The sequence below is a fragment of the Varanus komodoensis genome, unplaced genomic scaffold, assembly GCF_004798865.1.
Source record: "Varanus komodoensis strain SLA01 unplaced genomic scaffold, ASM479886v1 scaffold49, whole genome shotgun sequence".
Taxonomy (NCBI): domain Eukaryota; kingdom Metazoa; phylum Chordata; class Lepidosauria; order Squamata; family Varanidae; genus Varanus; species Varanus komodoensis.
In genome coordinates, this window is record NW_025336072.1 from 421,703 (window position 1) to 485,834 (window position 64,132).

A 64,132-nucleotide genomic window follows, 5' to 3' on the forward strand; every position below is an offset into this window, starting at 1 on the left:
GAGTTGTTTCGCAAGTAGTGGAGACAATGTGTACCTCTCAAGTATTAGTCTTTGAAGAGAGCCCCGTGCGCACACGTGGACTGCCCATGTGGCGGGCAATTAGGAATGCGCCGGCTGGGACACCCCTCTTGTTTGCATGCTGGATATTTTGCTTTTGCTTATTCCACATGGATAGACCCACCCTGTGGAATCAGTGCATCACAGTTTCGTGCTGAAAATATCACATGCACGAAATATCTAAAACTTCCGTGAACACCAACCAGCCGTGTGAGTGTTCTACTTTTGCAGCAGAACATGCTCCTTGTGCAGCTCTTTACTCCTATGATGGAGGCAGCCCTCCTGGAAGAGGAAGGGAGCCAATAGAGCACAGATTTGGCTGCGGCCCTCCGCTCATGCTTATGTTTTCTAGCACAGTCATCAAACCATTGCATTGCTCTGCAGTGGAAACTGTTGGGCAGTTGTAGCATGGATCTGCACGCCCAGCTCTTGTAAGGGACAGCAGCAGCCTCTTTGTTAGGAAGGTGCTCCTCTTAGGGATCCTCCCGCTGGCTGGTTTCTGGCGACGGCAGGTAGATCATTGTTCAGGCTCCTTTGCTTTCTCAGGGAGCCTCTGAATGTTGTTACAGAACCGGTGGGGAGGGAGATTCATCTTGCGAGACCAGTCTGTAGAAAACGTGAAGCCTCCCAACGGAACTCTCCAATCCCAGGACACCTTATTTGCCCTGAAGCGGAAAATCTAAACTGAAGTGGGAGTGACAGTTGGAGAGAGCCATAATGTCTTCCGTTAAAGGCCTCTCCCTGTGGTTTTTCTGACAAGGGAGAAGAGGGTGTGCCCCTCCCTGCCGGACTGTGCAGTTGCTGATACCCCGAGGCCGAGAGTGTGGTGGGGCTGCGCTGTTTCAGATGCCACTTCGGAAGGGAAACTGTATCTTGTTGGCAGCAAAATCTTATAGTATGTGGTGCCTTAAAGGTTTTCTGTGGCATCAACTTTTACAGGTCAGAAGTATGCTTGACTCAGAAGTTTTATACCACAAGATACGTGCTTTTAAGGTGCCACATGACTAGTTTCTGGGTATTTAGTTTCTCTGCTCCAGGAGCCAGTTTGTTCAAAATCCTTTGTGGCGTCTCCTCAAATTCCAGTTGGTGATAGTGCAGGAGGGGAAGGTAGATTGCAAGAGAATATGATGGAACTGGCTTAGTCATTGTCTTAATATTGTTGACAATACTGTAAAGTTCCTTTTTAGCAATGGCTTTTTTTTTGCTCCTTTTTAAAGAGAAAAATGTGACACTTGTGGAAAGCTTGTAAGAAAAAGCAGTTTTCTTTTAATTCCCTTTCCTTGGATGACCGATCTATAGATAATTAAGGTTGTGAATTTTTTAAAAGAAATTTGCCTTGTTTTTAATTAACGTTTGTCATTCAGAATAGGATGTGTGGTGATGATTAAATGGCAGAAACAGAAATGATTTTTTTCTTGTGCAATTAACAAAGCTACTGGCAAAAGGAAATAAAACCTTTCTTGGTAACACAATGTTGCTTGTCTGTTCCTAAAATCTCTCTTCCCTCTTCTTCCCCTCACCCACTCCCCGCTCCAGTTGGGTGATCAAAAACAAAAAAATAAACCGCATTTCCCTTACTCTTATACTAATGGGTAGGAGATTGTATTCTGCATTAATATGGATTACTAGGTTAGTGCATTAAATACAGGGCTGGATTAACTCAAAGAGATGCATTTGTACTCCTTGCATTCTCAGCCCCCACTGGAATAGGCAGCAGCCTTTCTTGCCTGCTGTAAGATTAGCCTAGTAACGATTGTTTGGATCACCCAGCTCTTTTTACCCAGCCAGCTGAAGAGCTGAAATGTTTCCCGAGCAACAACAATTAGAGCAGTGTGGTGGGCGTCTTTAATCCCCACGTTCTTACTCCTAGCCTAAAGAGGATGACACAGCCAGCATATTGCCAGCGGCAAGAGCGAGGCTGAGCGGGCACACCATGCTCCACTGGGCAGAAAGTGATGGATGCACGCAGTCTGGTGGTAGCTGAAACAGGCTTGCTTAAATGAGCCCGCAAAAAAGGGCTGCCTGAAGGAAAAAGGCCTAGCTTGCCAGAGGGTGGCAGGAGAGGGGCAGAACATGCTGGCCCAGAATCTCAATGCAGGGCAGGCTGCCTTCCTCCTCCAGCGCAGCTTCCTTTCTCCAGAAAGGGGAGGGATGGAGTGCTTCATCCACCAGCCTGTTCGTTCACCTGCACAGCCGTTCTCATTGACTGGCTTCCAGGTTAGCACTTTAAATACAGGACTAGGCGAAATCACGAGCAAAAACAGAAACAGTAGGTTATTTAGCATTTACTCGGCCTCCTCTATCCTAGGAAGGTCAAAGCATGGGCAGGAAAGCCAGAACTGGCGTCGTCACACCTAGAGTGCTACGCTCCTGCAGCTACTTGGGATAGCACAGCACAAAGGACCCAAACCACCGCCTTTTGCTGCAGATGGATAAACTGACAGCCAAATTCAACCCTCCTAAAGTCACCAGCACTTCTAGCACTGATTTCAGAGAGCATAGCAAGGCATGGTCCAGCCTCTGCCCTCAGACTGGTGGATCATGCAGCTAGAAACAGCAGACCAGATTCCTTTGATTTAATCCAATTCAATTTCCTACTGGTATTATTCACGCCACAGCAAGAGAGTATGGCCCTGCTGGCAAATGCTTTCATCTGATTTCTAGTTGCAAGTTGTCTTGTAGGTATTCTCTGACTTAAAGAAAGGTTCTGGAGAACTTGAGCTATCTAGTGATTTTTGTGTGGTTTTCAAGAAATTTCTTGTGCGAGGATTTCTTGCTACTGCACTCTTAAGGCATGTCTTCCCAAACTGGTTAGGCTGCTTTTACATTGAACCGAAGCCAAACTCTTAACAAAGCTTTATTTTTCTTCTAACCTGCTGCCCCTAAAAAGACTTACATTCACAGCTGGTTATAGCCAGTTTCTTTCTTGAATGTCCTTGAAAAATAGGCCCACTTTTTTCAGCCCATTCTCCAGGGATTGTTTCTTGGGAAGGAAGCGGCTGCTGGGCAGTGTAGGGCAAGCCTCCAGAGAGAGGGAAGCAAAACCAATTTTTTGTGGAAAGGAGGAAGATAGATGATCTGCTTGGAAAACAGGGAAGGATGACGAGTTGAAAACAATGCCATTCTGAATCCAAAATAAAATTATGCAAATATCGCTGGATGTAACTACTAAAATAAAAGGTACAACTACTAAAACAAAAAGTGACCTTCTAGTGCCCTTTCCAGACAGCAATAGGAAAGTGCACCCGTTTGTTGCAGGGCAGCTTTCACAGCAGCTACGCCTTCTCACAGTCCCTGCTAATGGCCACATGGAAGCAGTGAGAACAAACTGGCCTCCCCACATCAAGCACCTGTGAGGGTTTCTACAGACAAGTCACACAGCAGCTGTGGTCCAGCTGTGGGGAGGAGGCGGGGGGCTCTGTGACCTTGAGCAACATTACTGGGTTGGGGATGAGCTTGTAGCCGCTTGCCTTCACTTCTGGCCATGTGTGACAGCACGGGTCTTCCCCAAGGGCTAAAAGGGTTGTAAATACCCTTGATGGATTAGCCTAGGCTTCAGGTGCCCCAGCAGCCAGATAGCCTCTCGTCCAGCTGAGCGAGTAACTTTAGCTTAGCCTTACCTGTGCAACAGACTAGCTGCAATAATACAGTGGTGGTGATGAGGAATACCTTGTGCCTCTCAAAAACTGGGGGAGAAATGGAGGGAGGGAAAGAGAAAAAGTAAGCCAGTTTTCTTACAGAGCCACACCACAGAAGGGAAACACTGAAAACTTCCAGAAATGCAAGAAAGGCTCCTACCGGAAGAGCTCTTTGGACAGCTGGACTGTCTCCACACTCAGAGAAGGAAACATGTCACATTTGTATGCAGCAGCCCTGGTGTTCCCTAAAGGGCCCCCCTTTCCCAACTACTGGCTGCTTGCTGGTTTCCCAGGTTTTGTGTAATTTCTCCCAAGGCACACTATTCTAAGGTTGATCTTTTTTACATTTGGAAATTGCTGCTTTACGAGCCCTGAGAGTTTCTCTGAAACAGAATGTAGCCTTCCAGCTTAGAGAGATCCATCATCCTTGGTGATAAGGTAATCATAATCTTTCATTTGAATTCCTTTTCTAACAATCCTCAACATGGAATACACTTTTTCCATAGCGGCAACTACTCTTTGGCCCATCAGCAAGATCAATTAGGGTGGTGGGTACCAAGGGCCAACCCCTCTCAGTGGTGTGGGAGCAAGTTTTTCCCATGGGAAAAATGTTCTTACCCCTGGCTTTTAAAGAAACCCCAAAGACCAATCTGTATTTAGGTATGTTAATAAATTTAACAAGTTAAACTTTAACCGCTGCTAAGCAGAGAGTTAAATGGAATTGCATGTTTGTGTATTGTGCAATCTTGAGGGGACAGCATGCCCTTAAAGCCAGGGAAAGAGACAAAGAGATGTGTAAAGCTGCATAGCAAGAGCTTTGGATCTGCTTTGGATGCAGTCCACCTTCGGAATATATAAACAAGATGGGCTAACATCAAAGGAGATTACAGAACTGAGGAAACGGCAGGAAAAGGCAACAAACATTGTCCATTAACATGAGGACAAATTACAACACCTGGGATTGTTTAGCTTAGGAAAACAGTAAGAGGAAGCATGTTGTGAGCCGCCTCGAGGCTTTGGCGAATGGGGCGGCATAGAAGCTTCCTAAATAAATAAATAAATAAATAAATGATATTGCTGTGCAGAACATCGCGATAGGTCGGATGTGACTTCATGACTAACATAAGAGAAAGGGAGAGGGCGACATTTTTCTCCCTCTCCCAAAATACCAGGATGCAGGGTCATCCCAGAAAGCTGACGGGATTCAGAGCAGAGCCAAGTATGTAGTCCATTGTTACACTATGGACTTTGCTGCCACAAGTTGAAGTGATGGCCACTGATGTGGGTGGCTTGGAAAGGAGATGGGACGCATCCCTGCCGGGTGAAGGCTGCCCGTGACAACTAGTCCTGGTATCTGCCACCTCCAGTATCGGAGGCAGTGTGCCGAAGTACCCCCGTCGCTGGGGAGCATGGGTGGGAAGGTGCTTTGGCACTCATGTTCTGCTTGTGCGTTTCCTGTGGGTAGCCACTTGGCCACTGCGAGAGCAGAATGGGTTTTCAGTAAATTCAAAATCTATTGACAGCTAAGTGTTCAGCTTCTGCCCTTACCAATAGCTGCCATGTTCAATGGAAACCAGAAGCGGCAGTCTGGAATGCTGGAAAATGAAAGTTCTGAAGAAGCAACCTGGAGGTCTGAGTGGCGCAAGGCTTGCCAATGGTCCTCCAGGTTAAAGCCACGTGGGCCAATAGTCCTGAGTCTGCTTCCAGAAGTTTTCCTTTTACTACTCACACTTCTGTAGTTTCTTCTTTGGAATGTTCATTTTCTGCCATTCCAGGCTGCCACTCTTGGGGGCTATCGAATATGGCAACTATTGGTGAAGGCAGAGGGGAAACTTTCAGTAATAAATATATTTTAAAGGATTCTAACTATTTTAAACGGTGTTTTAAATATTACTGATTTAAAATACTTTAAATGAAGTTAGTTCATCTTCAATTATTTTAATTATATATCAATTATATTTAATATTAGCTATGTTATAGCAGGTTCATAGAAGAAGCCTACCACTGCGTTCTGACGTCACTCGCTCGTGAACCGTGTGACGCCAGAGCTCCATGCGCGGCGTGCCAAGGCCTGGCCAATCCGCTGCGCCGACTCTCCCGGTTTCTAGGGGAGGATGTGCTTTCTTTTCTGTTAGAGCGTCTTCAGTATAGAGACCGAGGTCATAGCGCCACCTATTCTCAACTTCCAGTACCAATGGAAATGTATCCTCCCCTGTCATAAATGCCTAGGATGGTGGAGCACAGGAGAGCCCGGAGGAATGTTGTCCATGGGGTCGCGATGGGTGGGACGCGACTTCGCGGCTAGCATGGCATAGCATAGCATAGGAACTTCGCGGCCTCCATGATAGAAGGGCAGACAAAGCCTACCTACATCGCATTAGAAGCTAAGGGTGGATGGGGACCGAGGCCCAGGGCGGCCGCGCCGAAGCGCTCCCGGAGGCTGCATGTTTATCTAAACCGCCTCGATCTCTATGGGTGCTTAAAAGCCGAGACAACGAGAGGCTGGGCGCGGCCCTTGGGCGGGCCGTGGGCGACGCTCAGCCAATGAGAGCGGCCCCGTCGGGAGCGGCAGCCCAATGAGGGAGGAGGAGGGAAGAGCCTGCGTTCAACGTCTCGCCCCGGGCGGACGGGCGAGCGGGCGGTGTGCTTCTCGTGCTCGTGAGGGATCGCTCAGGCGAGCGGAGGACGGGAAGAGGCGCGGCGGCGATGAGGATGGCGGCGCTGGCGAGCGCGGCGGAGCGCGCTGTACTGGTGAGAGGGCGAGGCGAGGCCGGGTTGCTATGGTGACGGCTGCCGCCGCCGCCGCCGGGAGGCCCGTTAGCGGGGCGAGGGAAGCCGGGGCGGCTCTCCGAGTCGTGACGGACCTGCCCCGACTGAAGCTTCCTTTCGGCGTGTGAGGAGCGAGTAGTGTGTGATGCGCCACCCTGCCGTCATCAGATGCGTTCGCGTATGACGTCACGCAGGCGGCGGGCGCGTGACGTCATCCACGCCGCCTCAGGAGCGCGCGTGGCGTTCCTCGCGGCGGCGCGGGGGGGGGGTTGCTTGTGCTTCCGTGGCGCGCAGTGCCGCGCCCCCGCCCCCCCCCCCCCCCCCCCCGCATTTTGGAAGGAAGGCTGCGTCTACTTTAAATATTTGGAAGCTACTTTTGACCGTTTTTATGCGAGGCGAGCCTGTCGCGTGGTTTTAGCAGGCGTCTTGCCTGGCGTTCACACTGACCTTGGCTGCGTTACGGGGGATGAGAGGCTGCTGGCTTGTGAACTGGAACTCTGATTTTTCAACTTACTTTTATTATCTCATAAATAGTACCCGCATTGTCGGTCTTATCCCCAAAATGGTGCTTACCAGACAGACATGCAAAATGTTGGGCGTCCCATCCTTTTTTGAGAGTATCTCTTTAATTGGTGAGAGAAACTTAAGGATAGACCGAGGACAAAGAGTATTTTACACCATTGATGAACAGTAAACAGTGGATAAGGAGCATTCTCCTATGATGGATTCTTAGACTGGTCACTAGATTCTAAGGATATTTGGAAGTAGATCCTAATTTTCTTATTCTTTAAACTGGCCAATTGAATCTGCTTTTGCTGAAATTGTGGTCAGTAAAAAAAAAAAAAAATCAGAGAAAGATAAACAACTGAAGGACCTGTGTGGTTTGTTCTCAGTACAAGTTACTATCAGGACAATAGCGCAGGTGACAGTGCAGAAGGTATAAAGAATGAGCAGCCCATAAAAGGAACTCAATAAGGGCAATCTACCAATGGAAGGATGGTTTTTCTTGATATCAAGTGATTTACAACTGGAGAAATCTTTTCTATCTGAGTGTAATGAAGTTTTAACTAGAATGTTTAATGCTCATAAAATCATTGGTGCAAAAGGTAATAATTGTAAATTAAAATAAACTGACTGGCAAGGATTATAAAGTCCCAAGAAGAGTGGTAAGCAAGAAGGGGCTTAATAATGCTAGTAATGTAAAGAGTAAAATATTTAATTTTAAATATTATTTAATATTAATATTAAAATATTAAAACAGCCTCAATGGATTTTGAGAAACTTTGAGCTATTAGCTAAAGAGCAGATTGTAGAATCTGATTTGAAGCCCAGAAACAATTCTAGGAATAATGATTACAGAATTTTGCTGTTACTGAGCCAAAAACATGTTTACTGCCAATTGCCCTTACTTGCTCGTCAGGGGCAGGATCTTTGGTCTCTGTGTTAATCCAATGGAATATCATCACAGAAGAAGTTTAAAAATGGTAACAGCTGGACCTGTGTCCTGATCTGCAGAAAGTTGTCCTTCTCCAGCTACCTCAAATCCACTGGGTTTTTATTTTAGCTGGAGCTAAAATACCTTAGATAAATACTGAATCAGGTCTTCCCTAACTACTTTACCATAGAGGATATAATCCACATAGACTATTTATATTTCAGCTATACCTGTGCTCAAGCAGTGATTATGCATTAAGATCACAACATAGCCTCCTCGATAAGGATCAGAAATCAAATACCTGTGCAGAACTTACGGTGTATACGATTTTGCAACATCCAGAGTGGTGCAAAAGAGAGTAGGCAGTTAGCCCAAAACAATCCAATTTCACAGATCCATTTGTGGCCCATGAATCGCCCACTCTTGATGAGGCACATGAAAGGACCTCTACTTCTAAAGAACAAGCCGGCCAACAGGCGTCACATATTCAGTGCCGCATACATCGTAAGGAAGTCAAACTGCATAATATTGAGGAAGAAGCCACCCCAGACCCTTTCTGGGCATTGACCCTAGAAACACAAAATGGGATTTTGAGGAATATGGTGTCTTTGAGAGAACTTCTGTTAGGAAGGCAGAACAGGTATGGGGAGGGGTTGTGTTAGTTGTGACGAGAGAGAGTTGAATTTTAATCTGCTCAAAAGTGATTGAACAACTTTGGCAGTGGGAGGACATTTGTTGGAAATGGCCTTAAGAAGAGAAGATGTGCCTGGAACTCAGGTACCACCCAATAAAGGCATTTGGCCCTCCTGGGGCTCAGGAAATTACAACAGAATATCAGCCACCTAAAAGGAAATTGATTTACTTTCCCAAGAGAAACTGTAAGTGTCCCAAGGTCCCCTTAAGCGGGTTTTGCTCAAGTTGACCAAAAAAATTCATCATAATGCATTCTAGATGGCCCTTCTTTCTTGAATGTTGTAGGCTGGCCAAACGAAGTGGTAGATCCCCTCTTTGTAGAATGTATCAAGAAGTATGATGTTTAACTTCTCCAAGAGCCCTGGGCAAAAAGATTACTCGATAAATGGTTTTGCCTTGTATTCTTTGGAAGCAACTCCCAGAACTAAAGGGGGACAGACCAAAGGAAGTCTGAAAATCCTGTTGCCTACCAATATTGGGAATTCCTTCATTAGTCTTGTGCCCCAGACCTCCCTGACCATAATGTTGATTTTAAAGTGTAGAGTGTTTCTAAATGCCACTGCAAAGCATATGGCATAGAGAAACACCCTACATTTTAGGCAAGTGCAAAGTTAAAAAGATGACTGGAAAGAGTTGGAAGGAATATATTAAGAAACTGCAAGATTTGCATGCAGAGTCCTTAATGATGGTGGTTTGTGATTTCAACTCTCAAATTGGTCAGAATGATGCTGCCTTGTATGCCTCCTTCAGAGGATACCCCCCTGTAGTAGAAGAGAGCTGTCCACTGCCAGATAGGGCTACATTGGTCTAAGCCTTGTGAAACTGATAAGCAGATTTGACCTAGCAATTTTGAGTAAAGATGTAGCGGATGAGGGAAGGGTAAATTTGCTTTTTGGCAGGTTCAGGCACATCGGTGCTTGATTAGAGCATAGTTTCTTTTAATTTCTTAAATAGAGTAAGGGGTGTAAGGGATGGGTTACCACATCGAGAGTGACCGTCTATCCTTAATTTTATCCCTAAACTTGGAAAACTGTACTGTGCACACTATTTATGATTTATGGTTATTAATTTTTAATTAAGAGATTAAAATGTATTCTGCACACATCAGGTAGATTGCTAAATTGGATAAAGCAACACCTGAGATACTCTATTCAGAAAGTAGTCTTTGTCTTCATAATGCCATATTAAATGCAGTCTCCCCTGAAACAGTAGTAGTATGATTGCAAGATGTGATCTCTCACCTCCAAACAATTTTGACACACAAAAGGATGTAGGATAACCTTTTTAGAAATATAGAAATAAAGTGAGTCAGAAGCGGCCCTCAGGCCATCTTGTCTGACCCTGGGCTCCAGCCAGTTCCCCTCATGTCATCTCCAACATGTGGTTGTCTAATTTTTCCTTGAACACTCTCGCTGATGGGGCCTCAACCACCTCCCTTGGAAGCCCATTCCACATCCTAACCATCTAAAAGCTGGCATGATCAAGATTGTATTGCCTCTAAACACTCCTTAGTGAGAAATTTAGGTGGTATAGAGAACTGAAACATTTTTTTCTCCACAAACTGCAGCCATGTTCTCACATGCTAAGATATGCTTGCTTCTGTAATAGCTGTCACAACTGTCTTCCTCATTCCCTCTGTGTTTGCATAAATCCCATTCAGAGCAGTGGCTTAAGGTTCTGAATAAGACACTTTTGTGCTCAGTCCATTGGAATCAAAGTAATGTGATGGAAGTCTGCTGCTTTGAAGCTCATGAAAACTATTAAGATCAGTAGATTAGATCTTACTGTTCAGCTCAAACTGTGAATGTCTGAGACAGACAGTCCTGTTTTTTCAGGAGCCTGAAACCCTAGAATACTTCCATCAGCCTCCTTTGCAATAGGTTTTCAAAGCATCTAAAACACTACCCACACTGATGGTACTTTTTAAATAAATAACAGATAAGTAGCTACCTGTATGCTGCTAACTTCCCAGAGCACCAAGGTAGCTTCCTTGTTTATAATGTAAATTATCCTTAGGCCTGTCAGTCTTTAATTAGTAGCTTAGCTTGCAGATCTATGCATGTTTCCTTGGCAATAAGCTTCAATGAACTCAACGAGACTTACTTTTAAGTCAGTATACCTGAAATTGTGCTGTAATTCAACAAAAGTAAGAACAGTTTTTAATTGGTGGCAACATGAATTAAGGAAACACCGTAATGTGTAGAAAAGAATATTTGGGTTCTGAGATATAATTGTGTAAGAGAATGGCAGAGAGCATGTGGCAGGGGACCTGTCCCCTGAGCGATGGCCAGGCTGCAAAGGGCCACAGGCCAGCAAGGTGCTTCCTGTTCTCAGCGTCTCGTACTGCTCCAAAGCAGCTCCCGAATGTTGGAGGATCCTTTGAAGTAGGAAGCTTACCTGATCTGAGGGAATGCAGCCATGAATACAAAATCACAAGCAAGTTCCTACTGGAACATTCTTGTTCTTTGGATCTAGGCCTCTGACTGATAATGGTTTTTTAAATGTCACTGTAAATCTTTCTGCCCATTTTTTGGATAAGGAACCTTTCTTGAGCTGGTTTGCTCAATGCAAGTCCTACTGTAGTTAATTTACCAACAGGTATCATGTTGTGTGAACAGACCTGTTTTATTAATAGGCAGATATGTTAACATTTAACCCATTAGTTAAAAGGCAGAACTTCATAGAGAGGCCCCAGTATTTCATTCAGTTGAGAGCCTGATTTGTAATGCTAACTGCTTCTTTGGAGGTCACAGGGCAAGGGGCTTACTATGCAACCCTCTGCAGGTTTAGACAGAACCAGGTCCTGCAACTCATCTCCAGTCTCAGCCAGCTGTGGTGGTCAGAGAATACTGGGAGTTGTAGGACTGTGTTCCGTCTAAACTGGCATGGATTGGGCCGTTATAAGCGCAAACGCAGCTTCTGATGTTTCTGCGGTCCACTAGCAAGCACCATTCATCATCCCTGCCCAATGAGGATGATTCAAAGGTGCATTCGAGCTCTGGAAGTAGAATCTCCCCTTTCACAGTATGGTGGGCTGTTATACAGATGGGAAAGCCTCTGTCTGAGATATCAAGTAACCTATGTGCACATCCTGCACAGGGAAACATATTCCTAACTCTCAGTTATGACCAGATAGGCATGTGCACCTGATGACTGTTAAGCATGGAAAGTCTTGACCAAGAGGGTATCTAAATCCAAGAGTCAGTTTATCCCTAAAGGAGTTCTCTGAAGTAATGAAAAAGAGCAGTGGGTGGCAGAAGTAAGATTGGCTTCCTGCCTGTTTCCTTAAAAGTAAACTAAGGCAGATTCCTCATGGAACTAGGTGCACGTTAATGATTAAAACAATATGGGGCTGTTAGGGATAATGAGATTCTGGAAGGACTTGTTTGTGTTCATCTCTTTTCAAGAAGAATGTCCTTGGTACCCTCCAGAAACTAATCTTTCTGTGACATCACCACACTTTAGGCACTGCAAAATGCACCACTGTCTTGAGGGATGCCCAGGATTTTGCTGCTAGGTCAACAAATGGATTTGTAGCCGCATTCCTAGTCATTGACATTTTTCTTTGAATCCACTGCTCCTAAAATTATCCGGAAAATTCCATCAGATTCTGCAGCAAGAAATGCCATGGTGTGAAAGTTGTTCCCACAGACATGGGAAAGTGCTTTGTGGATGGCTTATGTTGTCGAAGCTGGGAACAGGAAGTACGTGTGAAGAGGATGGCGGTGTTAGTCACAGGGAAGGAGCGAGGGCAGCCTTCCCAGTCTGTCTTCCCACTTTGCTGAATTGTAACTCCTGTAATTAATTCCCAGCCAGTTTAGCCAGTAGTCAGAAATCTTGGGAGTTGTAGTCCAAAATACTTGAAGAGAATCAGATTGGGGAAGACAGGACTAGGAAATATGCTGAGTTTAATTCAAGTCTTATTGATCACTGGAAGGTGCACCTGTTGAAACCATGAAAATTAGAACTTTTTTTTTTTTTTTTGGATAAGTTGTCAGTTTCCCAAGATTTCTACAAGAATTTCTGGCAATAGAAGATATAACTATGATGTGTAGTGCTTTGTTCTGTGTTTATAGCTTTGTAATCAAAAAGTAGCTTTTTTCTCAGTGCAGAGCTCAGGAAACCAGAGCCATTTCCCTCTCAGAACAGAAACACTGTGCACCTGACCCATGTAACAAAGGAGACTTTATGTGCTTTGCAGGCTCCTGTGAGGCACATGCTGCAGAAAGGAGGAAGAGGGCGTGCTCTTCACCAGGACATGAATAGAAGCCCCATGGTTTCTAGGAAAAAAGAAATGCCTATGAAATCTGCAATCATTTTAAATAGAAAATTATCTGCTTAACTTGCATAACCGCCGCCAGGCCAAAATGTATGCCCAGTCATCAGAGATCTGAAAAAGCCTTGAATGCTTTAATCAGAACCACCTCATCTCTCACATTTGTATGCAATAATGTGAATGGAGAAGTAGAGAAGATTGTAAACTGATAGGATTGTATTATGCTAGTATGTTGCCATCTGCACCTGCTGCCAGTTTATGTCTAGGCTCAATCCAGAGTGCTGATTTTAACCTTTAAAGCCCAAAATACTTTGTAAGTTGTCCTGAGCACTTGAAGCGATAGGACGGGGTATAAATGCATGTAATATTAAATAAATAAAATTTATTTAATAAAATGGCTTGGGGCCATCTACCTGAAGGAACATCTCTTCTTACTTATCTACCTAATGTCAACATTTGAGGTCCTTCTGACTTCTATCAAACTTGGGAACATTTTTATTATTGGCTAGAGAAATGGGACTTCGCATAGATTTAAATATGTTTTTAAATTATCATAAATGGAAAAAGAAGGGTGTGAGGGCTGACCCAGCGGGCTCGATGTTTTTGATGATGGATGTTGTTTGTAGTTTTCTTTTTGTTTTTTAGGATTATAATTTCTCAAATAAAACTTATTAAAAAAAAACATTTGAGGTCCTTCTGCAGGTATCCCAGTGGTGTAGAATGCTTTTTCCTGGGGAAGTTCCACTGACACCTTCATTATGGTATTTTTATATTATCTCAGGCATTTTAACTATTGTTTAGATCTCAACCCAATTTTATTTTTGCTCTTAGCTTTACTTTTGGTTTTATTACATGCTGCTGCTTGTCTTATTTTGCTTTTCTTGGATTTGTTACCTTGTATTTTACATGTTATATCACTTAGTTCTAAGGCAATTTAACAATGTAATAAATATTCCAAATAGCGTTTTATGAGATCTCTCTGTGCATCATGCTGTAGATTTATGAATATTTCACAGAAAGGTGAGCTACAAATGCCTAAATCTTTACAGAAGCATCTTCTTTCCATTCAGGAAGAAGAGTTCAAGTGGCTGTTGCGAGAGGAGGTTCATGCTGTCCTACAGCAACTGCAAGATATTCTGAAGGTAGAACAAAAAATAAATTAATTAAAAATCCTGTTTTCTCTTGACTTTGCTTTCCTCTGTTTTAAGTCTTCCATTTTACTAGGCTTACAAACAACTCCTTGGGCTTCTATTTCCAGTACTAAAAAGTGTGACATTTGCTGTAGTCTCCACTTTTTAAATTATCTCATCAATACTTAGACTGATAGATGGAATTAACACGGGCAAGTATAGCCAATAGCCAGGACCAAGCTCAGGCTTCACCAGGGAAGAGCCAAATGCATGTTCATCCTGCCAGCTTTTTAGCAGATATTAAGGGCCTGAGGGCTTGTCCTCAGGACCTGCCTTCTCGCCACACTTTCTACACATGAGGTTTATGAGAAGAATAACAACTGAGAGAAATAAATATTGAGAGCCCATGTGATACAGTGGTTAAGAGTGCAGGACTGGGACTCAGGCAATCTGGGTTTCAGTTCCTGCTTGGCTATGGAGCCAACTAGGTGACTTTGGGTCAGTCAGACTCTCAGCCCAGCCTACCTCACAGAGCTGTTGTTGTGGGAATAAGATGGAGAGCAGGTAGAGGAGAATGATGTAAGTTGCTTTCAGTTTCTTATAAGAAAAAAGCAGGATATAAATACATACTGTGAAGCCAGAAAATACCTGAGTTCATATTAATTTCCAGACATGGAAAGCTCTGATTAAAGGCTCTTATGAAAGGCAGTGGGTGTGTGGTAGCGTAGATACATCTGATTTATTTTTTCAGGGAACAGAATTGTGTGTCTTTTGTGTACGTTTTGTAAATTGAGTGTCCATTTTGAAAGGAAATCTTTCAAAACAGCCAATGCCCCAGCGCTTATTCCCCATTTCTTTTTTACCCAGGAGGCTTCACATCGGTTTACTTTGCCTGTGGGGGGCTCAGAGGGACCCATCAAGCAGGAGAACTTTATTCTGGGTAGCTCAAAGTAGGTACCAAGATCTTGGTGTGCAACATGCTTTGCAACTGTGGCCAGGGGGTGTGGTGGCATACGGCTGTTTCAACCTATGGATGCAGTAGCATTAAATAGATTTGAGGTAGGACTTGTAAGCAAATATCCATTCCCATCCCACAGAATTATGACCCTGTTTGTAGACAGTGACGTGGCCTCTTCCTGGATTGGGAGGAGCTGGCAGATTCTCTTTTCAACTTCATTTTGCCATGGCCTTTGATTAAAGAGCTCCTCTCTTTCCAGCCTGACCACTGTATTCTTAATCCCCAAACTACCTGGATGTAGTGTAATTCTGGAGAAGGGGAGGGGGGACACTGGTCCCCACTGGAGATTGTCCTGTTCTCACCAAATATCCCAGAATGAGATAGTATCTGAAAGATGTCTGGGCTACCAAAATTGGAACTGTGCTATGTGGTAACCTCCAATTCTGTCTGCCACCTTAGCAAATAAAACTTAAAAATCAGCCACTGACATCACTGAGCTAAAGGTTAGCCACCCAACCCCCAAGCATGGTGACAAAGTTCAATGCATACATCTCCAAAAAACAGGAAATATGCCCCCTCTTCAGGAGAGCTCTCCCACTGTTACGATTTATGGGACAAAGAATTCAGTTGATCTTCGTCCCTGCCTTTGCTTGAGATAAATTGAGTATGCTGGAGCAGATGATACACAGTGTGTGCTGCCTTATCTGGGGCAATGTGTGTTCCATAATCATATCCCTAACTAGGCCTAGTTTATGTTTCAGTTCTTATTATGGCAAAAAAAGATGTATATCTGAATAATAAACAGAGCTTGGATTGCTAAATCAGGTTTGTAGCTGACTGAAAACTAAGAAATAGCACAAGGCCTCTTTGTGATCTGTTGTGGAGAGGTTAAAGGGGGTAGTTCTGACCTGTTCTTTCAGCCCTTTGTATTTGTCTGCGCATGCATCGCCAGATGCCTCTGTACATCGAAAGCATGTCAACTGTATTAACGAGACTGCGTTTTGTTTCAGTGCTGACCAAGTGAAGGGAGTCCTGATGCTTCAGGGAGATGCTCTGTGCCAGGCGGTACGTTTATCTGCTGGGGAGCAGGTGGGAAGCTCCCTAAGGTACTAGACCAGAAAAGCCAATCTCTTTCTGCTTAAAACCTTTTAACAGGTTCGCAATTCCTACCCTTGTAGCAGTTAGATAAATAACTGACTGGCATTGTTTGCTTACAGGGACCTTTGTAATCTACTTTGCCTAATAATTTTCAAAACCTCCAGGAGAAAATGCCTGTTGTTACTGCTCAGGTAGTTCCCCTTTAGAACAGGAAGCTTCTTAGCCCTTTATCAGGCAAAGTGTGTTGCAATGTTACCTTGTCCAAGCATAGTCATTGCTTTAGGCTTTGGTTTCCCTTTCCTTTCAGCTGTGAGAGGTAGCACAATGCCAAACAGTGTATTGCAGATATTCATGGATGGTTAATAATACTGGGATGTCAATTCACCAGTTAGCTAAGAAAAACTGCCTTCTTTCCGGCTTGGTTAACTATCTCTGTGTTGCAGGTAAACATGGGTTGGTAAGAGTAAATTTCAGAGGAAGGTAATTTCATGCCTCTCCTGAACTCTAAGATTACGAATCTATATACTGTTTCACAGATAATTTGTGCTCCTGCAGCTTCTCACATCCCTTCCTGCTAAAGAGCAACTTAGTGGCAGTGGCCTCTAGAAAATTAACCTGCAGGAAGGCTGTCCTCTCAAGGACCTTGGTTTTCTTGCAGCAGTTAAATGGGTCATGTTTTGCATACAAAAGCCATTTATTTGTTGTTGTGACTCTCACAGCCTGGAGAACTAACTTGCAGTCAGCAGATGTGTCCAGTTTGAGGAGCCCCATTAGGATATATGGCTGCAGCCAGATGCAGACAGGCCTGCCTGCCCCCCTGCAGGGGGGTTTCCTGCGAAAAAGTCTGTCTCCAGCCTCTCCTTCTTAAGCAACTTTCTGTTGCATTCCATTGAGCTGCTATAGAGATGAAGCCTCTAATACGCTTCTGTTAAGGCTCTGTATTTGGTTTCAGTCATTAGCTGTTCGGTGGGAGCGAATGCACCCTGAGTGAATGCTGCTGGACTTAAGGTGGAAAAATGTCTGAGTGGTAAATGTTTTCCCTTTACCACCCACCTCTCTCCCCTTCTCAGGATATTAACTTGAAAATGCCCAGAAATAACCAACTCCTACACTTTGCATTCCGGGATGACAAGCAGTGGAAACTGCAGCAGGTATGTCCATGTCTCATCTCCTGGCAATCTTTGTGCAAAGCTCCTCCTTTAAAGGGAAAAAGAGGTAGCTGCTTCTTGGATGTGAAAAAGCAGAAAACCTTGTGTGCTGGGTGAGAAATTTGCAACATGTCTCCCTGTGTCCTAATTGTTGCACTGCTAAAGGACAGAAGCCATCTTTCAGTGTTGTTTTAATTCGTTGTACGTTTTCTTAGAGCTAGAAAGGAGGGGGGTGTATGTTTGTAGTTAAATGAAATATATTGATGTAAACTATTGAAATGTACAACAGGAGGATGTGGAAGTTGCTAGATGGATAGTGTTTTTGATGTAAACATACAACTTTCTCATTATCCTGTAAACTACAAGCAAATTAAGTTGTTTCCAGTACAGATGAAGGGCAGCCATATTCAGGCAAGTCACCTATAACCTGATTTAAAAGCTCCCTTGGTCACTTGGAGACACAGGTGTGAGTGGCCTATGGCCACCCAGTTCTCATTGCCTGGGCAGCCTAGGACTGATGGGAGTTGTGGAAGGCCACAAGGTGCCCACCTTGATTTATAGAAAGGTATTTTAGTCAAAAGGGGCACACACATTTCTAGCCTTTGTGGTGGGGAAAAGTTAAGAAATGTGTGGAGTATTTTCTGAAGTTTACAATCAGATCTACTCTCTCTGCTATAGAATTTTGGCTTTTGAGAACTGAAATTGGGCTTTCTAGTTCAATATTCTACATATTCTTGCAGGCTCACCTGGGAGCCAGACTAGATGATGCATTAAAGGTACAACCCTACACATGTTTAGACAGAAAAAATTCTGCAGCTCTTAGCATGCCCCATCCAGGATTACGAGGAAAGCACTATTGTCCTTTCCTAATCTCCTCATCCTCCTCCACTCCACGCCCAGTTATTGCTGAAATAAGGAGCAATATGACCCCAGATACAAGTATGAACACATTTAATGGCTCATCTGGTTTGGCCCCAGCTTCCAGCATAGTCATGTCATGAGTGGAGCCGTGTAAAGCCGGGGGTCAGACTAGATGGCCTGGGAGGCCCCTCCTGACTCTCTTTGTTTCTGTGTTTCTATGTTTCTAAGCCGCTATTTTGTGCTTTTTCAGATACAGGATGCAAGGAATCATGTCAACCAAGCCATCTACTTACTTACTAACAGAGGCGCCAATTACCAATTCAAGACAGGCTGCGAGGTCCTCAAGGTAAGCTAGAGATCTCTCTTCCTAATAGATGCTCCCTTCTGTTTCCTTGAGATGAGAGGCCATTTCACCTGTTCTGGAACTCTTGTCAGGAAGAGTTACTGCACAATGGTATGGGTAGAGTACATATTTATACATGCCAAACATGTGTGCTACCCATGCCATTAAGTTCTATTTGCTGCATCTCTTGTTATAATCACTCAAGAAAGGTTCTCCACCTGAGGTTTTGGAGAGCTGCTCTTGGACCTGTCAGTTCTGGGCTCGATTGGACTGTTGGTCTGACTTCATGTATAGCAGCTCCTTTACAGAAGAACTTTCTCCTCCTCATGCTCCAAAAATGCCATGAATGCTTAACATGTAATTAATCTACATAACTCTTTCCCCCAGGATGTCATGATGGCTGTTGTTAGATCACTGTTGGTCAGACTTCGCTTAGAGGCTCTACTTTGTTTTGGACTAGAGCTCTGAGACCCACTGATCAAAGCCAGGTTCAAGAGAGTGTCCAGGAGGGACAGTGGAACCCTGTAAGCCATATACACATACAAGCTATATTCACACACAAGCCTACAACTTAGAGTAGATCAGGGATTCTAACACCAAGAATTAAAGTAGTCAGAAGAGCTGCACAAAGTGTCATCAGTGGCACCCAATTCATGTCCATGTTTTATGAGCAATGAACATTGAGGCTAGCAGATTAGTGCAAGGCTGGCCATTTTGATTTTTTTAACCTGCCAGGCACTTCTGATCTTTTGCAAGTCACCTGCATTTGTGGCTCAGATGGCTTTTCACAAGATTACTGAATGAAGCCTCCAGGGACTTCAGATGGGCTTGCGGTTTGTACTTCTGCAAATGTGGCCTGGGCCTTTTTTATCAGAAGGTTTTCGGCACAGAAGGCCATTTTGCTTTTGAGTAACAGCACAAAGCTAGATGTTCAGATTAGCATAAGTGAAATTGCATGTGGGTTTTTTCTCTGTCTCCTCTCAGCTGATGGACGCAGTGATGTTGCAGTTGACAAGAGCTCGAAATCGACTTACCACTCCAGCCACTTTGACCCTACCAGAAATTGCCTCCGGTGGCCTCACAGTAACTATATGCTCCTTATGTCAGCTCCTCAGAAAGTGATGAGCATACCTCTAACATTTTGTGCCAGGACAATCTCAGTTGTGCTCACAGAACAGCCCTGACCCATCTTTGTACTTCTTCCCATTTAGCTTCCTGTACTACTTTCTTAGTTCCCATCCCTTGAACACTGAAATTCCTACCTGAGGTTGAGAATGTATTTCTTGAATATTGAGCACAAGCATGAGGACTAGAATGTTGCTTTAAAATTCAAGCTTAGGGAAACCAATCTCATTCCGTATTCTGTCTGCTGACTGTGAAGTAATTCTGTTAGCCTTCCCCAAGCAGGTGCCTTCCAGATGTATTGGACATTAACTCCCATCATCCACAACCACTCAGTGACAGATGCATGTATGTTGGCTTGCATAAAAACTGTGATCAGAACAACACATTTGCCAGTTCCCTTTGGCCAAGACTGCGTAGGAACAGGAGAAATAGGAACAAAGAGCATAGGAACACTTAAATGTGGCCCTCCAATGGCTGGATTTCTCCAGTTTTTTCTCACATGACAATGTAACTCTCGATACATCTGAGTTGAATCTCTAGAAAAGCATCCGCTGGTCTTTCCACAAGAGCTTGTCAGTGGTGGTGACAGAGATTCTAACTCTAGATGAGCCACTGGTTTTGACACAGTATGACAATTCTCATTTGCTTACAAAATAAACTTTTACAAGTCTACTCAGAAGTAAGTCTCAATAGGGCTACATTCTAGGGAAGCTTGTAAAGAGGAAAAAGTTCTTAGCATGGCCCAGGCAGCACAACTAACTAGAAAGGATACTGAGTGTTGTAGGCCTCCTTCCTGACTGTGTGAAGGACTGTGCCTAAGTTGTTTTTTGAGATATCAGAAGCTAAAAGAAGCCGAACAAAACCATCACCAGCTTTGCTTCAGCGACAGAATGGTTGTGAAGTGGTGAACTGGGGTTCTTCTTGTTACTTCTACTCTGATTAATACATACACTGAGAGCGAATAAGGAGTTTTCCCCTGCACTGGCAGTTTTCCAAGCCCCTTTAGTCAGGCCTGTTGAGAATATTCATCCTGTCCAGCAGATATTCGTTTATAAGTGCAATGCTGCACAAACTGCACTTCCAGTGGGTGAGAAAAGAAAGATTTTTATCTCTCATCCCAGCTGTCTTCTCTTAAATGAAGATTTTATTTGGGTGGTTCTATGGTTGAGATCCATTTATCTGATTTTATTGTTTGTTCCTGTTTGTTGCCAGTAACAGTGCTGGTTCTTGTTATTTATTAATTGTATTCTTATGATGTTTATTTTTCTATTTGTTGTTGACTTTATATTGCAACGTTATATGTTTAGAATTGCTTTGGGACTGCTGACCTCTCTCTCCCCACTCCAGAAAATGTTCACTCCTGCTCTGCCTCCAGATATCCTAGTGAATTTCTACATCAACCTGAACAAGCTCTGCTTGACAGTCTATCAGCTGCATGCACTGCAGCCCAGTTCCACAAAGGTACTGAAAACTGGCCAGACTGGTACTGAAAACTGGTAATCTTACAGCCAAATGATTAGTGGATTAGTTGTCAGCAACTTCATAACATACACAGCGGGAGAAGCAGGAAATGGGAACTCACACAACAGGCTTCAAGAGAACATCTGACTTCCTCTGAAAAACATGACAAAGGACAGTATTCGCACTGTTTGTGCGCACGTGCGCGCGCGCATGTGTGTGTGTGTCTTAGGAGTTCAGATAAAACAGATCCAGATAAAAATTTCTGCCGATGGTTAGAAGCATTTCTACTACTTAACCACATCACGAAGTGGATTTTATTCCACAAGAGGCATTTGAAGTCTTAAGCAATTTTATAAGAGTCCCGAGATGAGATCCATTTGTTTTGTTGTGTAGTCATCTGACCATCTCGAAATGGCCTCTGGGCCAATGTCTTAGGAGATCTTAGCGTTGCCTAGTCCAGAAGTGAGGAGAAGGCAGATAGTAGCCCACTCTGCACCCTCCTAGTTTCTGTTGGTTGACTGGGCAGTTGCAAAGCATAAAGGTTTCCCCTTTGTTTTTGCTTTGCCTAAGAGTCAGAATACATTGGCTGATTGGGCAGGATTGTCCTTCCTCCACCCGCTTCTGCATTTCAGTGTTAGAAAGAAGAGATTCAAGGAGATTCTGACCCTGCACTGACAGACTCCAGGAGAAGAAATACTAGCTTCAGCAATGCACTACTCTAGGCAGAGGTGGAACTCCCATGAGCCCGAGGCATTATACTTTTGATTACTAAATGCTAGAAGTTAGCCATGTCCTGCCTCTGGGCTTCCCTATTCTCTTATGAGCCCATCTGGCTTTTGAGAGTGACCTCAGGAGGCTCTGCTCCTTTCCCTCTATATATATGAAGCAGATACATAGAGCGACTAAACAACAAGGACCAAATTATTAAAGGTAGAAGCACTTATGAGTTCAGATCTTAAAAAACCAATCTGTCTTCTTCCAGACGTGTTCTCAACTGTCCGCAATCAAGTTGCCATCTTTGCCTTGCTCTCATTTAAACTCAGAAATAAAATTTTAAGTTCTTAGTTGTAGCATTGGCCCTACTTCGTTGTAACCTTTTATTTACAACTTTTATTATTTTATTTTATAATCTTACTATCTCACTGTTTTATTATTACTATTTTATGGCATTTTATGGCACTGTTACGTTATGTTATGACCTGTGGTTACAACAATAAACTTATTGATTGAGGTACAAAGAGACAGGCCTCTCAGCAAAGGCATGATAACTGCAGAATTCCTTTCTGATGTCTGTTCACTCCCCCTGCCCCACTTCTTGCCTTTTAATTAGTAAAGGCTTTTAGATTCTGGCCAGCTTTTCCATGGTGATCTACATTGCAATGTTTTGCTGAAGTCCTAAGGTCTCTGCCTCTTGCTCCTTTAAGCACTGTTAAGGAATATGTCATTTTGCTTTGTTTTCCATATTTTGTTGTAAAACTCTGGGATTACTTGAAGGGGAAGGTGTAAGTATTCTCCCCAAAGCCGACTGGGGAAGATCTACCTGGGGGCAGGGGCTGGATGAGGTTGGGGTTATGGGGGCACAGATTGGACACACTCTCCTAGAAGCTGAGCTCCTCAGGGCCTTGGGCATTACAAAAGCACCTGGTCCTGACAGGTTACACCCAAGGGCACAGTGGGAATTGTCAGCGATATTCTTGTCTAAATTGGCCTTCATTTTTGAGGCCTCGTGGAAATCAGGAGGACACGGGAAGATTGAAGTGTAGCATTTGTGGTCCCACTCCTCAGAAAGGAGGAGACAAGAGGAATTACAGGCCAGTTAGCCTAATGTCCATTCTAGGAAAGATGATGGAAAAGCCCATAATAAGGAAAGCTCTAGAAACCTTAGATAGGGAAAAGGGGTTGGCAGTCACGCAACATGGCTTTGGCAGAAATGGGTCTCGCCAGACAAACGTTGAGGAGTTCTATGACAAGGTTTTGGGGTGGCTGGACGGAGGGGGTGTGGTGCATGCGGTCCACCTGGATTTCAGCAAGGCCTTTGACAAAGTGCTGCATGATACCCTGGTTGTGAAACTGATGATCAGTGCAGTGTCCAGTGTCCAAGGCATGGTTGTCCGAGTGCAAGCGGAGGGAGATTACCAGCAGGGATTCCGCAGAATCGTAGCTGGTGGCGAGTAGAGTCCTCCAGGACTCAGTTCTGGGACCGATCCTGCTCGACATCTTTATCAATGCACTGGAGGAGGGAATAGCTAGTCTGCTGGCCAGATTTGCAGATAATCCCGAAGTGGGAGTGGGAACCACAACTGAGGAGCAGGTGCATCAAGAGACTGCGGAAGTCAGTGGGGGACAACAGGATGGCGTTCAGCGCAGATAAGTGCAAGGTCTTGCACTTGGGACTCGGGAATAGGTGCCATAGGTACAGGAAGGGAGAGAAGTGGCTGGAGAGCAGCACTTGAGAAAGGGATCTCGGGGTGCTGGTTGACTGCAGGCTAAACATGAGCCAGCAGTGTGACATGCTTGGATGTCAGGAAGTACTTTCTGACGGTTAGGACTTCTAGGAGATGGAATGGGCTTCCAAGGGAGGTGGTTGAGGCCCCATCACTGAGGGTGTTCAAGGAAAGATTGGACAACCGCATGTTGGAGATTACATGAGCAGAGCTGGCTGGAGCTGGGGTCAGACTAGATGGCCCAGGAGACCCCCTTCTGATTCACTCTGTTTCTAGAGTGGACAGATAAATATTATATATAATCATCTATAACACACACATATATAAATAAAGCTATTAAATGAAGAGCTTCACATAAATTAAGTATGCCTTTACATCTAAGAGTTCCTGAGCATGGACTGTGATGAGCCACAGCTCAGTGCAAGAGCACATGCCTTGCATGCAGAAGGTCCTCGGTTTAATCCCTGGCATCTCCAGGCCGGACTAGGAAAGACCCTAATCCACGACCTTGGAGAACTGCTTCCAGTAAGCGGAGACAATGCCCAATTCTGCAGGTCTGGGTTTTGCAAGACAGCAGTCTGTGTTCCAGCTTTACTTGGTAAATTTGAAGTATGCCTATGAGCAATGAGATTTCTCACACAGTGTAGGTCTGCTTCTGTTGGAATTTCCCATTTTTAATGCTTCCCTTATGCTTGTATTATCACTTAACTACCGCATGTCATGAAGTGTCTCCAGTGTGTAAAAACTGCATTTAACCTCCATTGTTGTTTCTGAAATCCCACAAGCCCTTTTTTCATTCTTTTACAGAACTTTAGACCTGCTGGAGGGTCTATTCTGCACAACCCAGGGGCCATGTTGTAAGTGCTATCAACAGCATGTTGGGGAAGGGAGGGTGTAGCCTGGTGATGCAGGGCACTCTCTTGCCAGTGCAGCACCTGCCCCCGGCTCACCCCAAAACCCGCAGTGAGTACAGCTTCTCTGTCTGCAGTGAGTACAGCAACCAAAGATACGAAGTCAGCCACGTTCATAAAGTGGAGTGTGTGGTACCCTGGCTGAATGATGCCCTCGTTTTCTTTACAGTATCCCTTCAGCTATGCCAGCAGCTAAAAGACAAGGTAAGGTGGCTGAAAGAAAATACACGGTTGATAAAGAACATTCCCTGCTTTGCGCCTTGGGGATGCTGTTGATACTTTGGTTTGTCTGAGTGATCAGTTTGAGAATGCAAATTTATCTGGTGCTGAAAGAGGGGATACTGGGGGTAAGGAAAATGGAATTGAATTGTGTGAGTCTAGAAACACAAGCCCTGCTTTCGCAATTGTATAGTACAGCAGACTCCACAGTTCATATGGTCCAGATGGCTTCTGCAAAGGCTGCCCATCTTCAGAATGAGTCAAAAACAAAGATGGCTCATAGTCCCGTGGAGGCAGATGAGTTTTATTCCCATAGTTCCAGCTTGAGGGATTGGGTTGCTGAGACTGAGAGCGCCTCTGGACTCATGGCGGAGGCAACACCTGAGCCAAGGATCCCATTGACAGCCCAGGTTTGGCTTCCACACCAACTAGCTCTGCAGATGGTGTGGGATTTTGTGAGCTGTGTGGCAGCTCTGAAATGAATGCATGTATTGGTATAAGAGCACTTCCTTCTTCATCATGATTTTGGACATTCAGTGCCCTGCTCTTTGTCACATCTTCCCAGAGTGTCTTCCAGTAAAAAATGCTAATAGTCAAAAGTGATAACAATTACAGCAAAATAACAAAGCTACCCAGATAAAAACCAGCAGATTTTAAAGATCCCATGAACTTACTTTTACTTCTTATCGTCACATAGTGCCCAAGAAATTTAACAGCAAAAGCACATGTTTTAAATTCAATTAAGTCTGATCATAAGACAGGGTATACAGCTTTTAAATAAAAAACACTGCTGTGGGGGCCATGACTCAATGGTGGAACACATGCTTTGCTGGCGAAAGGTTGTAGGATTAGTCCTTGACATCTTCAGTTAAAAAGATTTTGAACTAGCAGGATGCATTCTGTTTCAGAGTGGACTCTTCTGGGCTAGGCAGGCCAATGCTCTGTTTCTGCATAAGGCACTAATTTACTAACCATTAGACACCAAGAGAAAATCAATTTTAGTTTCGTATTGTTAGTACCCTCACCCATATTAATAGGGTAAAACTTGCAGAAGCACACAAGAACTAAGATGGGCATGTTGTGGTTTTATGCAAAGAAAATAAGGTTAAGGAAAAGTTGCTCACTTGGAATCATCCTCATATGGAGCAAATTTGATCCTATTTCTGATAGCTTTTTCTATTCTTGTTTTCCAGATTGCTGTATTTTCTGGCTATTGGAACTACAAGCTGTACTGATCCTGTCCATTTGCAGGTTCAGCCATTCTCTTACAGGGAGAGAAAAAAATCGTTGTATAAGCAGTATATGCATGGTGTTGTAGGATCCCACCACTCACGGTGTCTGCCGGATAAGGCACCATGCCCAGTGCTGGCATCCTTGTGTTACTGTTTATTAGCACTTTAGAAACACACACATTTCCTTCCACGTGCATGAAGGCTAGGGTTCAGCTTATCCCGGAAACACTACTTAGATCTCACTCTGCTAGTGGGTACAGGGTGCCTAGCGCCTAGAGCCAGGACTGTATTGGCAGAGCCCCCTGGTCCATGCCTGGGGCCTGCCTTGGATGGCAAGGAGGTGGTCTTGTCCCCACAAGGAGTATTCCTTTCTCTAGCATTTCCTTGTCATCGTGTGGATGTGCTGCTGATCCCCCAGCCGTGTGCACAAATGTGACTATTCATCCAGAGCCGCAGGGAACCATTTCTTTTGGTGGTGGGCTAAAGGATGCTTTCCATAAGCAAAAGCACCACCTTTGTCAGGTCTTCCAGTGGGCCTTTTTCGCCCATCTGCCCTCGAGAGATGCAAACTAAACATCTTGGCGGCAGAAGTTGGTTGCTGCTAACCTTGTATGAATCATTCCTCAAACCAATCCACTGCTGTGAAATAAAGATCCCTAAACGTTGTGATGCGCAACTGTCTTTGGAGGAGATCTGGCCCTGCTATCGGAGCCCAGGGCAAATTCTGTGCTAAGGCAAGGCCAAAGCTTATTCCCTACACTTCAAGTGCTGGCAAGTATGCATTCACCTTCTGTATTGCTTTCTCCATAGCACAAAATAAGCAGACTTTCTCTCCACCCACTGCATCTACTGAACATTCAAAGGCAACCTAAAGAAATGCTGATGTCCCATTTATTCAACATAAATACTAATTGCTGCTAGAAAACAAGGATAAAGATTCACAGTGATTTGGTTACATTTCCCAGCAGAATGAAAACAAATTGTCTTGGCTCTGTAAAGAGTGGCAGATCTTCGGCTGGTGCAAGCTTGTGCGGGCAAGAGCTGGCCTTCTGAGCCGTATGGACCGCTCTTCTCCGTTGGCCTGTGCCCTCATGCTACTGGAAGAGGAGGAGCAGAATCCAAATTTGTACAAGATGAAAGCCGACTCCATTCCTAACGGCATTTGTTCAGATGGACACCTTTTCCGCCATGGTTGTATACATGTGGTAGGAGAGTGCGTCTTGCCCCGGTGCCAGCTGCTCAGGGTGGGCAGAGATCTCGTTGCCATGATTAGAAACAGCTCATAAATGCAAGATGCAGGCTGAGGATCATTACAATTTTTGCATTCAAGCCACTAGAGGCTCCCCTGTCATACACTGCCTCTCTAGCCATGTCCAATTTACAATTAATTCCTTTATAACAAAAAAGATTCAGCAAATCACACACTTCCTTCTGGTTGCATAGGCATTCCATCATGGCAGGCTAAGGCTCCAGGCCTTTGTTATCAATGCCGACTTTTCTTCTGGGGACCTGCATACATGAAAGCCACGTTAAAGTCTCAGGCAGCAGTGTAAATAGGACTACTAAGCAAACCAGCTACAGCAGGAGTGAGACCTGTGACCCTTCAGATGCTGACCTATAACTCACATCTTCCCTGTCTGTCAGCCATGTTGGCTGGGGTTGATAGGAAGTAGAGTCCAATAACCTCTGGAAAAGCACCTCCCTCTACCCCCAGTAGGCAGATGTTTTCTTCTGCTCTTTCTCAGGTTGACCTGCAACTCTGGCTCAGTTTTGGCATAGCTGCAGCTAAGAGCTGTTACCAGACTCGGAGGTTCCTTTTGGCCTGCTGCTGGCTGTGGAGGGTCCCACCTTAATGCACTGGCTTAGCCTGGAGAATGTGTTTCTCCAGCTCAGTTCCTGCAGGGCCCACTTGAGAGGGCCCACAGAAACTACTGCAGCTCACCAGGCACAAAAGGCCGAGGGAGCTAGAGTTTGGCAGAATCAGCTGGCAGTGACTGGTAATTTTCTGTCGGATCTTTAGGACCAGCAGTGTTCAAAGCTCCTCTCTGGGGAGTGTCCCTTTGTATCTACCAGAGAACCACTGTGCTTTACAGAGAATTCTAGGAGGTGCGTTCTAGGAGTTTAGGCCTGGCAGGCCTCACCCTTAGTCTGTATGATCCTAGTGTGACCTGGAACATGCTCTGCTTTTTTCAGGCAGAGCAACTGGGGAAGATCAGTAATTACCCTCTATGTGTTACGAATCTCACTGAGGAACCTTCCCAGTGATTTCCCAGCAGTTGCTCTTCTGCACAAATGTTGAGGAAAGTCCAGAAACCCAGTTAAGAGCATCTCCATAGCAAGCACAAATGTATTTAAACCTTTAGCTTCTTCAGTGCACTGCAGTTAAAGTGCAAACCTCTGACCAACATTTGAGCGATCCCACAGCACCACAGAAGACATTTTGAAATCTCTTCAAGACTTGTCCAAATCTATAATCTCATACAATCGTGCGACAGCTTTAAAAACAAAATCCGGTGTCATGGGCATGTGGATACATTTCAGAATGTCATGTCATAAAAATACAATTAGAAGGGTTCTCCTAGTGACTCAGCCTGGTACAGGAGTAGAAGTAGCCCAGTCCGCTAACACATCTTCCCAAGTGATTCTTTTGCAAAAATATCTGATGTACTTTGCACTTGAGTGAGTAAGCCCACGGTGCTAAGGTGAGGATTTGGCCCCAGGTCTGCATGCCACCAGGTGACTGGTTACATCACCGCAGTTTCCTCTATGCTTGCAATACTAGATCGGGATGCTAGACGCTTACCTTTTCATAAGATGGGGAAGAGTTGCAATCACAGCAGCAGCAAAAACACTGGATGAGCACAAGGAGGGCCATCAAGAGAACCACACCTGGCAGAGAGAATCAACAAGATCAGAAGTGGGGAAGCCCCACCTCCAGCCTGTTTTTAGACTACAGATTTCAGGAAACTACTAAAGGAAGAAGAAAACGATCCATTTATGTCCTGCCTTCTTTGGGATGTGTGGAGGTGGCCTTCCCTTCCCTTCAGGCAATGCATGAACACAGAACTGCTTAGCTTCAGAAAAATTGTTTTCAAACAGATGTTAACTTTTGTTTTAACACTGGGTGGGAGCCATTTGAATTTTCCAGCTTGACTAGCAAAGCCTGTATCGATCTGCCCAAGTTGGCAAATAGCTCGCTTCCGCGGATGGTGAACACATCATCGAGGCACAGAAACGGCAGCCGGTAAGAAAAGTCGGCTGCTTTTTTCCTCCTCCTCCACAACTTACCAATGAAAGTAAAGAAAATGGCAAACGCTGCAATGTCCCAAGGGGTCTGGAACATCTCCTTGCTCTCCAGTCGGCTGAGAGCATCGTTGATCTGGTCACTTAGGTCTTGGCCAAAGTTTCCCCCCATTTTTTTCTTCTTGGTGTGTTCTTTCAAATGTCTTGTTATGTCTGCAGACAGGAAAAGGGAAAGATAAGCACACCATTATGGAAATGGGGCTAGCCAAGGGCATCTGTGACACCACAGATTTACTGGAAATGTGTGGATCCCTATCTGGCCTACATCAAATTCACAAGCCATAACCCTTCCCACCTGATGTCCAGATCAGTCTCTGAACTTTAGAAAGCGCTCAAATACATTTAACTTTTTTATACACAATATCCTGCCTCTGTGCATTTTATTACCCAATTTTTGAAGCAATAATTGTATTGCCTAATGTGGGACACATCAGTAATCATTCTGATCCAGGAAGTGTAATAGAGGTTGGTTCATTTAAAAATGTAGACCAAACAAAATTCCCTCCCATTCTTAATATTAACTTAAGCACCATACACATAGCTCTCCCTGAAAGATAGATGCAATTCAAAAGCTCTTGGCTCTGATAGCTATTTTTGCACATAAAAAACTTTGTTTCAATTTTGGTTTTTTATTATTGCCCTTGGTTTTAAGGTGTTCTTCCAATTCATGCAAGGGAACATTCCTGTTGGACTCCCACCCCCACCCCAGGTTTATCTGCAATGCTTCCTCCATCTTCAAAGGGGATAGTAGGGATACACAGAAGAGGAGTTCAGCTGGAATATGTTTGTGTTGTTTTCTTATGGCATGGTGCTCAAAGCAGTGCTCTTTTTTTGGGGGGGGGTGTTGGTTTTTTACATTAAATCAAAGCTAAAATGCAAGAGCAAACCAGGAGTGCTTGCAGCAGCTGGAACTGGAAAAGGTGTTATCTAGGAGGACACATCAAAATAAGAGTTAGATTTCATGGCAGCCGCTTCCTTGATTGTTGGAGCAGAGGGAAACCAGGGGTCGCATAGGTGCCACTGGGCAGGCTGCCAATGATGGGACCTGTAGTCCCAACACTTCTGGAGGGCACCAGATTGAGAAAGGGTGCATTAGGCTGAGTGGAGTTTTCTATTTTATATCCTGCCCTTCTTCCTCCGAAAAGAAAGTCAGTGCAACTTGCAAGAGCCTCCTTCACGTTATCCTTGCACAGCCCTGTGAGGTAGGACAGGACGAGTGTCTGAAGCAAAGCGGGGGCCAGAACGCAGCTCCAGGGAGCGGCGCTGGGCAGCGGCGGGCGGGCGGGCGCAGGAAGACGGCGCCGGGACGCAGGGCTCGGTGCTCCCCGGCCTGCCCCCCCCCCCCCCGTCAGCGCGCGGAGCGAAGGCCAGCAAGCGGTCCAGCCGGCACAGCTGGGGGCGCGGGAGGCGACCGCCCTCTCCCCGTTCGCGCGGCCCCTCTCCCTGCGACCAACTCGGCGCGGCTTTTCCTCCCGCTGCTCTCCGGCTTAGCCCCACAACAGCCCTGCGAGGGAGGCCGGGCCGAGCGCCGCCCCCTGGGCTCCGTGGCCGCGCGGGGACTGGAGCGCGGGGCGCCCGAGCCCCACCCCGCGCCAGCCGGCTCGGCGCGCCCGCAGCCCCCCTTCCCTCCGGCACGCCCCCAGCCGCGCGCGTTCGCGGGACGCCAGGCGAAGGCCCTCCCCGGCCTGGCCGCGGGGGGCGCGGGACCCCCAGCGCCTCCTCCGGGGCCGCACAGAGCCCGCGCTCCGCAGGGACACGCCGCGGGCCGCGCGGTTCCCACAGGCAGCGCCGCCCGGGAACACAGCGCGGCGTTGCCAGCGCCTTCCCGTTGCTCGCCGGGCGCCTTCCCGAGGGCGAGCCCGGCGCCCCGGCGCCCCTGGCCGTTCGCGCCTTCCCCGCCCGGCACAAACGAGCCCCGGTTTGCCGGGCGAGGCAGTGGCTCCCCGCCGGGCGACCAAGGGGCGGCGGAGGCGCTGCGCGCTCTGCGTGGGGCTCGAGGGGCAAGCGGGGCTAGGCCCGAGCGCTCCCGGGACGTTTCCCTGCTGGACTCCTTTACCTGGAGGGCCCCTTCTCCGGCTGCTTCTGCCCGCGCTCTGCCGAGGGCAGGGCTGCCGCCTCGCTTCCTTGTTCCTGCCCGGGCCCAAGGCAGGTGGTTGGTCTAGAAGCCACCGGAGCCCAAGCGAAGGGCAGGCACGCCTTCCTCTCCTGCTCCGGGGCTGGGCAAACCTCAGGCTTGTCACGTCTCCTTAGTTAGCTTTGCTTTGTATCTTTAAAAAAAAACAAAGCAAAACTACAACCTCAAGATCCAGGCTTGGGGCGTATAAAAGGCCTTAGAATTAGCGCACAGGTTCCTCCAAACACATCCCGGCCTCGGGAGTTCAGTGTTGGTACTGATTCCACTTTTGGTTACCCAAATGCACTTCAGCTGAGCTGCCTAAATTTGGGGCAGCTGCTGCGTTGTTGAGCACCTGTGCCTGCATCAGTTGCTCTCGGTGATGCTGCACAGATCAGCTGGGGCTCCCCAGTAGGACCTGGGGGACCCTGTGCTGGGGAAAGGAGGAGCAGGCTCCTGTGGCATCAGCTGATGATAAAAAGCCGCTCCCCCCACCAAAGGGACAGTTCGGATCTAGCCAAATAACTTCAAAACACTTCAAAGCAAGGCTCATCCGTCGCACACCTGCAGCAACTGACTGTTTATCAACTTGTTTATGCATTGCTGCTTCCTCCCGGCCCCCTTTTGGGTTGAGTGTGTGTGAAACGGTTTAGGCAGGGGCCTTGAAACCAAGGCCTGTTCTGGGCCGAGTCTTCCCTCTTTGAGAGCCACACACCTGGAAGGATTCCAGGTGGCTCTATTTTCCTTGGCACATTTCTGTGCTGGGGAAGAGAAGGAGGAAACAAGCCGGGAGTACAAAGGTTGCATTTCTGCTTGAAAGGACTTTGCTGGACTATCTGGAGGAGGAAGGGAGGCCGCGGCGTTTGTGCCGCGGGGGTGGGCAAAGGCCTCTCCTGCCTTTCTCGAGATGGAGATGGTTCAAGCAACTCGACTGTGCCTCTCTTTTTGTTCCTGTGACTGCGTTGGCACCGGGCTGGCTGCAGAGCCTCCCCAACGGGCGGGAGGGGCCCCTCCTTGCAGCTCTGCCTGGGCCGAGGCAGGCATGAGCGACCAGCCATCTGGGGACTGGGATCCCAGCAGCTCCCTGGGGCAGGGGAGACATTCCTGCAGAGAGGGGCCCTGATCAATTAAAAATCATGTTCTGTAGCCAGCTCAAATATTTAGTGGTACGCCCCCCCCCCCCCGTGGTGGGGTGTGATGCAGGCCTGGAAGAGGTGAATGAGCACAGCCTGTAGAGTCAACAGGAAGCGCACCCTTGTCTCCCACTGAGAAACAGACATTCATGAAGGGCGAGCTGGAAAGCTGCTCCTGGGGGGCTGGAAGTCTAGGTAACATTTGCCACAGGGTGGGCGACTTGTAGGCCAAAATGGTGGGTGGGCCACAACTCCCATCCTCCCTCACTATTGGTTTTGATGCTTAGGCCTGATGGGAATTTTTTTTAGTTGAAATATTTTATGCCACTCCCCAGTCAAAAAGTCTTCCATAATACCTTGCCTGTGCTCACTAAGCAAGATAGCCCCGACCTGCAGGTTGATAAGCCAGTGTGGCGTAGTGGTTAAGAGCACGGGACTGGGACTCGGGCGATCTGGGTTCTAGTCCCCGCTCAGCCATGGAGCCAACTGGGTGACTTTGGGCCAGTCACAGACCCTCAGCCCAACCTCCCTCACAGGGTTGTTGTTGTGGGGATAAGATGGAGGAGGAGAATGATGTAAGCTGCCTTGAGCCCTTTGTAGGAAAAAGGCAGGATATAAATCGGAAATAAATAAAATAAGCTAACTAGAAATGGCATCCAAGGAAAACAAATGGGGAGGCTGGCGAGAGAAAGGAAAGCAGTCGTTTTGCAGAACTGCCCTGTCTCATTTCCCTCAGCTCAGCCTCCTGGAATGGCCCGACTGGCCTAACAGATGGGGGCTGAGCTCTCACGGAGGCAGCTCCAGCAGGGCTGGGACTGCAGGAAGGAACATCCCAGGCTCCACATGCTGCCTGTTGCTGTTTTACTAGATTGCAGGTGGGTGAGGGGGGATCACCTTTGGGTGCACTCCCATATACCCCATAATATTATTTGGAGGCAGTCTTTCAGGATGGAGCCCTCTTAAGGAAGTGTGTGAGCTAAAAGCCATGCAAAGTGCATGCTAAGATGATCAGCAAGTACATATTCATTAGAAACAACAGCCTCGAATTTTAGGGAAGATGGCTCTGGTGCACTAGCTTTCTACATGAGGGGACTTCAGGTACATGAGGGGTGTCACATGGAGATGGGTAGAGACCTGTTCTCCCCTGCAGAGGAGGGCAGGATGTGCCCCAACGGAGCAAAGCTCAGGGAATCAAGGTTCCATTTGGAGGCCAGGAAGCACTTCCTGACAGTTAGGACCCCGAGGGTGTGGAATGGGCTTCCCCGGGAGGTGGTTGAGGCCCCCTCAGTGAGGGTGTTCAAAGATAGGCTGGACGTGCACATGGTGGGCATGTCGTGAGCGGAGCCGGCTGGAGCTGGGGGGTCAGACTAGATGGCCCGGGAGGCCCCTTCTGACTCGCTCTGTTTCTCTGTTATTTGTGGGGGGAGGGGGGGCATAAAAAAGCGACCCTTCCCTTTTCAGGGGCTGGACCTCTGCATCAGCCCTTTTCTTTGCTGGCCTGCGCTTTGAGGTGCTCGCACTGGTACCCAAGAAGAACTGAAAGCTGGTTTATGCCAAGTGTCCTGCAGAACAGAAGCCCAGCCAAGAAGGGGCCCTCCTCCACTTCTGTTATTTGAGAAGACCTGCACAGGGAGCAAACAGGCGCCACCGATCGCTTCCTCGCAGTGCAGATGCTGCCAGGACGGTTGGCTGCTTGAGGGGAAGGGCAAGATGCCATGCCAGCTGCTGGACAGCTCGTTGGATCTTCTTTCAGCTCTGGGCGTTGGGTAGCACCTTCAGCCCCACCAGTTAGTGGCAGGATAACTTAGGGGGCAGAGGGCAAGCACAGCGGCATCTTCCAACCAGTTGCTGCCCCATCCAAGCATCTGTCGCCTGAGGCAGTGGCTTTGCCCTCACTCATGGAAGTGCCAACCCTGAGTGAACCAGTTCTTGGCTGTAATATAATGTAGGATCCTAGTCACCAGCGAGGGACACAAGGAAGAAAAGGATGGTTCCGGCCTTAATGCCTTCTGCATTAAGGCCCTGCCTGCAAAGCCCCCGGGATCCCCTGCCGCAGATGAGATAGCCTGGACAGTAACAGTGCCCCTTAATCAAGGAGAAAAATTCAGGTGTAATTTCCTGGAATTCCAGCAGGTGGTGCCATTGTGTTGTTTATTATGCAGGGAGATGAGCTTTGAGGATTTGACTTTAAGGAATCTACAGATACCCTTCCCTTCTGCTGAAGAGAAATACAGACTAGACTGTTGTTTTCGGGATTAATTTATTAGACTTTGTAGTTATTTCTTTTGGGCTCTTTAGTATTTTTAATCTATGACTTTATTGTTGCATGGTAGGTATTTTTATATTTGTTTTTTCTATTTATTTTGGAAATGTATTTGGAATTCCAATGTATTTAGAAATGCACGTTTGTTTTTATTGTTGGAAATGTAAACTGCCGAGAGACCCCTATGGGCTATGGGTGTGATACAGAAGTAGAAATAATAGTGGCTGAATATGGATTGTGTGTGGGTTGCCATTGAATTGTGGGTAGATGCTGTCTGAATCCAGCTATGCTAACAAGTCATAGAGAATCCATGACTTTTGTTGGTTTGTGAATTGTGGGTTGTTCAGCATGGTGTATTATTTCATCCTCGTTCCAGCAACCCAACACGCTGCACTTTTAGACAGTTCTCTTGTCTAAAAACTAAAACTATTTCATTCATTTTCTTTTATGAAAACTTTTATATACCATTTGCTTAGCCAGAGGCGCTCTGAATGGTTTACAGCAAGAAAAAGAAAACCAAAACCAATCAAAAGAAGAAGAAAAACCACAATAAAATCAAGTTTAAAAAAATGACTTAAGATCAGTGCCAGGTGTTCTAGCAATATTAAATACAATATAAAATGAGACATGACTTTTCCTATTTAACAGTTAAAGTACTGTAGAATGTCAATGCCAAGTTTTAGCCTGGCCCCCAAAAGCATGAAAACCTGGCTCCGGGCTCCCCTCCCTGGGCAGCGCATCCCACAGCCGGGGCGCCCCAGCCAAGAAGGCCCTCATTTCCGCTCGTCCTTGCCATGGGTTGGCGAAGGATTGGGGCTCCCAAGCTGAGCTGTCTCTACCACGAGGCGGGAGCGAGGCTGTGGCAGCACAGGTGTTTGGGGAAGCGGTGAAGCTGATTGTCCCAGCACAGCGATGGCTCTTGTCTGTTGAGCGCGAGTAGCGCACCCTCCGCTTCTTTCCTAGAGAAACTGCCTCAAACCATCCCCACGGCCCCAGAGCCCCAGGCTGCTTTCCACTTGCTCTTTCGTCCTGCCAGGAAGGTGGCCACACGAGGCAGGGGATTCTCGGTGGTGGCACCCCATCGCTGGCACTTCCTGCGCGCTCATACCAAGGTTTGTTCCCATGGCCCACTTCCCTGAGGAAAGGCCAAGGTCGCTCTCGTTTGCTCACTGCCGGGCACGTCGACGGGCATTTTGTGCATGCACCACAACGCTCCTCTTCGGCCCCCGGCGCTTCCTGAGAGTCAACCACTCTCATCACTGAAAACAATCAGAGAAGGCAATCCCGAAATGACAGCGTACGAGCCAATTATATTTTTAAATCAAGTAGAGAACAGAGTCAGAGAAATAGGATTTATGACAGCATGATTAGGACTCAGAGAAAAATATTTCCCTCCTCCCGCTCTCTTTGTGCTTCTCAGAATTCATCTCCAGAACTGAAGACTTATCCTTTAGCTCTCCACCGTGGCCTCGTTCAAGCTGCCAAAACACTATTAATGGGTTATAAAGCCACCTACCAGGTCTGGCGTCTTTTGCATGAACTGGTAAGAAACAGCTTCCTTTCCCCTTCCAACTGTGGTTTCTGATGCCTCCGTCGCTCCTTCCAGTTGCAGTTCTTTATTATAAGGTGTTGGGAAAGGTTTGGAAATCGGAGCTGTGGTGTTCCAAATTCCCAGTGATCTGCTTTTCAGAGGGATGTTCTCCACTCGGCAGCAGGGGCTCTCGGGCAGGCCCCCCCTTGGCTTGTTCTTCCTTTTCACCCTGTTTGCTTGCCCACTTGACACTCTTGCCCTGATCATGGAGGGGGTGAGAAGGAAAAGCTGTACATACGACATCCGGACTGCGGACTGGCGTTCAGTCCAGGAATACATGAAGTGTAATCCTCAGGCAGGTAATGAGGCTTGCAATGTTTTGTTGGGAGCTGGGCTACGCCGTACTCATTCCAAGGAAGACAGTCTCCTTATGTCCGCACGCCACGCCCTTTGTGCCATGGAGTGCTGCAGGCCGCTGCTTTGTCCCCCGTACTTTTTAACACCTGCATGAACCTGCTGGGAGAGGCCATCCGGAGGCTGAGCTGAAGTGCCACCGGTGGGCTGATGACACTCAGCGTGACCTCTCATTCTCGTCAAATCCAGGTGAGACAGCCCCTGTGCCTGTCCAGTACTTGGACTCAGTAACAACCTGGATGTAGGTTAGTAATAAGTAATAAGTAGGTTAGTAATGTAGTAATAACCTGGAGTTGAAGCTCGGTCCAGATAAGATGGAGGCACAGTTGTGGGGAGCCCACCTGCCCAACTGGGGAATTTTCTACCCATCCTGGAGGAGGCTGCGCTCCCCGTGAAGGGTGAGGTTCGCAGCCTTGGAGTGCTGCGGATCCCAAGTTGCCACTCGCTGTCCACGCAGGTGGCCCCGGGAGCCAACGGTGGTCTCTGCCGACTTCCGCAGGTGCAGCAGGCGTGTCCCCGGGTGGAGGCTTGCTGCTGCAGTCCCCGCCGAGGCAGCCTTGCGCCTGGACTGCTGCTACGTGTTCCATGTGGGGCTGCCTGGACATTGCAGCTTATGCAACACTGGGCAGCGTACCTGCTGCCCAGGACAGGTGTGGATGAGCGCATTACTCCGGTCCGGTGCAGGCTGCATCAGCTGCGGCCTGGGCCCAATTCAAGGTGCTCACAACAGAGGCAAAGTCCTAATCGCCTGGGGCTGGGGAGCCCGAGGGGGAGAGGGTCCGTCTCCATATCCCTCCCCTGGGGGAGGAGAAGGGCCTTCTCCTGACAGCTCTCTGATGAGGGATCTCCCCCCATCCAAGATCTGGCTGCGGGCAACCCTTTAGTCCTTCATGCCCCGGTTAAAAACTTGCCAAAAACCTTAAAACCGTGGTTATTTTGGTGGCATGGTTAGGGTTGGCATAATGGTTTTAATGGTTATGTTGCTGCCACCACCGTATCCTGATTTTAATGCTAGACAAGCTTTTTAGTATGTGTAATTTTTATCTATGTTATAAGGCCATTTGAATAGACATTATTTAGTTTTATGCCTTTTTCCCTTTCTACTTCTTTTTTCTCTTTTTTATTTTTACTTTATTGATTGATTTATATTGTGCTTGTTATAAATGAATTGTAGGGTTACTTGTTAAAATGTTGCTCTTATATTGCAGCATACAAATAAAATGAGTAAATAAATAAATCTTAATTAATTTAAAAATCAGATACAAAGCCTGTGTATATTAAGAAATGTATTAGAAAAATGCATTATTAGGGAAAACACCCACAAATGTTGGAGAATGTTCATGCAAACCCAAAGTTCATGATAAGATGGGCTTAAGATTCAGGAAATTCTCAAAGTTGAAAAAATCAACAAAATTAGAAAAAGGAAAAAAAAGGAGAGAAACCAGCGCTGCCTCGTTTGGGTGACCCTGGCAAGATTGGCAGAGTATAAACAAGTACTTCTGAGTAGATGTCCTTTCGGGGGCACTGCAGGACTGGTATGCATGTGGCTTTGCCCTGTGGCCCCCGCGGACCGAGGGCTCCGTGTCGCCTGCCTGGCCGAAGTCCGGGCTCACCCCCCTCAGCAGTGCCCTTGGAGAGAGGCCACCAAAGGCTCTCCTTGGAGATTTTAAGCCACCTGCCCCCCAGTGTTGGGCTTCTCTCATGTGACAGGAGAGGACATGAGGTGACAGCTTGTTTCTGGGTTGTTGGCCTTCTCTTGGTCGCACCTGTCTCCCTGTCCCTGTTGGATGCAAGCGATGAAATACCTCCAGAGGATTTCTGCTTGGCAGCTGCACAGCTGGCCTCCCATTCCACCTCCCCGTGGAGCGATGCGGCAGACACGGGATTTTAAGCAAATTCCGGGACCTCATGCCACCATCACTAAGCTGCTGCTTCCCAGATGTCTGGAATGACAGCTCCCATTGCTCTCAGTGGGATGGTGATGGCCTAGGGATCATGGGAGTTGTAGTCCAAACCATCTGGAAGGCACCATGTCACCTTACCTTGTGACAAATCTGGCAGACTTCCGGTGATGCAGAACTGAACACCCTCCTAGCCCCATGTGTCTGGCACATCCCGCTGCTCGTGGCAAAGGGGAGCATGAAACGACACGCCCCGGTTCCGCCTCCTGCTTCAGCCCCAGCTACTCGTGGCTGCCCGTGCTCTGCCTCCTCGTCACACGCGCCCCGTGACAGGCCTGGCTTCACACACGGTTGAGCCAGGAGCATGATGACTTCTCCATCCCAATAGAAAATGCCTTGCGGCGAGACACACGGAGCGGTCTCGTCTTGGCAGTTCTGGTGGGATGGCCGTCGTGCCTCCGTGTTCCCTCCCAGGGGCTTCCTGTCAGGAATTCCTGCCTCCGAGGATGTGTGATGCTGGAGACAGGAGGCGGGAGGCGGTCGTCCGTGCTCACTGTTCTTTTTCTTGGCCCACGGGGTATGAACCCCCTGAGAAAGAGCTAGTCTGGTGCACTGGTTGGAGTGTTGGACTGGGATGGGGCAGAGCTGGGTTCGAATCCCCCCTCAGCCACAAGTCTCCCCGAGTGCCTTTGGACCAGACGCTGGCGCTGAGCCTAACGCTGTGAATCAGTCGCTTCCTCCGGCTGTCTGTTGCAGTCCTTGTGGGAGGATGTACAATGCTCTTCAGCAGAAATGAATTCAGAAAATTGTTTTGTTTTCAAGGGCTGTTGGGGGATAGAATTAGCTACTCTGTTCAGCAAGGCTCCCAAGGCTTCCACAGGCTGCATCTTGCTAGAAAATTGAGTACTTTGTGTTTGGGAGCAATGGGGCACTTAATACTTCTTTGCTGATGAATCATGGCTAGGTAGAGAAAACTCTGCATTTATTCATGCAGATGAATCTGATTGAAATTACACTGGAGGAGATGGATGGATGGATGCTTGGACAGGTGATGGGCTCACGCTGGCTGCTCGAGAGGCAGAACCCGAAGCAGGTGATGGGGAAGGTGTGGTTCCACCGGCACCAGCAGGTGCTGAGCGATCGTCGGGCAGGTTGCGGAACTCTAGCAGAGAAAGGAGTCGCAGCTCACGGCAGCTCAGGCCAGAGCCCAGGGCCAGCATCAAGCCGTCCACAGCCCCACGGGCAAGGAAGCACCCTCCGGCCCGTGTGCCTAGCAGCCATGTGCGGGGTACCAGGGGGACCCCATGGCCATAAAGGCCGGTAACGGTTGACTGTCACCTCCTCCATGAATTTGTCCAGCCCTTCAGATGGGGGGCCCATGCCAATGAGTTCTGTAGCTCAGCTATGCCCCATGTGAAGATGCTGTTCCTTTTATCTGTCCTGGGAACCATTCCTGGTCCCCCGAGCTTTTGTATTACTGGGCCGCCCCCTTCTCTCCCCCCACCCCTGCTTGCCCTCTCAGGTCTCTTGACCAGACAGAATCCCTTTGCAGAACAGAGTGCTTATTACCCAATTTGAGGGCCTCAGGGGATGCCAGGTATGATGGCGGGGGACTAGCAAACCCCAGGGAAATAACTTGCCCCTCTCCTCCTTCAGCTGGGCCCTGGTAATTACTGGAAGGAAATGCATTTTTGACATACAAATTATAATTGATTGGTAAACCAGCATGCTTCCTTGAAAATTAACTCTAGCGAAATCAACAGGACTTTCCTAGAAGAAAATATGATTAGGGCAGGAGCGTGAAAGGCACCATCGTTTTCTCTTTCAGAAGCCAAATGTGTGGGTCGAAGCTCCCCGCTCCAAAGGGCACGCTGCTGCTTCTGTGGCCCCCGCGCCGTTTCTTGCCTTCTGGTGCTGCCAGCACAGGACCGGCTGACGGGCGGGTTGCCTCCCCACCTGCCTGCCTCACGGCCTCGCTTTGCCTGCCACTTCTTCCAAGCGGCCTTGCGGACCCTTTTGCCAACACGTGGAATTTCTAAAAAGCTAACATAAATGGCACAAAGTAATAGCTTGCAGGGGCCAACCAACGAGAGAAACAGTAACTCCCCCTTAACCTGCGCAGATACTATATGCGCACAAAATCTTCTAAAATCTGCCCCGTTTGCCAGGAGCGGGTGGTGGGTGAGGGTGGGAAGTCAGGGGTGAAGTGGCTGTTCTCGCTCTGATAAAATAGCAGTGTGTTGGTGCACACAGCTGGCTGAGCTCCCAAAAGCCAGAGCGGGGCTGTTGTGTGAGACCCCTGTAGCAGCCCTCTCTCCTAGCAGAGGGAGGCAGAGGGGTGTGGGCAGCAGGGCCGGCCCTGCCCTTTGGCAGCGTGAGGACCTCGTCTCAGGAGGCAGAAGCTGTGGGGAGCAGGGCCCTGGGGCGTCCCCCTAACTGGAGACAGAGCAGCACCTGCCTGTCGTGTTTCCCTGAACCTTCGTTCTCTTATCCCCCGTGCACACATCGACCCTCCCGCTGTGGACCAGGCCCTGGTGCTCTTCTTCGTCCATTCATCCTCCAGATACAGCTGGCGCTGGCAACGCACGCTCCACGTTGCAAGAAGGCCTCCTCCAAGAGGAAGAGACTAAATGAGCAGAGACTGGACTAGAGACTGTCTCTGGAGAACTGAGTCAGCTGCAGGCGTGAGACCTGAATGATTCTCTTCCCACTAGGACAACATTCTTTGGGGCGCAGCAACTCGGGTTGGGCAGAGCTCACCTTGAGGAGGCTCAGAATTCCCTGTCCAAATCCATCTGTAGAAAGGAAGGTCACTAAGGCAGCTCTGAGGGACGGCAACCAGCCAATGCACTAATCTGGCTGGCCCGTTTTCCTTCCCGCAGCGCAAAGGTCAAGCATGCTCTGGCCTCAGTGGGGCTAGGCTAGCTGGGGCTACTTCTGGCTTCATTATGCTTTGCCCCAAGGTATTCTGCCTTCTAATGAGCGCTCTCCAGCTTTGGCACTGCATTCCTATCTGCAGGTGCACGAAGCTTCTGGCGGCAGTAGCCAGCTGGCCCTGAGTCTGGAAGCCTGCAGAGTTCACAGAGGCTGCTGGGTAGAAAGCAAGGAGCAACGGCAGGATGGGCGGATGGGGCTCCTTGAAGTGAGGCCAAACTGAGGGAAGGTACAAGCTAGTGATTTACCAGTTGCCTGGGGCACTTTGGCCAAGAATCCCTGGGAAAGGAGGCCAGAGGGACAGAAACAAAGCCAAGGAGGCTGGCAGCTGGCAACCTGCATATTAATTCTGGCCGGCCATAAGCAATTGGACGGACCATCTGGGAGCCCCATCTAATTTCAGTACAGTTCAGTGTTTGCTGTTTCAGTTGTAAGGAAAAAACGGTGACGGGAGGGGTAGATTCCAAGTGTAAGGATGCAGAGGAGGAGGTATGGGAGAAGGTGTGCAGCTTTGCAATCTCACCAATGCAATCCTCTGCAAGTCTACTCAGAAGTCAGTGCCAGTGTGTTCAAGGGGACTTGCTCCCAGGTAAAAGTGTGCAAGATCACTGTATCCTTTGTTCAACCTTCCCTAACCTGGTGCTCTCCTTGGATTGCAATTCCCATTGTCCTCAGTGAGCACCAATTGCTGTCAGGATGAAATGGAGGGGGCTGCTATTTAGAAATGCTTCGCTTAAAATAAACCCATTGGGAGCACAAGCAAAACGCTCTTGGCCAGTTCCGCCAAAAGATTCCGGCCCCCTGGCCAAGAGGCCTTCGACAGCCCCGCCATCAAGAGAGGCGTTCATTTTGTCACTCACAGTATTTCCAAGCGGTAACCGCCCTGGGGTGGTTCATGCTCATCTCTATTCATACCCCACAAACAGTGCCATGTTACAAGCGGGTGGGGGGGGGGAGTCCTTTGGGTTAGAGAGATGGGGAGGGGATTATTAATGCCGTCACGTGGGTGCCCGCGAGCTGATGGAGCAACCGGGCCCCTGCAGGAACAAGTATCTGCCAGTGAATGCAGCCGGGCCCCGGGGCCCGTGTGCCTTCGGCTGAGTCGGAGCCTCAACGGCAAACCGCTGCGAAGCAGGGCACACCTCTGGCCAGGGCGAGCGGGCAATGGGCTGCGCGCCACGGCGTTCTGGGCACGGCGCTTGGGGCCCGAAGGACAGGTCAGGAACCCACACGGCGCCTAGACCATGGAGGGCAGGGGAGCGAAACTCCTCTCGGCCGGGAGCTGGCTGGCCTGCTGGAGAAGCTCCCCGCGGTGGCTTCTGGCAGAGGGAGGGGCCCAAGGCAAAAAGGACAGAAGCGGAAGCGGCTGTGCACAAGTGCCAGCACATCTGAGCTTGACTTTCTTACCTTAGAGCATTGCTGATCAAAACCAGCACCCTCGATTTGCCAGAAGCATTCTGGTGGCAAATAGCGTTTGCAGTCAGATAAACGCAAAGTGCATTGGCTTGGCCCAGTCAGAAGAACTGGTAGCAGAATCTGAGATAACAGGAAGTTTTGGGTGGACTTCAGGGGCAGCCCCCCCCCCCCACAGAATAGTCTAAATGGAAGCAGTATGAACTTTTTAATGTTGTTGTTGTAAACTAGCCAGAGAGCCCTCTGGACTATGGGGCAGTATATAAATGTAATATATAAATAAATGGGCATGTGTCTTCACTGAAACAGATTTGTAAACAGTACAGAAGCTCAACTCCATGTGAGAGTGAATATTGCTCTTTGAAAAGGCAGGCTTTAATCCACAGTTTTATGTAGTGTTCTGATGATGAGAAAGAAAGGCTTTCCTAATGATTTTCTAAATGCCCGTAATTGGGTCAAGTATGATTTGCTGCAGTTGTGTTTTGCTGCGCCCACTGTTGCAGGCTTTTGGCAGCCCTGTTTTGGTAGAGCTTACACTCAGTTTGTTCTGACAGAAGGCAGGGTGTTGTTAGGTCTGCGTGGGAAGGCTGCAGCCATTTCCCCATACTTGGTATCCACTCCTAACGTGCTGCCTTAGAGCCTGGCGCTCGCTTCCTCAGCTGCTAAAAGAGCTTGGCTTCCTTGGAGCCATTGTTTGCAGCATGAGCTTAGAGCCAGACCAGCTCCCTTGTGCCTTTCAACACGGAGAAACCCAAGTGACGCATCTCCAACAGGGGCAGGTGAACCTGGATGTTTGCCCTGCCCACCACTCGCTGGGTCTGAGCCGCCATCTTAATTGCTGACCACCCTGGAGTAATGCTTGGTCATGTCAGGGGCATTTGTGAGGAAGGTCGGCGTTGGCTTGAACTGGGCCACCCAGCCTGGCAGTGCTTGCGGTGTTGTCCCAAGCCTGCTTCTTTTTAAGAAAGGACCCCATCAAGCACAGCAAGGAGAAGAAGAATTGGGAAAAGCACCCTTGAGAACAAGTTTGATCACAGCAAAAAGGCAATTGACCAGTAAGTGCTGTGCAGCACTGGCTGTTTTCAGCCTGGGGAAGAGGGGGAGCTTTTAGCCACTTATAGGTATTTGAGGGGATGCCATGACCAGTTCTTCCCTGCAGTGGAGGGCAGGACATGTTCCAATGGGGCAAAGCTCAAGGAACAGGCTTCAGGTTAGATGGATGGAAGGACTTCCTGATGGTCAGGATCCCAGGATATGGGATGGGCTTCCAAGGGAGCTGATGGAGGCCCCATCAGTGGGGGTGTTCAAGGAAAGATTAGACAACCACATGTTGGGGATCACATGAGTGGAGCCAGCTGGAGCCAGGGGTCAGACTAGATGGCCCAGGAGCCCCTTCTGACTCGCTTTGTTCCTATGTTTCTAGTTCCCCTTTATGCCTTTGACGACCTGGTTGCAATGACAGACACTCATTGGAGTGAAACTCCCCCCACAGACGCGGATTGGTCCATTTGAATTCTGGTGCTTCCTGCTTGTGTCTGAAAGGCTGGGGCCTGGAGCCGCAAGCTCTGATGGCTTCAGCATTGCAGGAAATGGGACCATCTTGCTGTATTTAATGCTGGCCAGCCATAGACCATAGTGCCACACTGCCTTGAGTCATCCAAACCAAACCAAACCAAACCAAACCGTTTTTAAAAAGCATGCAAAACAAGCAAACTACAACATTAGAAACAGCAGTTTAAAAGACCAGCACAACACCGTCAGTGAAAAGAGATTGAAACACGAATGTTTAAGGAGTTGTATTAAGCTCACACAAATAGGGCCGTGCATGTAGCTTTCAGGACCAGGTTCCAGAGGTGTGGGGCCACTGCAGGAAAAACCCTGTTTGGCAGTGGACTTTGAAGGTGGCTCTGCTGACAGAGTCTAAGTCCTAAGACAGACCTGGGCCTGTTCAAAGGGGTGCGGTTTGCAGCAGGCTGCTCAGATCAATGCTTGTGGCTTTAAAGGTCAACAGCAGCACTTTGCAAGGAGCCTGGGAAAAAGCGGGCCAGTATCTGTGTCAATTTTTTACCTTTGACAAGCCTGCCGAGCACAGGATCCCGCGGTGACACGGGCTCAGGCGGCCTGCAAAGAGCAGCTTGTGCTGCTGACCTTTCCTTCTCGGGACTCAGGAAGGCTTCAGAAGGCACTGTGGAGACAAGTGACCATGCTCCACTGACGTGCGTCATCGGCCCGTATTCTGGGCAATTAGGAGAGCAGGGCTTGGGAAAGACATGGGAACATATGAAGACAGAATAGGATGGCTGCCTGGAGAGGACTGAAAAGGAGGGCGTGCATCATCAAAGCAGAGGCCGAGAGAGGTTGCCGATTTACATCAAGGCCACATATGCTAATCCTTGTGTACTGAAGCACATTTCGAACCGATTATTATGATTTACTTCAAAATGCAGCGTACCTGACCGTGGTACGGAAGACCATGACCGGGGGCCTGGACCCCTCGCGCAGCCTGGACACAGCACCTCAGACCTTTGGCGATGCCTGAATATGACATGGGGCGCTGGCTGGACAGCCTTTCAGACAGAGGCTGCCTTTGAAATAGAGGGCAGTCCTCTGGCAAACAGAGGACCCTTCTCTGTGAAAGAGGACACATGGCTACTCTAAGTAAGAAGACAGTGCCCTGAGTGAATGCAGAATTCATTTCCCAAGAGGCGGTTCTGCAGAGGCCAGGGAGTACTGTGGGGAAATTAGGTAAACTCAACCATCATTTCGTAGCTTACTGTGAATTCCTACACAAGAAGTGAGTCCCCTTGAATCCCACATCGGCAGGTAAGGTGCAAGGTGTAAATGAAGCTCCCCCTCATGACGCTCATCTTCCCAGCGTGGGTGGTGGGGACTGGCCAGCACTGGGAGGAGACCCCGGCCGAGTCCATCCCCTGCTGCTTGCCCTTCCCACCTGGCCGGCCTCTGGGCCTCTCTCGGCTGAGAAAAGCAAAATGGGTGTAGCTCGCAGCCCCACTGACAAAAGTGGCACCAGTTTGCCCTTCGTCCCACCCAGAAAGTATCCTGCACCCCCAGACTATGCAGACCCTTGAAAACTGAGTAGATAGAATCTTCCAGCAGGTTTTGTGCTGTAACATCTCTGCATCTAGAAACAAAGACCTCATTTGAACCTGGCCAGAAGCTGCAGCAGCAGAAGAAAGGGGAGGTATTTTATTGCTGCGAGAAGCAATTCCCAGTGTGGATGGATCTCTCTAAGAAGTTCAGCTACCCAGGCAAATTGGAAGCATCATAAAACCAGACAGGAACAGGGCGTCCGTCATTAATGATGCCCTTCGATCCGTGCATGTCCAATGCTAGAAATCAAGCCCACAAAGCTAATAAAACGTATGACAAAATCAAGCAAACAAGTCCACAGGGAGAAGGAGACAACTCTTCCCGCTGCCTGCAACCTGGCTTATTAACAGAAGCTTTATTTAGGAGCTCCTCCGAACAGCAAGAGAAAAACCTGCCATCTCCCGATTGAATGGCCCACGCCAGGGACCCCAGAATGAGCTTTGCTGAGGATATATTGGGTTCAGTGCACCATGGCAGTTCTCAGCCCACCAACTGAATCTCTGATTTAAAAGGAAAAAAATCAGTATGTAGTGTTGGCAATCTTCCACCCTGACACAGCCCAGAAAGTTTGCCTTGTGCTACACAAGCTGTCATAAAGTGGTACCAAATAAATAGGCCCGTGCCCTCCTATGCTGGAGCTGATAAAGAGAGCAGGATCCATCTTCTCATCCAGATTTATAGCCTCAAGGAGTCTGGGCTATAAGCTGCCAAGTGTATTTCCATCAGCCTCTGTTAGAATAGCCCGAGAAAATGTGGGATCAAATAAAAGTTGTCTGACAGTAGGAAACAGGCAGGGGCTTGAAGAGCTGCTGCAATTTACTCTTGGCTTTGCTGGCTTGCCTGTTTGCAACTTCACATCTGTGTACATATTTTTTGTTAATGCCATGGAGCAGGCAGATGACCTTTCCTGTAAGTAGAAGCCCAAGTGACTTCTGTGAAGGAATTACCAGCTCCAGTCTGGATGCAGCGGTGTCTGTCCCTGCACGGGACAGATGGGCCATGGCGGTCCCTGCGTTGGCAGCTGGCTACCGGCATGGGCTTTCACGGGCTCTCCTTGTGCTTGTTCTGGAAGCTGCAGCGGGTGCCGAGCAGGTCGCTCAGCATGTGTGGGATGCTGCCAGGCTAGGTATCCACTACACGACCGTCTGCTGCATCACTTCCCATACTGCAGACACACGAAATTGCAAACTTGCGTGTTTATTAGCAACATGTCTAGATAATGTCTTCTTTTTTTGAAACCTCAGAACAGTCTAGTTCATAATAATTCTCCTCTAAGGTCATCCAAAGGAGCAGTGCTTGTGGTACTGCAACCCTTAAGGGGCCATCTGCTGGCAACACGCAAGAGGCCTTCTCCATGGTGGCGCCCACTTTGCAGAAGGCTGCCTCCCCCTTAGCTCATGCTACAGAGTCCCACCTGTAGCATGTTTGATGTTGCAGTTAGAAACATAGAAACAGAGCAAGTCAGAAGGGGCCTCCCGGGCCATCTAGTCTGACCCCTGGCTCCGGCCGGCTCCGCTCACGACATGCCCACCATGTGCATGTCAGTTAGGTCACCCCGGGCCTTCTCTGACTGTGCTGTCCAGTTTGTGAATTGTTAGTTTTCTGCTTTTCACTGAGCACTTTTTTTGTATTGTCTGATTTCAAATGTTTTAACTGAAGATGTTTTGTGTTTTAATCTCCTAAGTCCTTTCCGACATGGTAAGCAGTTCATAGATGGCTAAAATGGGCACAGCTGATGAAAAGGTGCTTGCTTGCATTAGCACTGATGGGTTTGTAGGTGCTGGCTACTGAGTACTGGGGGAAAGTCATCTTCGTCATGCCCCCCTCCCCCCATATTTCTAGAGTAGTTTTCCCAGGGAAACTACTATAACCTCCTCTCTGTAGGCAAGTCATGAGCAGAGCCAGCTGGAGCTCGGGGTCAGACTAGATGGCCCAGGAGACCCCTTCTGACTTGCTCTATTTGTGTTTCTAAATCGAGTGCCTTGTGCTCAGGTTGCATATTTGAAAAGAAGCAGATGCTACAAAAACACCCCAAGTCTCCAGAAACTGGGTTTTCTTGGCAGAGATGTTCATCCTTTCCTAATTATGCAGCCCTCTGACTGGCTCATTTATGTATTTTATTTATTAAAAGCTGTTCTAATCCATCCCCTACAAACATCTTGGGACAGCTTACAATAACTTCCACCTGGCTTCCACCTCAGCTCCGTGAAAAGCAGCTCCGTGAGCACAATCCTCCTGTAGGCGGTTTCAAAGCTGCCAATGGGGATTGTTGGCAGCTGTTAAAGGTCAGATGCAGTGATATTTGAAACACCAACCTGGCTGTCCTGAGCTCCTTCCGCCACGCTGTAAGTTCGACATTTGCCCTGTCTCCCACCGCCTCTGCAGACAGGCGCTGTGTGTTCAGGCAGAATCCCTGCAGCCGTTCTTGTGGGCAGAGGTATGCTTTCCGAGTGTCTAACCGAGGAGCTGCCAGTCCAATTCCACTTTAAAGAAAGTGGCTGGTCAGAGTTATGCATCACTGCCCACGTTACTCCTTTTGCATGATGCCTTCCTTTGTTTTGATGATTCTGGGGGGCCTCCCTGCCTCACCCGCCCTGCCCCCCCCCCACCAGCAAGAGGAAGGAGGCCTGTCATGGGGTCATCCAGGGTAACAGAGCCAGCAAGGACAAGCAGACCTCTTGACCAGCCAGCACGGCCTTTGCTTTCTTTTACAAAAACTCTGAGCTGCACCACCTGAAGCCTGACACTTAAGAAATAGCCTCAGAACGAAGCGAACTCTGAAATTTGTTTTGAGGACCAGAGCTGAACTGACTAACAAAAACAAGTTCCTGGTTACCCCAAGCTGGCTGTCTTTGCGTCAGCAGTACAACCGGGGGTGTGCGGGAGAAGATTCAGGGCGCTTCAGTGCCCACGCCACCCCTGAGGCACGCAAGCCCCTGAACTCGGAGGCTTCCGTACACCCAGAGCGTGCAGCAAGGCGAGGGGGCCTTCTTCTCCACGCCCCACCCCGCGCTCCACTCTGGACAGCTGTTTTCAGCCCTCTGGCTCCAGTGCCTGAGAGGAGGAGGCGAGGTGGCCGGGGCACGGTCAGGAGCCAGCCCGAAGCGACCTCCCCCTCTTCCCCTTCCTGCCCTGGAACGGTCCCTGTTGCCCCCTCTGAGGCCCACCTGCCTCTCCAGAGAGGCAGCCGACATGGTTGCATGTCCACTGGATGTGGGGGGGGGGGGCAGGGGCTCCGAAAGTTCTCTGTCCCTGAGGCAACCTTGGGCAGGGAACAGGGCTCCCCCTGGAGCTGCCTCACGGTTCAGCAACGGGGCGTCTCCTGCCAAGCAGCCAGGAGTCTGCCTCCTGCAGGAGAGGGGCAGAAGGGCGGTTTCTCCCCGCAGGCATTCACACATCCCAGGCTTTCCAGTCCTTGGAACGGGTACAGGTACTTCCGGGATTTCTCAAAAGGAGTTAGCGGGGGGGGGGGGNCCACTGGCAACACTACTCATTCTGCCTTAACCTTGCCAACATGAAACAGCTCTGCGATGGCACTGATTTGTAAGTAAACGTGGTTAAATAACTTGATGAAAAGTGTTGCTTTAATTTACCAGAATTTCTTTTATGAATGCCATTCTTCTGTAGTGTAATTGGCCCAATCACAAGATCCAGTTTTTCCTGGTAAGAGCTTGTATCTCTCATAGATCTCAGCACATTCTGACAGCCATGATTACATCGGGAATTATAGTCATCTGCTCTGCAAACCACCACTTTACACTGCAGGTAAACTGATGGATATCTGCGAATGAAGTCAAAGGCTCGGAAGGAAAACCGAAGAATATGCCTATGTGGTGAATAATGGGTCTCATAGGTATAATCTTGAATGCACCTGCATGAAAGCAAAACAATTATATTAGTCTACACTGTTGGGAATTACTATGCCCAGTTAACATGCTACTGTGTAAGAATCTGACCAGTGCTGAAACAGGGCATGAAAGGGGTCACTTAAACACCACAGATTAGATCCATTCTGCTCCACTGCCTTAAAGAGGTCTACTCTAGATATCCATCTCAATATGTAAATTATCAATACATTCGATACCACATTGCCTCCTTTCTCATTTCAGTAGCAAATATTTATGACAGTGAACTAGCACTGGTTTGCACCAGTGTGACTTCATTATGGCTGAAGAGCATGTCATGGTGCATTTTGGAACTGAAGCCGTGAGGCCTGACCCATTCAATAGGCTGGCTGGAAAGGAGTTCCTGAGAAGCAGGAAAACTGTGGCTGTTTGGAGAAGCAGAATGTAAATGCCCAAAGAAACTTTCTGCTCAGTTGCCACAGCAGTATATTTTGTGAATTCTTTTTTCTGTTCTTTCCCATCTGTCTTAGCTATGAGACTTTGCGTGCTTTCTCAAGAAAAGCAAAGACCCTGTAATGTTAACCTTTACAAGTTTTTGAAGAGCAAAAAAGCAAACCAACCCTAAATTTTGCTTTCCTGAAACTATCCACAGCACAAGCCAAATTTCTGTCAATGCATACACAGAATTTCAATCCGTCAATTGACAAATTTCTGTCAATGCATCCACCACGAACATAGAACCACAGACTGCCTACCCCACACATACGCACCATAAATAAACAGGCTGCAATGGGACTTCTATCAATGGATACAGAATTAGAACTCTAATATGGGCTGAAATACATAGCATTTGTAGAGAGAACTAAGACTTTGTACACAGTATGTTTGAAGTCTTTGGAATAATTATTTGTTTAGTGAGTAGAAAACAATAAAACTTTGAAACAGTAAATAATCAGGCTCCACTATAATGTTAGCCTCATACAAGAACATCCTGGAATGTGCACAGATATGTCGCATTTGCACTTTAGATACATATTATATGCAAACTGCAGTGAGAGCTATAACAATGCTTTCAGTGTGCTAATTTTTATAGCACTTCTTCCTATGTATGAGGCTGTAGACCAACCATTTATGCTTTCTGTATTGGTGAAATAGCTGGGGGAGGCATGTAAAATTAAGTTTGAAGAGTGATCCAGACCGTGGGCTCATTTCAATGCTGATCCAGGCAATGATTTTCCTCCAAATTTTTCCAACTGTTTCCCTCCTATGAATCACCCAAAAGACTGATACCAATCACAGCTACAGGGACACAGCTATCCTAGTGTGAATCCATGCTACCACAATCCTAGCCTTTTTGTAAAGCATCATGCTCATTGACAATAAGTTATTATTTATATTTTTGTATATTCATACACTTGATTGCCTTCTCTTTTGTATTTTTAGAGTGTAAAACTCTGGAAAAGTCCCAATGATGCTTTGATAATTTACTTAATTTGTAAGCTTTGGCTGCAATGGATACACGATCAAAATGGGAACTCTAAAAGTGATTGCAATAAATATATTTTCCATACAGAACCAAATAACCTGACAATTTTTGAAGATAAAACTCTTACCCATTCCTGATGATATCATATGTCAGGGTTGTGAAGTCATTTCGGTTGGGTGATGCTTTGCATGTGTCCAAAAACAGCTGCAGGTTTGAGTCTGAGCTATGAAAATACAGTTGCAGATATATCTTCTGATTTAATGAAACATGGTAAGGAATATCGTAGGCTGGATACAGGAAGGACTGTGAGTTATAAAATGTAAGGTTCGCATCATATTGTCCATACTGAGTCTCATTGAGCTCCAGGGGATCAAGAGCAACATACATTGTTTCTATCCACGTGTTTTGCAGCATTTTGCAGTTGAAATGCAAGTGAAGGTCACGTTTTCTTTTTATTGGGGCGCTTGAAGTTGTTACCGTGATCAGATTTGAATAAATAATAGTATCAGCATCTGCCTGTTTGAAAAGATTAAACACCAAAACACAAGTATGTAGTAAGAACGTTATGTTGAGGTCCACAGAATTACTGTGGATATTATTAAAACAACAACAACCACAGACTGTGCCCATTCCTTTTAGGCTGAAGTATGAAAGTAGTAATTCCTACTTTCAAAATGTACATTTAATTTAACTGTCATATGGCAGAAGCTTGAGAGCTATCTGCTAAGTCTTAACAGTGAATAAAGCTTGGATCACACACATAATTATTATACAATAACCAGCATTATTGTACTTACAATTAACTTAACCCTAAATAAACAAATACATAAATATGAGAGTAGTACCTTCTTAAGAACCCCTAAAAGGAAGTCATCAGCACATTTGTGTCAATGCAGCCCTGTGCTTCTTTACTCAGAAATCCCACTGAGCTCTATGTGAGTTAATGTTGCATAGGACTGCAGTTCTGATTAGGAGACAATCTTAAGCTGTATCTTACAAGCTGAGTACAGAGTCTGGAGAGGCTGTACTTGCTCCTGCCCCTCTTGAAAATGGATCCAAGTGGGGCGTTTTAAGTAGGGACAAGAAATAAGCAATTGTGTCCTATAAAGACCCTGGGAGGAAGGGAGGGAGGGCATTTGGAACTACATTACAAATCTCCATACTTCTCTTCTGGTCTGACAGCCATTGTATGGTATGTTGAAGATGACATAATATGGAGTGATCTTTGGTCTGCAGTATGGGTCGGGCAGGTGGGCATCCCATGCTGCGTATCCTTCAGAGCTGAGGTAGCTTCTGCTAACGACAGCCTGCATATATTCCGGTAAACAAAGCAGAGCTGCAAGTGAGAAATGAAAGTCCCATTAGTGCACTGAAGTACATGAAGCCATGCATTATTCCTGGTGTTATTTTTTTATAAATGCAATACCATCAGTAGCTATTGCACTGTACAGAGTAGTATGGTATGTATGTAATTTTTCTGTATAAGCACACATTTGCACTTTTACATAGAAGCAGAGCTTTTTTTGCCATAGAATGCAGCGGAACGGCGTTCCGGCACCTTTTTTTCAATGGATTTTACGAAGTAATTTTGGCGTAGCAGATCAGCAACAAACATCATTAACATAGTGCCTGCAGGCTGCTATTGTGTCTGCGATCTGCTGTCTGATAGTGAGAGATAGCTGCTCCGCTGCTCCGGGACGCTTGGGATTGGTGTGTGTGCTTACTGCCGGCGGCGATGTGAGTTCCGGCATCTTTTTTTTTTTTTTTTTACAAAAAAAGCACTGTGTATAAGTATATATATAGAATATATGTGCACTGTACATGTATTTTGCATAGAAACAGAGTGAGTCAGAAGGGACCTCTCGGGTCATCTAGTCTGATCCCTGGCTCTAGCCAGCTCCGTTCACGACATGACTACCATGTGCTTGTCTAGTCCATCCTTGAAAACCCTCACTGATGGAGCCTCAACCACCTCCCGTGGAAGCCCACTCCATATCCTTGGGGTCCTAACTGGCAGGAAATACCTCCTGGCGTCCAAATTGAACTTTGGTTGCTTGAGCTTGGCCCTGTTGGAGCGTGACCTGCCTTCCTCTGCAGGGCAGAACAGGTCTCTACCCACCTCCATGTGGCACCCCCTCACGTACCTGCATGTTGCCAACAGATCCCCTCGGAGTCTCCTCCAGGCTGAAAAGACCCAGTTCCCTCAGTCTTACTTCATATGGCTTTCCCCGCAATCCAGCTACCATCCTTGTGGCCTTATGCTGCACTGATTCTAACCTGGCTATATCCTTCCTGTAATGAGGGGGTCAGAACTGAGCACAATACTCCAGTTGCAGGCGCACCAGAGTCGTATAGAGTGGTAGCAATACCTCTCTTGATCCAGAAGCCATGCTTCTGGCTATGCAACGAAGGGTGACATTCGCCCTCTTGATTGCCGTGTCACACTGCTGACTCATGTGTAGCCTGCAGTCAACCAGTGCCCCAAGATCCCTTTCATAAGTGCTGCTCTCCAGCCACTTGTCCCCTAACCTGTACTTATGACACCCATTCTTATGCCCCAAGTTCAAAACCTTGCACATGTCCACATTGCATGCCATCCTGTTGTCTCCTGCCCTCTTCCATAGTCTGTCCAGATCTTTCTGGATCTGGAGTACCTGCTTCTCAGTTGTGGCCACTGCCCCCGTTTTAGTATCATCTGAGAATTTGATAGCAGACTATTCACCCCTTCTTCCATGTCGTTGATGAAAAGATTGAAAAGGATCGGCCCCAGGTCACTGGCCACCATCCTGATGATTCCCCACTAATGATTACCCTCTGCTTTCGGTCAGTCAACCATGCCCTAATCCATTGGACAGTGCATTGGTCTATCTCAAAACTCTTCACTTTCTCAACCAGGATATCATGGGGCACTTTGTCAAACGCCCTGCTGAAATCCAGGCAAACCACATCCACTGTGTCCCCTCCATCTAGCCACCTTGAAACCTTGTCATAGAATTCCAGGTACACATTGAGAAATTACTGGGTTCAGTAACATTCATTAATTTCACTAAGTTCAGTAAGATTTACTCCTAGTTAAGAGTGCATAGGATTGAGCCTAAATGTGTGTGTGAATGTGTTCATGCACATGTGCGAAAACACCAAATGCTGCTACCACTTACCTGTAACACATCCCCTCTGCCCCCACACTTGTGAAAGGCCTCAGTAGCTGATCTTCTTGGCCTTTTCACAACCTTTTATTCTGTTCCAGCAATCTGTAATCACTGGGCAATATAGGACAGCACCATTCCAGGCCCTTTAAATGTACAGCGGCCTCAAGCTATTTGCTTCAGTAGTCTCTCCACTTGATCATGCCGCCTCATCATTTGTCTCTCCTCTGGAACAACTGTCCAAACTAAAGCAAATCTAACCTTGGCTTCTTGTTTAAACAGGGCATTTTGATGCCCCCCCCCCATGTCTTTCGTACCTCCAGACTGACCTATTTCAGCTCTGATCCTCTGGGATGTAAAAATCTTCACAGAGTCTCTTGAAATTACTGAAGAAAGCCTCCACATTGCCCCCTTTTATACACCTAGGGAAAGTTCAGCCTGTTGCACACAGGATTTCCTTCTGAGTCCTTCAAAGACCCTGGCACTTGCCCAGGTCACTTCCCCCTGATCACAAGCCTTTGTCTTCAATAGTCTTGGCTATTCAGCATGTTTTTAAATCCTGTCATTTTCTTCCTTGCACCTTTCTCAGTTTCCTCTGAGATTGATCTCAAAGAACTGTGCTTTTCTTTCATAGCTATCTACTCCTACACCAAGGGTTAACAAGAAAACAAAACCAGTTTATAACTAGATTGAGGCAAAATATACATCTAAGTGCTTACTTATCTTTTAACAGTCCCTATAGTTCAAGTACTCCAGGCTGAGGTAACTTTTCCACACAGTTTCCAGCCTTAACTATTACATGTGAGTTGGTCTCCAAATGTTTCTGTTCTCAACTCCAAGTCAAAACTGGTCAGCCACAGAGAACTTCAAGCAATGCATGAATGTCTAAGCATCTATGTTAATTAATAATAATGTTGTAAAAGAATGCAGAAGCATTATACTTACTTGTGTTCTGATCTGCAGGGATAGAATGATAGTTTGCCAAAAATCCTCTTGCTGTTGCACTATGATCACTATGGAATCTCACTGTCATCATGTTGGATGTTGATGTAAAGGTGTGGGAGGAGCCAGAACAAACCCTCCCAAGCAAAGGAGAACTATGGAGAGTTCCATCATAGACATCAACATAATCACAGCTGCACCTAGATCCACCACATACTTCCAACCTGGAAAGAAAACATGGATGTGATTTTTATACTGATGGTAATGGACTAGTGCATTGGAATCTACATCTGTAAGGAATGCAAAGCGCCATGAACTCCTTTATACCAGTACCTGAGGGAGAATCTTTCTGTTGTGTGTTGGGCACTAAGGTGCTGTCAAATTCAGGACTAACAATGGAAGACAATGAATCTGAAAACCAGACAACCAGAGCATGACAATCACAGTTCAGACACAGAAAGTGGTAAGAATGCTTTTGAACCTGAGAAACAGCCATGAAAGCTAACATTAGACTAAGAAATAATAGATTCTGGAAAGCTTTCTGACATGAGGCTGCTAATGGCTGTCTGCTTTTGGATTCGTCACAGAACTGAGACCAGTCCTCTACACGGGTTCTCCTTTCCTGTTGTCCTGCTACGTGACCCCGGGTGGTCTTTTTCTGCAGTGGTATGGCTCAAATACTGAAGTGGCAACTGCACTTTCAGAAACACTACCTGACTTTCCCCATTCTAAAAACATCCAGGAACACGCTCAGAAAAAAGAAGCAAAGCTGGAGTAGCACAACAACATCTGAAAAATTTGCAAACACCCATACCTAAGGAATTACAAGTGCATAATGCATGCCTCACACAGACAAAGTCAGGGAGGATTCAGAAACTCCTATTTCTTCCAGAGAGAAGGGGGATGTGAATTCAGCCATAGACTCAGTAGGGAGCAGCATTCAATTCAATCATCTCTCAGCTACATCTGACCACCTTTTCCCAAACAGGCAGCACCAGGCGGTATGGGCAATATTACTATTTACAAAAATCTGAGATTGATCACATGGTTTGTGCACTGTGTTAGAGGTTTACTCACGTCATACTTTGAAATGTAAGAGCTGTCAGGTAATTGCTTCCAACTTTGATTTCCCATACACAGTCTGCATTGTTTGGGTAGTTAGAAGGATACAGTGGACTTTCCAGTATCCCATTTGAATATGGAAGGAAACCACCACAAGAATAATTTGTTCCTAAAATTAAAAACCAACAGAAAACATGTTATGGTGAGCTACAATGTAGTGATTATTGTAGAAAATATATATGTGTGTCTGTCTTCATTAGTAGTTACTCAAGAAGACACTGATGATGGCAACCCCTAAAAAGGATGGCTTGGTATCCTGTGGTCCTTGCTTCCCGCAGAATTTGTACATATTTTGATTATGAATTATACAATACTTTTACTCCACTGCAAGAGTAACTGTGAGCACCTTTGCAGTCAATTAAATAGTTTAAATCCCCCAATTTAATGAATTAATGAATTAATTGAGAGCCAGTGTGGTGTAGTGGTTAACAGCATGGGACTGGGACTCAGGCGATCCGGGTTCTAGTTCCCGCTCAGCCATGGAGCCAACTGGGTGACTTTGGGCCAGTCACAGACTCTCAGTCCAGCCTACCTCACAGGGTTGTTGTTGTGAGGATAAGATGGAGGAGGAGATGTAAGCTGCCTTGAGCCCTTCGTAGGAAAAAGGCAGGATATAAATCGAAAATAAATAAATAAATAAATAAATTCCACAGTCTGTTTTTTTAACCTGATGCCTATGCTAATCTAAATTTAAGTTCAATACCACACAATCTGTTTCTTAACTGGATTATTACTTGCAGCTGTTTCAGAAGTATTTGGATGGGTTCGGTGAAATGAGAAGCTTTTATCATCTACCTAAACCTTCTGAGACACTAAGGCTACAATTCTAGAAAAGAAAGAAAATGTCCCATTCTGCGAAGCACTAGAAGAGCTAGGATTATTTTCTGTCTTAACACACAGAGGATTCACCATAACAGATGTGATGAAAATTAGAAACTCAAAACACACTGAGCCCTCAACACAGACCCTTCATAGAGCATGCACTGGTTTCTGCCTTCCTAAAATGCAAATCAAGGACTAGCAAGCAACTGCCAAGAACAATACATGGAATGTTACCTGTTGAATGAGGATATGCTGGGGGGCCATAAGAAAAGAGAGAAAGCTCCTGAGGAAATGTCAGAGCAATTTTAGGATACTGTCGTGCATGAAGCCCCGACAGAAACAGTGACTCACGAGGAGACCTTGCAATTGGCACCCTGCACCCAAGAGTCGCCCCCACAACCCAATGCAGGAGCAGCTGAACCCGCTATTGCATCTTCCCCTGAGCCCCAGCTCATTGAGCAAACTCCTGAACCTTTATCAGAGACAGAGAGTCAAGAGAAAGAGGCAGAGCAAACTGCCTCCTCCCCTCCTGACGCTGATCTCCCCGAGCCAGAAACAGAAGACACTATAGGTGTCATAGATTTCTTAAAAGCTGAAAACAGACGTCTTTTACGCAGATTTGAACAAATACAAAGCAGACAGCGTAAGAGAGAAGAAAGGCGTGACTTGGGAGAATGATCCCACGTGGGCTCAGAAAGAGAAGGCATTATAGGACTGACATCTGCAGGGACCGCTATTAGGGATCTTATCTATAGTATCGTAAATCTTGTAGACAATTAACATTAAAGGACTTAAGTTTTATTGCTCTGTGGAGAGTTGAATGTTTATACAACCCTTTCATGACAGATACAGTTGTATGAGACCTGCTATAGAAGGAGAGGGCCAAACTCTCAGTCATCCCATAGCTGGATTCAGCCACAGCGGCAACCATCAATGCTGCTGTCACCACCACAATTCATGGGAGATTTTTTTCTCAATGGGGAGGAAGCAGGAAGGTGACTGGGACAGTGGCCCCAGTCTCCTCCTTCCCTTTGATCTGCCACATGCCCGTTCTTGCAGTGGCATTTTGGGTAACAAGAAGCCGTAAATGAACTTCTGGTCACAAATGGCAATAGCAATGTTGCAGGTCTGGCTCAGCCTACCTTTTCCATGCACAGTGCATCAGCCCACAAGTGCCGACACCTGGGGACAGCATCTGGGGACAGGCGGCACTGCCTCAGTGTCCCTGCCTCATCCCAACGTCCTTTCTGCTTGCAGTGATTTTTCTCTCTTCATCCCATTTCCTTTTCAGAGCCTGGTCTGGCTTGATACCAGGGTTTTGCAATCTGCCTTTTCACCAGCAGGGGATATCCCCCTTGAAGGCATGGCCCAAGTGGCACATCGCAAGGGCTGTGTGTGCTGGGCAAATCATGTTTTTCTCCAGCTAAAGCCTCCCAGATGCTAAGGCTGCACTCATATCACGGTTTTGAAGGAAAAAGTCCCCATGTTCAATTGGGAGTGCTACAAGCTGCAGAATTCTTTTCAGTCTTAACAAACACTGGTTCTTTGTGAAAGGGTTGTGCCAGAAATTAGAGGAACACATAAGAGAGCACTCCACACTTGCATTGGTTTCTGCTTTCCCTAAATCATGGGTCCTCAAACTGGTCCTCAAACATCATGAGAAAGGTGGAGCTAGATGAATCACCAGTTGGAATTAAGATTGCTGGGAGAAATATCAACAACGTCAGATATGCAGATGATACCACTCTCATGGCAGAAAGTGAAGAGGAACTAAAGAGCCTCTTGATGCAGGTGAAGGGGGAGAGCACAAAAGTTGGCTTGAAACTCAACATTAAGAAAACTAAGTTCATGGCATCCGGTCCTCTCACTTCCTGGCAAATAGATGGGGAAGAAATGGAGGTAGTGACAGATTTTATCTTCCTGGGCTCCAAGATCACCGTAGATAGGGACTGCAGCCAAGAAATTAAAAGACGCTCCTGAGGAGGAAAGCTGTGGCAAATCTAGACAGCATACTAAAAAGCAGAAACATCAACCTACCAACAAAAGTGCGTATAGTCAAGGCTGTGGTTTTCCCAGTTGCGATGTATGGCTTTGAAAGCTGGATCATTAGGAAGGCTGAGCGCCGAAGTATTGAGACCTTTGAATTGTGATGCTGGAGGAGACTCCTGCGAGTCCCCTGGACCGCAAGGTGATCAAACCAGTCAGTCCTAGAGGAGATCAACCCTGACTGCTCTTTAGAAGGCCAGATAGTGAAGATGAAACTCTAATACTTTGGCCACCTAATGAGAAGGAAAGACTCCCTGGAGAAGAGCCTAATGCTGGGAACAATAGATGGCAAAAGAAGGGGACAGCAGAGAATGAGGTGGGTAGATGGAGTCACTGAAGCAGTTGGTGTGAGCTTGAGTGGACTCTGGGGGATGGTGGAGGACAGGAAGGCCTGGAGGAATGCTGTCTATGGGGTCGCAATGGGTTGGACATGACTTCACAACTAACAACAGCAACAAACTAGATCCAGCCCACCATACCTATTTATCTGGCCTGCCTCAGAGGTTTTGTACTCGCTCGGAGAAAACGATCTCTGAGCAAGCAAGCTGCTGCCTCGCCATGTGTGCGCCCACCACTGCCACCTCGCCATGCCCGTGCCCGTTTCCACCTCGCCGCACATGCACCTGCCTCCACCTCTCCGGCCCACACTCACCAGCGCTGCCGCCTTGCCGGCCCATACCCATTGCCACCACCTTTCAACTGGCTCCCTGTTGAAAAGGTTTCAGGACCCCTGCCCTAAATACTCATCAAGGACAAGAGCAGCAAGCAATTTCAGAGAAGGCTATGCAAAATGTTACCTGTTGCATGAGGAGATGCTGGAGCTTCTGGGAAAGAAAGGAAGAAAATTAGGGAGGATTTCAGCTTGAAAGCATGTTCAAATTCAAAGTCTTAGAGAAGCAGATAACACATGAGAATCTGTTTCTGTGTAGCACCATGAAAATTGCTATATCCTAACAGAATGCCCAATGAATGAGAAAGCACAGCTGCCGACTTCGATTTGATTTGCTGTTTCATTCTGCCACTCAGGGAAGCCCATCCAACTGCTGATTTCTGACAATTTAACATGTGTCCAATTGTAGATCAAGTGGTTGGAACAAGGTCGTTTGGACTCAGACTTGTGGACATCATACATGGGAGGTGACCTGCATAAGGTGGGCCCTTAATGAACTGATAGGTTAAGGAAACCTGCCATGTCACTGCCACTATGAAAGGATCCCTTTGGAAAAGGAAACAGCAGCTAGCACCACCTCCGGCTTCCTACTCCTCTGACTTCCAATTTTGTTCAAGATGTGTAACAGAAGTGTTTCAGAAGTGCAGGCATGTAAGGTTCCTTGCAGCTGAGCAAATACAGTATTCTTTGATCGCTTGACGGGTCATGTAAAAGGTGGCAAGCCATGCAGAAGCCTGTAAAAATCATGGCAGAGGCCCTGCGAGTCGTTGTGTCATCTTGTTGTGTCGGATGAATCTGAATCATTTCACACAGACTAGCTTCTTTCTGGACACCAAACCTGACAAACTAATAATCCTTGGCTTGTGTTAGGACTCCTTCGGTCTACAATGTGTTGTCGTGTCAACGTACCCAGGGTCTAATCAGAGTTTGGGGATCTGGAATCAGTCAGTGGGCTTCTGGGAAAAAATGGCAACATAAGCATTGCCAACCTGGCTAAGCCCACCATTGCTACTGCCAGTGCATCACTCCACAAGTGCCCAAGCTGCATTGGAGGATAGATGGCATTGCCTCTTCCTTTTCACAAGCATGGCTAGCCCCTTGAACGTGCTGGCCCAAGTGTCACATTGCATGGATCGGGAGCACTTGAAGAGCCTTTCTTTTTTGAGCTAAACCTTCCCGGATACAGAGGCTATGTTCCTGTGAAAAGCGGGGAAGTCCCCATGCTGGGCATCTTTGCAAAAGCTCGGATATTATTCTGTCTTAACACACATAGGATTCACCATCAAGGAGGTGACTAACATAAGAAATACAAACACACTGAGCCCTCAACACAGTCTTGATGGAGCATGCATTGGTTTTTGCCTTTCGAAAATACAGATCAAGGATGGTACCAGTAAGCGATTGCCAAAAGAAGATGCAAAATCTTACCTGTTGAAAGAGGGTGTGCTAAGGTTTCTAAGGGAAAAGAAAGAAAATTCATGAGGGAATGTCAATCTGAGCCAATTTACCATGCAGTTGTGTCAGCCCTGCTCGAGATGGAGGTAGATCAAACTGGGACAGGCTCTGCTGCTGCTGCACTATGGGGAGGGAAAAGAAAGGTGGCTGGGACAGTGCCGCCAGCCTCTGCCTCCCCTATGGCCTGGACATGCCCTTTCTTGGAGTGGCATCCAGTAGAGTCCTACCATACCTGCTGTGAGTGGAGCAGGGCTCAGTTTGAGAGGGTTGACCCAGGAGCTAAGAGGCACTTGGTGCTGGCAATTGGAAAAGTCCTATGTCTTCCATCCAAGAAGTGTCCACAGGCCATAGAATTGTGCAGTTACGCACTTATTTGCACTTTTTTGTCCTATTTTGCTTTAAGAGAAGAATATTTTGCAACTCTTTGAGAAGCTTCATAAAATTTAACACGTGACCAATTGCATTTTCATTGGATGGAACAAAGTGGTTCAGGCTTGGGCTTTTAGAAATCATAAGTGAGTCTGAGCCTGGGAATTCATGAACAGCAAGCCTAGCATTTCACAGCTCTATTTGATCTCAGCGGATAGCTTTTAGTCCCTTCCCAAATCCTGTCACAGTTTGTTCAGAAACTAGGTGATCATTTAGAGACATACTGGTTCAAAAGGGATATAAAAAGATTATTAAGAGAATTCAAAAGCCCTTTTTAAAAAATAGGATGGAAGTATGGGAAAAATGGAGACAGCAACAAACACCAGCAATTTCTCTGTTAACACCAGTGGTCGAAATGGAGAAATTCCCAAAAATAAAATCAAAGGATTGGATTAATGAACTTAAAAATAACCAAATATATAAATGGGAAGACTGGAAAAATATGATAAAAAATTAAGGAATGTATTGGTGGAAGGCAAATTAAATTGGTTAAATTTAATACAATTAGAAAAATTGATAATTTAAAGAAGATGACTAACAAAATTTGAAATGATTGTGAAAGAATGTGAGTTTAAGGAAGAATATACAGGTAAAGCAAGAATTGCCAAAATTTATAAAATATTAATAGAATTAGTACAGACAAAAAGTTTGAAATCAATTTGGGAAATGGATGTTGGTGAAATACAAGATGAGGATTGGAAGAATATTTGGAATAGAAGAGTATATAAGAATTAAAGAAATGGATATATAAAGTGATATGGAGATGGTATTTAGCACCAGTCAAGCTAAACCAAATTGATGATAAATATTCTAATATTAGTTGGACATGTGGAAAAGAGATTGGAACTTACAAACATATGTGGTGGGATTGTGATAATATGCAAAAACATGGATTATGGTGTTTAATGATATTAGAAAAATTCTAGATATGAATCTGGAAATATCACCAAGAATTTCATTATTGCTGCTCATTGAAAAACAAGATTTAAATCAAGTTAAGAAAGAATTGAGCCTGAATCTGATAATGACAGCCAGGTTAGTAATGGTTAAATATTGGAAACAGAATTGGGTTATACAAATGAATGAATGGTGTAACAAAATAAGGAATATGATTATTAATGATAAATTGACAACAGAAATAAAAATTAAAAAGGCACTAATACAAGTAAATAAATATAATGAAATATGGAACAATTTTGTAAAAGCAGTACTGAGAGAAGGGAACGGCTGTAAGCCTAATCAAGAATATATGAATTTTTGGAGGGAATGTGGGTATAACTAAAATATATATTGTTAATTGTTATATTATTTAAAGTAAGATAGAGATATAAACTGGACTCCTGGGGAGTGGGCACACAGAGTTTTTTTGTGTTTTATTTTTGTGTTGTGTTTTTTTAGTTATCAATAGGTTATAGATGCTAATATTACTGAGATAGTTTGATCTGTATTGTATCCCAACTGTTTGAATTTATGTTCTGTTGAAAAAAATTAAAAATGGAAGAGGGGTGTAACAACACGTTCTTTTCCAAAGTTCATCTGCAAAAGCAAAAAAACTCCTGAAGCATTTCTGAGTAGACACAGGCTTAGTATACCAACTAGACAGGACACTTATATCCCAAAAAATGTCAGACTGTACTCACTGGTGGCTTCTCAGGGACATTTTTTTGGCAATTTCCCCCGCTCTGCAGTGTTCACTTATTCCGAAAGAACTGATGCTGAGGGTGATGTGATCCCAACTCCAGAAAAATATTGGAGATGACACAATGGGAATTTCTAGATGGTTGAAGGCTGGGAGGAAGCTTCCATTTTCATTTTGCTCAGCCAAAGACATTAGCAGTATCAGAGCTCTTTCCCCCCCCCCCCCCCCATTACATTTAAAGGACTGACATGACCTTGGGGAGTACATTGCCTAATACTCCCACATGCTGCCCAACCAGGACTGCAGCCTAGTTAAGAACTGCTCCTGGGGTGCACCTCTCCCCCCCCCACCCATTTTGATACGGTCAGTCCAAAGGATTCTGGACCTGACTGTCCCAATACCAGTTTTACCAGATCAGCCTCACTCTTGAGGCCCCACAATTTTTCTCCCTTCCTTGTTTTTCCGTCTCTACACCTGTGCCAAGCAAATTCTACTGTGTGGTAAATTAGGCAAATCTACCTCTTTCTGCCTTAGCCCACTGAGATGAGCCTGGGGAATGTATTGCCCAATATTACCACATGCTGCCCAACCACGATTGCAGACTAGTTCAGTATGC

At 46.8% G+C, this 64,132-nt stretch overlaps 4 protein-coding genes across 17 annotated transcripts in view; 2 read left to right on the forward strand and 2 right to left on the reverse strand.

The window, feature by feature from the left end:
- Nucleotides 1-1,529, forward strand: part of GLYR1 (glyoxylate reductase 1 homolog) — a 64,120-nt gene extending 62,591 nt beyond the window's left edge. For all 14 annotated transcript variants that reach the window (XM_044445651.1, XM_044445652.1, XM_044445650.1 and 11 more), the window contains one exon: nt 1-1,529. This exon is cut by the window's left edge and continues 1,446 nt beyond it. The gene's annotated coding sequence lies outside the window, so the exon portion shown is untranslated.
- A 4,796-nt stretch (nt 1,530-6,325) lies between these two features.
- On the forward strand, nt 6,326-26,463 carry ROGDI (rogdi atypical leucine zipper). Its single transcript, XM_044445639.1, has 11 exons — nt 6,326-6,446; nt 13,939-14,010; nt 14,866-14,948; nt 15,967-16,021; nt 17,125-17,205; nt 18,314-18,409; nt 19,391-19,489; nt 20,879-20,992; nt 24,244-24,293; nt 24,425-24,551; nt 25,760-26,463. The coding sequence occupies exons 1-11, from the start codon at nt 6,402-6,404 to the stop codon at nt 25,799-25,801; spliced, it is 864 nt and encodes a 287-aa protein (XP_044301574.1). The 5' UTR covers nt 6,326-6,401; the 3' UTR covers nt 25,802-26,463.
- Nucleotides 26,464-26,675: 212 nt separating this feature from the next.
- SMIM22 (small integral membrane protein 22) lies at nt 26,676-31,233 on the reverse strand. Its single transcript, XM_044445640.1, has 4 exons — nt 31,158-31,233; nt 29,087-29,254; nt 28,602-28,687; nt 26,676-27,307 (listed from the first exon to the last, which is right to left on the reverse strand). The coding sequence occupies exons 2-4, from the start codon at nt 29,211-29,213 to the stop codon at nt 27,260-27,262; spliced, it is 261 nt and encodes an 86-aa protein (XP_044301575.1). The 5' UTR covers nt 29,214-29,254; nt 31,158-31,233; the 3' UTR covers nt 26,676-27,259.
- A 15,814-nt stretch (nt 31,234-47,047) lies between these two features.
- Nucleotides 47,048-56,415, reverse strand: LOC123031116 (deleted in malignant brain tumors 1 protein-like). Its single transcript, XM_044445607.1, has 6 exons — nt 56,411-56,415; nt 55,337-55,557; nt 52,409-52,581; nt 51,373-51,761; nt 49,508-49,785; nt 47,048-47,079 (listed from the first exon to the last, which is right to left on the reverse strand). The coding sequence occupies exons 1-6, from the start codon at nt 56,413-56,415 to the stop codon at nt 47,048-47,050; spliced, it is 1,098 nt and encodes a 365-aa protein (XP_044301542.1).
- Nucleotides 56,416-64,132: the final 7,717 nt, after the last annotated feature.

Excerpts from the sequence above, each read along its gene's own strand:
- ROGDI (XM_044445639.1), top strand. The coding sequence starts at position 6,402 with ATGAGGATGGCGGCGCTGGCGAGCGCGGCGGAGCGCGCTGTACTG. Across the intron at positions 17,206-18,313 it reads AGCAGTGGAAACTGCAGCAG|ATACAGGATGCAAGGAATCA; the intron begins GTATGTCCATGT and ends GTGCTTTTTCAG. Across the intron at positions 19,490-20,878 it reads TTGCCTCCGGTGGCCTCACA|AAAATGTTCACTCCTGCTCT; the intron begins GTAACTATATGC and ends TCCCCACTCCAG.
- SMIM22 (XM_044445640.1), bottom strand. The coding sequence starts at position 29,213 with ATGGGGGGAAACTTTGGCCAAGACCTAAGTGACCAGATCAACGATGCT. Across the intron at positions 28,688-29,086 it reads CATTTTCTTTACTTTCATTG|GTGTGGTTCTCTTGATGGCC; the intron begins GTAAGTTGTGGA and ends TCTCTCTGCCAG. Across the intron at positions 27,308-28,601 it reads CTTCCCCATCTTATGAAAAG|GTCCCCAGAAGAAAAGTCGG; the intron begins GTAAGCGTCTAG and ends TCATGTATGCAG.
- LOC123031116 (XM_044445607.1), bottom strand. Across the intron at positions 52,582-55,336 it reads CCCTGCAGATCAGAACACAA|CTCTGCTTTGTTTACCGGAA; the intron begins GTAAGTATAATG and ends TCTCACTTGCAG. Across the intron at positions 49,786-51,372 it reads TATGATATCATCAGGAATGG|GTGCATTCAAGATTATACCT; the intron begins GTAAGAGTTTTA and ends GCTTTCATGCAG.